The 72,089-nt window shown below is 35.0% G+C and overlaps 1 protein-coding gene and 1 non-coding gene across 2 annotated transcripts; one reads left to right on the top strand and one right to left on the bottom strand.

Annotated features, from left to right (window-relative positions):
- Positions 1–55,179: 55,179 nt before the first annotated feature.
- On the top strand, positions 55,180–55,252 carry Trnav-uac. The gene has a single exon. It is a non-coding gene; the product is annotated as a tRNA-Val (tRNA).
- Positions 55,253–56,863: 1,611 nt separating this feature from the next.
- Positions 56,864–59,377, bottom strand: LOC115885976. Its single transcript, XM_030905009.1, has 3 exons — positions 58,746–59,377; positions 58,507–58,690; positions 56,864–58,454 (listed from the first exon to the last, which is right to left on the bottom strand). The coding sequence occupies exons 1-3, from the start codon at positions 58,860–58,862 to the stop codon at positions 57,442–57,444; spliced, it is 1,314 nt and encodes a 437-aa protein (XP_030760869.1). The 5' UTR covers positions 58,863–59,377; the 3' UTR covers positions 56,864–57,441.
- Positions 59,378–72,089: the final 12,712 nt, after the last annotated feature.

Here is a 72,089-nt window from a genome sequence, read left to right as displayed (position 1 = left end):
TAGGAACTAGCGGAAACAAGAAAGAACCATCTTATCCAACCTGGAAGACTCCATTCGTAACCTAGGTTGGACATTTTCCAACGATATAAGACAGTCGAAGGAATTTCTCACGACTTACAACTTTACGAATTAGTATACAGGGTGTTACAAATTCGAGGTACGAGCATTGGTATCTCGGAAACCGTAATAGATACAAAGATGGTTAAATTGGGGCAAAGTTGCGTCTTGGGATATTCACCAAGATGCTATCAAAGAAGTTTCCAAAGTTTCAAGGGTTGCTGAGTTATTTGGAAAAAACGGATTTTTTTGATAATCAATTTTATTTTTTCCTGTCGTTACTTTTTAGAGAATCAAAAAATTAATTGCATGTTTTCATAGCCACTTTATTAGGCCTATCTAATAGTATTTTTAGAGACTAATTTAGATTTCAAAATTAGCTGATAATTTGTGAGATACAGAGATCTTAATCTCAATACAAGATCTTTAATACAAGATAACTTAATCTTTTTAAATACGGACCTGCATTTTTTATTCCAGATTTTGAAAGAACTCGGTCTCCTGAGTACAATGATATGCCACATTTTATACTTTTTTTGTTTTGGGTACATTAACAACAACAAAGCTATTTAATTATTATTTAAAATAATTTTAAGTTCTCTTCTGGGATTTTAAATTATTTCATCTGATTATATTCATCGCAACAATAATACTGATCAGCGCTAATTAACATTGAATATGGAAAATCGAGCCAATTGAAAGATTCAAATAAATAATATCCAGGTCAGCAATTTAAAGATATTATTTTTAACTTTTTTTTGTGAATTTGACAAGGCTTTGACAAGTTCCAACTGCTATCTACGCTGATTTTTTTGAAATCTTACTGAAATTTTCTTAGTCATGTACTTTTGTTACCTATTACTTTATGCACCGGCTTCCCCTATATTACTGTATCATAGCTAGCTCAAAATATAAGCCAGCGATGCGTGAATTTTGTTTGTTAAGTTCACATTTTCATAATCAGATCAGTTTCCTTTCTTCCGAGGGATTAAGGCTAATGCTAGAATAGATAAGTGATTTTTGACTAGGCAATGAAAATAAATTTTTACACGATAGCATATGTCTATCTATAGATATCAAACAGGAAGATTCCAAGTCACGTAATGGAGTTCTCCAACTACAAAAAGTTAGGAGATCTCATTCAAAATTAAGTCAATTATTTTAATTAGTCCATGGAAGCACATATTCAATAACTTTGTAAGAAATTGTTGTCTGATCCATCACCTATCAACATTTTTATAGGGACTATAAATATATTGATATATTTAATTGTTGGTTGTAGAAAGTAGGACGAGTTAAGAAAAGGGTTAATCGCCGCGACCTTGAAGATCTACGGGGTGCGATCTCAAAAGTGGCTCGCCTCTATAACTTTTTTATTTTTGCAATTGTTCTTGATCACTTCCTGTTTCACCGGAAATTACTACTAGTTTTGATTTTTAAATGAAACCCTTCGTATTTTTTTTACTTTATTCGATAGAAAATGACACTCTGAATAGAATGCCATATCATAAATCAACTTTTGAAATTTTCACATATGGTTTATTTGAAATTGTAATATGCGGTTCATAACGACAATTTGACTCGAAAGACCAAGGTTGTGGTACCAAATTATTAGTAAAAAAATGCCTTTCAAATGTGCTAATGATCCACACTTGTTCTATTTGAATAACTTGAGATATGACTAAAAATACAATTTGGGCATCTTTTAACAGGCCAGGACAAGACACGAAAAACATTAGACGATCAAATCTATTTTTCCAAGGCTTTTTGATTAAAAATTAGTGCTTTTATCACAGCTATGAAACTCTAGATTGAAATTTAAATACAATTTTATTTAAAAAAAGTCAAAAGTTGACCTATGATATGTCATACTATTCTTAGTGTCATTTTCTATTAAATAAAGTAAAAATATACCGGGGGTGCTATTTAAAAATCAAAAGTTGTAGTCATTTCCGGTAAAACAGGAAGTGAACAAAAACAATTGAATACGTCAAGCAATCCTAATTTATGTCATATACTAACATACCAAATCACGTTTTTTTATCTGAAAAAATAAAAAAGTTATAAAAGTTAAAAGAGGTGAGCTCCTTTTGAAACGCATCCGGTATTGTGTCTCACTTTTTCCTTTCATCATACATGGGGATTTTCCTGTTGTAGAAGGTACAGGGTATTTCCCATCCGAGGATTGAACATCTCCCACCTACTTGCTTGAGCTTGAGAGCTTGTCTGTACCCATGGATGTACTCCAGGTACCCATGGGGTGGAGGCTTAGACGTGATACCGGTGTTGTGATGTTGGTTACTAATGTTACTATAATTTTTTTTATAGATGGGAAACGCCTTTAGGGCCGGAGTGTGGGGATCTCCCTCTCTACTCTACCCATAGGGTCTACCCACTAAAAACCCATCTTTGTCAAACCTCAGTCTCCGTCTCGGAACCGCCCGGGTCTTATGTGTGCATCCTATGTATTAATCGTTGCGCCAACTCTTCCTGAAATTTGGTTTTCATAATAATCCTCAGCATTTCCGCAACCGCTATGCTCTTCTTTTGGTCTTCATCCATAAGTGCCCCGACGTTATCCAGCGTGACCTTGGTGCCGCACCTATTGCCTCTGCCACGTCCCTAAATTCTCTCCACCTTCCATACTCGAATAGAGTGTGCGCAGGAGTATCCTGCTCCTGGCAGTACACACAGCGATCGCTATCTCTTTTGCCTATCCATTTCAGGTATGTGCCAAGACAACCATAACCTGTGATAGCTTGAGTAAGAAAGTGGTCTACCTCCACCCATCCATTCTTATGCCACTCCGCCACATTTTCAATAAATTACTTTGCCCAGCCATCATATCTCTGCCAATCCTTCTGCCATTTCATCAAGATGTTTTCTCTTACTTGCAACCTATGTTCCTTGCCCAGCCTGTAGGTGTCGCATCTTTCCTCTACCTGGTGTACAATAGGTATGACACCAGCTAATGCCAGTACTGCCGTTGTTGGCACAGTGCGATAGGCGCTCGTAATACGTAAGGCCAATCTCCTAATCATAGATTGCAGCATATTTTGTGTTGATATATATACTGTTGATATTGTATAGCTCTTCTCCAAATTGGAGCGGCATACAATATCATAGAAGTCACGGCCGATGCCATCGTCCTCCTCTTCATAGCCCTAGATCCGCCAACATTGGGCATTACCCCCGACAGGGTGTTAGCCGCGACACCAACATACATATATTTATATAAATTTAAATTAACCAAACCAAAATTAAATCGACTCAAATGTTCTAATCATCTGCTGATGATGCTAACATGGTTAGCAAAACGCGCGTCCAGTGTGAAAATTAAGTGTTTTGGTGTATTGTGGTGAATTACTGTTTTATTTTGCTGTTGTAACACAAAAGGTTCCAACCCTCAACTCTAATTTCGAAGACAACTAAATTGAAAAACTGTAAAAACATAGAAATCAGTGGTACCTCCAATACGTCGGTATACCATACCCTCTATTCCGTACCGACTTTTTCGCTTGTGTCTTTTCTATAGCCGAGATTATACGGTACCATTACCCACGTTTCGCGCCATAATGGTCCTCCATTCTGACCTCTCGTCCAGCCGCGTCTAATCGGGCGACCTTTGAACAAGGCCCATGTCCACGTAGGGCATCACCTTCGGAGATGGCCGCGCTTGACCGTGTCATTTGCACGCGTCGTGCCCCGTCACGTGCGCATCTCTCTGAATTATCGGACTACATTGGCGGTGATGGCGATGCCGATGCGTCGAATGTATCGATTTGCTTGATTAGCGTCGGTGTTAAAAAAGATATTGAAAAAAATTGCAGGATAAAGACGTTAAACTTTCACTCAAGTGTTTTATCTACACCTATAAAACTGAAAAAAATTAAGATCTATATTTTCATTTTTTTACTCCTGATGTTATAAAATTACGACTTTTAAAATAACCACCTAATATGGACGATAATATTATCGTCCATATTATCCGTATATATTGTAGCTATCCGAAAAGAAGTTTATGAGGAAAACTTTACAAGCAAGTTGCAAACAAACAGGATGAGAGCTATATTGAAAAAACATCCGCGCGGACGCTCCGCGCGTACGGCCCCCTCCATCTGAAAGCGCTGTTATATTTTTGTTGTTTTTAGCCCTATTTTTATGATTTTTTTTAGCAAACTGTATATAATAATATAAACTTTAATTCGTAAACTTACGTAAGTTTTTTACAAACTTTAGTACCTAACGTAAGTTTTTTACAAACTTTAGTACCTATTTAGCATATTATATAGTGTTAAACGAGAGGTTGTTTTTTTACCCTAACTTTAAAACACCTTGTGCAACAATTTCGTGTGTAAATTTTTCTAAAATATAATTTCACGGTGTTGACTCCTGAACATTTTGGTTATTTTATTTATGTCAATACATGCTTTGGTTAATTTTTAAAACCGAAATGAAATGATCACGACCAATTTGCAATTTTTTCAAATATCATTACTTTAGGATAAAATTTTTTAATACGACGAGATGGTTTTGGTGACTATTGTCATATACCGTCATATTACGCTGCATTGGATAGTCTAAACTAAATTAAAAAAAAACTTATAAACTAACGATAAAGATACAGTCCTGGTTTTAATAAACATTAATAACGATAACAGAACTAACGGTATTAAAGAAAACATCTGTAATACAAACAGAATAAAAAATTGTAAAAAGTGCCCTAATACTTTGTATTGCCTCCCTTGGCTGCTATAACTTTCTGTATACGTCCGTTCATACTGTCATTGAGGCTGCATATTATATCATATTGCGTTATGGGGTCCTCCATTCTTCTTTAAGAACCAAGCGAAGCTCATTTAATGAAGCTGGTACCACTTCGCGACCTCTAAACCTAGTATATAGTTCGTAATAATCACCAAAGCCGCCTTGTCATATTGAAAAATAACTTCAAAAAGAAATGATAATTGAAAAAATTGCAAATTGATGATGGAAAGTTTATTTCGCTCTTAAAAATTAATCAAGGCATGTATTCACAGAGTAGAGTAAGTCTAAGTAAGAGTACAGTAAGAGACATAGTTCTGACCGTAAAATTATATTTTAGAAAAATTCACACACAAAATTATTGCAGATGCTGTATTAAAGTTAGGGTAAAAAAACAAACCTACGATTAACTCTAAATATTTAACCAAAAAATTTCTTCGTTGCCTTTTTTGCATCTGAGTATACAGGGTGCTACAAATTCGGGGTACGAGCATTAGTATCTCGGAAACCGTAATAGATACGAAGATGGTTAAATTGGTGCAAAGTTCCTCCTTGGGATGTTCACCAAGATGCCATCAAAAAAGTTTTAAAAATTACAAGGATTGCTGAGTTTTTTGGAAAAAACAGATTCTTTTGAAAACCAATTTTATTTTTTCCTGTCGTTACTTAATCTGTCGTTACGAAAATCAAAAGACGAATTGCACATTCTCATAACCACTTTATTAGGGCTATCTGATTATATTATTAGATTATATTTTTAGATTTTCAAATTAGCTGATAATTTGTGAGATACAGAGGCCAACTTAATTTTTTTAAATACGGACCTGCATTTTTTATTTCAGGTTTTGAAAGAACTCCCTCTCCTGAGTTGAATGATATGCCACACTTGATACTTTTTTTTTGTTTTGGGTACCTTAACAATAACAAAACTATTTAATTATTATTTAAAATAATTTCAAGTCCAACTCTGGCTTTTTAAATTATTTATTATGATTATATTAATCGCAACAATATTGATCAGCGCTAATTAACATTGAGTAAGGAAAATCGAACCAATTGAAAGATTCAAATAATTGATATCCAGGTCAGTAATTTAACGCTATTATGTTTAACTTTTTTATTGTGAATTTGAAATCTCAGCGTACGATCTAATAATATGCATAATATTAATCTTAGTACCCAAGAAAAATAAAATAAAAAATGAAAACTAATCGTAGTTATTATAAATAAATCAACTTCTAAAAACTAGTGTCTAATGCCCTACATGTTCGAAAGGGTTACTACCCTCCCTAATGCACAAATTTATTTTTTGTTCAATCTTATTTATAGCTCTTTGAACGTATCTTCTTCTTATACCTCCGAATGCATTTTGTACTCATTTGACTTACTTTTGTACTAATTCGAGTACTAAACGACGTCAAGTAATGCCCCCCCCCTCCCTTGGCGATAGGAACCTCGCTGGCCATTAACTGCTCTACCATTTGCAATCCATCTTCCGGGGAAATAATTTGCTTGTTTATATTATATTATATTTTTATTATTTATTTTATATTATTTTTTATTATTTTATTGCATTTGATTTTCCGTATTCAATGTTTAATCCCACGTCATTGTTAAGTTTGGAAGCTTATCAGTATTGTAACGATTAATAGATTAAATATTAAAAAATACAGAGCCGGACTTGGAATTAGTTTAAATAAATTGTGTTCAAATGTCCGAAACAAGTGCTCAATCTAACTCAGCACATCGAAGACGGTTTCCAAGGGGGATATATAACGGGTGCCATTTTCATCGACCTCACAGCAGCATATGACACCATCAATCTCCGACTCCTGATGCAGAAGATATATCATACAACCAAAGATATTAATCTTACAAACATCATCAGGAACCTGCTCCAAAACCGGGATTTCTGGTGGAGTTTCAGGGAAAACGAAGTAGGTGGCGAAACCAGAGAAATGGTCTGCCACAGGGAAGCGTGCTGGCACCGCTACTCTTCAATATCTATACCAACGACCAACCCCTCTCTGAAGGCACAAAAAGCTATATATACGCAGACGATAGGGCAATCACATCACAGGGGAAAACATTCGAAGAGGTATAACAACGTCTGAGTGCGGCCCTAGCACAATTGGATTTGTACTACCGACAAAACCAGTTAAAGCCAAATCCAACAAAAACGCAGGTATGTGCCTTCCATCTTAAGAATAAGCAGGCCGGCAGAAAACTACAGATCGAATGGAAGGGAGTACCATTGGAGCACTGCCCTAACTCGAAATACCTGGGCGTAACACTGGATAGGGCATTAACATTCAAGCGACACTGCCTCAATACAAAACTTAAAGTGAGCGGAAGAAATAATATAATCCGCAAGCTGACAAGTTCTAACTGGGGAGCCCAACCTAAGGTTCTAAAAACGTCAGCACTCGCTCTATGTCACTCTACCGGCGAGTATGCATGCCCGGTTTGGTATAGATCAGCGCACGCAAAACAAGTTGATGTCGCCCTCAATGAGACAAGCAGAATCATCACCGGATGCTCAAAGCCAACACCCCTGGACAAGATCCACCATCTAGCTGGCATCGCCCCTCCTGCCATCCGTAGAGAGGCAGCTGCACTCAAAGAACGATCCAAAGCAGCAGCAACTGAACGCCACCTACTCTACGGCATCCAACCCGGTCATCAGCGATTGAAATCAAGGCAAAGCTTCTTGCGATCGACAGAGGAACCTAGAACCAATGTGATCCTTTGGGAGAAGACCTCAAATCAACATTGGATGGAGCCGAAGGAACAATTGGCACCAGGAAGCGACGAAAACTGGGAAACTTGGAGAGCTCTTAACAGACTGCGTACGGGCACAGCGAGATCGAGAGACACTATTGCCAAGTGGGGCTACCATGTGGACTCCAACCTCTGCGAATGTGGAGCACTACAAACCACCCAACATATGTATACTTGCCCACTGTGCCCCGCCAAGTGCACTATAGAGGACCTTATGGCAGCAAAGTAGAACGCAATTGACGTCGCCCGCTTCTGGGCAAAACATGTTTAGTTTCCCGTCTCAAATGATGTTTATACATGCTATGTTTGTTTTATATCTATGTTTTAATGTACTGTGGTTTCATGTATAACTTTTATATTTGCAATTTTACTTATTATTATTATTATATGTAATTATTGTTGTTATTGTTGTTGTATGTCATATTATATGTATATGAAATGTAATCTTGATGATGCTTCTGACACGAATAAATAAATAATGTCCGAAACAAAAATAGTATCAAGTGTGGCATATCATTGTACTCAGGAGACCGAGTTCTTTCAAAACTTGAAATAAAAAATGCAGGTCGGTATTTAAAAAAATTAAGTTGGCCTCTGTATCTCACAAATTATCAGCTAATTTGAAAATCTAAAAATACTATCAGATATATAGCCCTACTAAAATGGCTATGAGAACGTGCAATTAGTTTTTTGATTTTCTAAAAAGTAACGGTAGGAGAAAATAAAATTGATTTTCAAAAAAATCCGTTTTTTCCAAAAAACTCAACAATCCTTGAAATTTTTAAAACTTTTTTATTGGCATCTTGGTGAACATCCTAAAGCGCAACTTTGCCTCAATTTAACCATCTTCGTATCTATTATGGTTACCGAGATACTAATGCTCGTACCTCGAATTTGTGGCACCCTGTATATTAGATTTTGAGTACCCCGATGAATGGAAAGTCGCGGAAGAAAAAACTTAATCTATATTGATAAAATGAAGTAACTTTTAGTGTGCTTAAAATAATATTTACCAAAAAAATATAAAAAGCATGGGTTGTTTCACTGCCTTGTCACTGTCTTGTCCCTGACTGTAGTGTTGTGGCTAGGGAATTACACAGATGAGGCAGACGTATCACGATGCCGGATGGAACTACCTTTGTTCTCATACTAGGCGCCATCTACTGCCTGTGTCTTTATCACGGGGGGAGGTCTTTGCTTAACCGCCCGGACCAAGAGGAGACAACCTCAACAAAAATCTAAATCTTACGATGGCGGGACCAGGTGTAACGAACCCCCCATATGTAATCCCTATCTGACAATGTAATCCCTATCTGACAAAAGCAGCAAAAAATTTAACATTTTTTAAAACAACAACAATTTGTAATGGTTAAAGATATTATTCTTTAAAGTAAAGAAACAAAAGCTGAGACACAATTACTTCTCATTTACACATAACGCAGCGTTATACATCTCAATCGTTTTAAAACAATAGCCTAGACAAAATTATAGTTCTCTTTGCTCGAACAATAAACGACCGAAAAATGCTTTTTATTATTTAATATATCTGACATTTTCACATGTTAACAATATACGTCAGAAGGGAACAATGGTTAAATGGAAGGAATTTTTTTCCAACGAAAATGAAAGACAATGCAATGTCATCCTGACCGTGTGTTCAACTCAACACACATAGATACACATATGGATAGTATTATGCATAGAGTAATTAGTAAAATGGGTGAAACAATATCGGTCGGTGAATATTGAGGTAAGGTCATTAGTTACGAAACTTTTGCAAACGTTATATTGTGGCGAATTTATGAAAATAAAGCGTTACAGTAATTCCTGGTAATTTGGTATAGCATTATTAATTTCCCCAAATAACTTAATAAATAATAGTTTTTCTAATATCCTACTCACTTGCAGAAAAAGTGGAAATAATCGAACTATATTTTAAAAATAATGAATGTGGCAGTCGGGTTGCGCAGATATTCAATGAACGCCATCCTGACAACCAACTTTATGGCAAAATTGTTCGCGAGTTAGTAGCAAAACTTCGCGAAACTGGTTCCGTTATGAATAAAAAGAGGCAGAAGGAAAATCCTATAGTAAATGAAGCTATGGAGGTATTCGTATTGGGTCAAGTTGCCATGGATAGTACGCTGAGTACAAGAAAATTAGCCAATGAAACCGGCGTAAATCGTACAAGTATCCAAAGGATATTAAAAAAACGCAAGTTCTACCTGTACAAAATTCAGTTGGTAGAAGAGCTCAACGGAGACTATTTTGATCGTCACTTGCAATTTTGAGAAACTATGAGTGAACGAGTGGCGAATGATAATAATTTGCTATTTAATGTGTGTTTTTTGAATGAGTGGACTTTATTTTTGAACGGTGTAGTTAATCGGCACAACTGTCGGTAATGGGCTGAAGACAACCCCAGGGTTTTTCACGAGGTGCACACACAAAACCCTCAGAAATTGAACGTGTGGGCTGGCATTTTTGGAAATTCTATTGTGGGTCAATATTTAACGATTTTGAGAAGAACTTCGACGCACAAGTCACAGAACAGCTCAAGTCACAGATCTAGCAACTATCGCACCTGATCGTTCAACCTTTTGGCAAGTGAAAAAATGCGTAAGCATCTAAAAATAATAAGAAAAAAACCTCAAATTGGTCGAAGGAATTTATCCTTATCATTTACTCTGATAAATGTTTAAATAAACTTTTCAAATTTCAATCCTTCATATTTTCTTAATGACTCGACCGATTTTCAAAAACGAGGCAGGGAAATATAAAGAATAGAAAGCTTTTTTCATTGCGGCGCCACTTGACCCCCTTTTGCCATTTGAAAAAAGTTGGGGATGACACCCCCGCTTAGAGGGTTGAAGATTTCGCAATCATTTTTGGGGCAAAAGTTGTCCCGCTCACAAACAAAATTGACGTGTTTTTGGATTTTTTGAAAAAAAGAATACCCTGGCCGTTATGCCTTGCGGAACGTTTTCGATGAGCCACCCTGTATAATAAAAATACATTATACATTGTTTGGCCTTACACGAACAAATAAACAATTATTACCCTCGAAATACTTATAACATTAAAATTAAAACTCCGGTAAGAAATTTTGGCAACCCCCAATTTATATTGTGGAGTTCTACTAACGACTGAGTGATACGAACTATAATTCATCTATTAAAGGCATTTTAGCTATTTTAACATAGATGGGGCATATTATTTTCAAAATATAGGAGATCATAATATATTAGCTGGTCGATTTCATATTATTCGAATAAGCCCAGAATAGGACTGTCAAGGACTGACAAGCCTAGGGTAGGACTGTCGCTTTCAACATTGTCACCACAATACTCCCCCCTAAAAAACGGAGTCGGTAGAACACAGTAATAAATTAACTATACAATCAAGTATATAAAAATAGATCGAAATTCGACTAAATAGTAAGTATAGGATATTACAAAACATAAAGCATGTTAAACACATTAATACAATAAAAGGTAGGTATTCATTATGACTAAACATATTATGTATGTAAACTACAGGTATTTAACTTAAACTAGTGTAATACTAATACAAAGATTATTCTATAAATAAAACCGAACTTGATTTTTTTCGAATGTTATACGTTTGCTAGTTTCTGTAACCGAAGACAGTTCTTTACAGTAGGAGTGATCATGAGAAATATTGTCAGGTACAAGTAAATATGCAGGCTTGAGACGATGTTTAGAAATGTTAACGTTTTTACCATTGATTGCAAAGTTGAAATATTTTCCATGTCGAGATATTACACGATAAGGTCCATCATAAGGAGATTGTAGAGGTTTTCTCACAGAATCTCTTCGTAAAAATACATGAGTACATTTCTCCAATTCGGGTGATATAAAAGGTTTCGAACTACTGTGTTTTGAAATCTATCAGGTATAGGTCTTAACATTTCCATTTTATTTTTTCATAGCGTAAGGAATGTCGAAGGATCGGTATGAGTGTTAGAAGTTTGAAAAAATTCGCCTGGGAAACGTATGGAAGAACCGTAAATTAGTTCAGCAGGGGAAACTTCCACGTCTGAGCGGAGAGTAGCACATAATCCTAACGGTACCGTGGGTAAACTTCAGTCCACTATGGAGGTGAATGCGCCATTATAGCGGCTTTTAAAGTTCGAGACCATTGTTCAATCTTTCCATTACATTGGGGATTATATGGTGGTCGAAGATCGAACTCGCTTACATCCCATTAATATGCTGAGACTTTGAAATAGAGACCTTTCGAATTGACGACCTTGGTCAGTAACAATTTGTAGTGGAGTTCCAAAACGGCATATCCATCCAGAATAAAAGGCGGATGCGAGAGTTTCAGCAGTTATATTGCTCAAAGGGATTGCTTCGGTCCAACAGGAAAATCGGTTAATACAAGTAAAGCAATAAGAATAACCATTAGAAGAGGGCAAAGAATCAATAATGTTGATATTTACAACCTGAAATCGTCCTTCGGGAATCTGAAATTGTTGATATGGTGTAAGTGTGTGTCTATGTATTTTGGACTGTTGGCATGTTATACACGCTCGTGTCCATACTTTGATGTCTTTATGTCTTTGTGAAAATATCAATTTATTAGTACCTGGATGAGAAAGGTTATGGAATTTTTTGGAAATATAATGTCTGAAGTTTAAAGGTACAAATGGCCTAATGTGTCTATAATCACAAAAGAGTATTGTAGAAGTGTCTGCAAAGGTACACTCTTTAAGTGATAGGGAAGTTGATTTGGGGTTCTGAAGAATCATCTTTTCGATGTCTCTGAAATTCATCGTAATCGATTACATCTGTGGAATTAATAGAATTAATCCGCGAAAGGGTATCTGTGACAGCATTATTTTTACCACTATATAGGAAAAACAGAAGTCTAGATTGCATAAGACTTCGTGAATGAAACGTTGAAAAGACTGAGCTGCGTTGCGAAGTCCAAATTGTATACGGGTAAATTCGAACAAAACAAAGGGTGTGATTATGGCTGTTTTCGGAATAGATTCGTGATCGACAGGTATTTTGATGATATGCCCTAACAAGGTCTAGGGTGCTAAAAATTGTTTTACCATGTAAAATGTGATTGAAATCTTGTAGGTTAGGCACAGGGTAATTATTAGGTCGAGTAATGGCAATTAAGCGACGGTAATCGCCAACAGGTCGCCAGGAACCTGATTTTTTTTAACAAGATACAGTGGGCTAGCCCAGCTGCTGTTTGAAGGACGGCAAATTCCCTGGTCTAAGAGAGTCTGGAATTCTTGTTTGGCAATGGTAAGCTTGTCAGCAGTTAGACGACGAGCTTTGGACACAACTGGTGGACATCAGTAGGGATGATGTGTGTGGTTTGGTGAGGAATATAGGTATCACAGTTATAAAAGAAAGCTGACTAAGTTTTTGTCGTACGAGTGAGAGTGTGTGTGTGACATCGTTGACAGACGTGTCTCGTTAGTCTATGGACGGTGTCTCGATATTCGATGATCACCAAGCCTAGAGTAGAACTGTCGCTTTCAACATTGTCACTACACTGGGAAGAATCAAGGGGAACCCCAAAAGAATAGTGTGGATACGACAAATGACCCAGGTAATTCAGTCGTACACAGAATGAAATCCCTCAAGTAGCAATGGACAGGACACCTAGCAAGAAGAACAAAAAACAGATGGACCACAAAAAATTATAGCATGGTACCCACGAGGAATTAGGAGACCTAGAAGAAGACCAAACCGGAGATAGGACCATGAGATTAGGAAATTAGCAGGGATAACTTGGGTCAACATAGCTAACAATAGGCAACAATAGGCCCAACTAAAAAGATATTATCTAAATATGTGAAGGAGGCTACACTATAATTGGAAATTGTCGAATGAGCTGAAAATGATGAACTTTGTGTTTACATATTTGATTTAATTTTTTTAAAACATTAATGCCATCTAATACGGCAATATTCTGTATATTTCGACAAAATACACACACCGGAAAAGTCTAGGGATATTACAATTTTATCCAGCCATCGTCAGTAATTTTATTATTTGCATTTCTGATATAATAAAATTAAAATAAACAAATAGTTTACAGGACGTATTGGAAATAAAAATGCGAACTTTACCGAATTTTTCAAATTTACCTTGATTTTTATTGAACTCAAAAAAATACACACATTTTTTTTTATTCTAAACTGTGAATTAAAAAAAAAAGATAAAACCATTTTTACTTAATAAAAGGTATAGCCTCCTCTACTGTTCATTACAGCCCTACATCGTCTCTCCATGCTCCTGATCAGGTTGTCGATCTCTTCTTGAGGCACAGCCTGCCACGCTGCATTCACGGCCCGAACCAGATCCCTACGAGTTTCACGAGGCATACCCATTCTCAAAATTCTTCTTTGGACCGCGTCCCATACGTGCTCGATGGGGTTGAGATCAGGAGATTGTGCCGGCCAGGGTAAGATGTTTAATTGATGAGCATTGATAAACTCACTTACCACTGTATGAGGCCGAGCATTGTCATGCATGAGAATGAAGTTTCTCCCAAAATCATTGGCATATGATAACACGACAGGCTCAAGAATTAAATCACGATATGTGATTCCTGTTAGAAATCTTTCAAGAAAAACGAGATCGGTTTTTCGGCCTAACTGGACTCCTCCCCAGACCATAACTGTTCCACCTTGATAAGGGTGCACTTCCTGAACATGATTTCCCGGTTTTCTCCATACCCTAAGCCTTCTCGAATCCGGATGAATTCCAAAGCGTGACTCATCTGTGAAGAGAACATTGGCCCATTATTCATTCGACCACTGAACATGATCTTGAGCCCACAAATATCGTACCTCTCGATTTCCTCTCGTTAAGGGTTGAACTCTCCAGGAGCGTCTGCTTCTTAAGTTGACCTCTCTTAATCTTTTGCGAACAGTGTCAGGACTAACGGTTACATTATGTGTTTCCCGGAGAATTAAACTAAGCTCTGGTTCTGTAAGAGTCGGTCTGCGTCGATCATTTAATTGTATAAAATGATCTTGCTGAGGGGTAGTAATGCGATGTCGCCCTGTGTGCCTTTCAGCAACATCACCACTTTCACGATAGCGTGCACTTAATCGCGATATTACACTTTGCGTTGTATTTAATGCTCCAGCTACGTCGATTTGGCGCATTCCAGCTTCGAGCATACCCATGGCCATTAGTCGTTTAATACTAAATAGAGTTATTTGTATGAATTCTGGCCAGTTATCATAAAAACATAGCCAGTACAGGTTAAATTCGAACAATTGATGCTAGGTGCTTTTTATACATTTGACAAAAAATGCACAAACACTTCTGCAAATATCCCAAATTTAGAAATAACTAGTGTGACTACTTCGTTTCAATCGAAGTAGAAAGAATTGGCCTACAAATATGTGGTTGTTTATTAAAAACATTTATTTTTAACTTTAATAAAATGATATCCCTATATTTTTCCGGTGTGTGTAGTTTTCATACGAATATGACTTATTGTTACTACCATATATCACATATTCGCTAGCAAGTTTCGGAAAAACCTTTTTTATCCTTTCGGAGAAGATATTTTTTTATATTACATTAATTTTTATTTAATAAGTAATATGAGGGAGGGAATATTTCGTTATTTTCTTCTATTATATAAATACACGAAAAAAAATTCAAGAATGCAAAAGTCTTGCATACTCTTGTAGTCTTGGTCTTGCGTAAGTGTTGCTGCTCGGTGGTGGTCTTGGTCTTGCAGATCTCAGGCTTGTCTTGTACTTTGTGTGTTTGCTTTGCTTCTTTGTGCAAGACACAAACCACAAGACCAAGGCCAATCTCGTTCATCACTAACGCAGTGATGTTTAAAAAGTAACTTTTCATTTTGAAGATTTCTCTTCCAGTGACGAAAAATCCAAACTTTTTTATCCAGGAAATGTAAATAATATAAATGAAACCGAATGGAAAAAATAACTTAAACCACCTCTGTATTATACGTATTATTACAATTTATATTATATATTACGAATACCAAAATAGCAGTCATTAGCCGTTATTGACTAACAGAACACCCATTCAAAAGCGTTTATTAGTAAAGAAAAAACTGTAATGAACGGTATTAATGATGTAATTTCAGTACACAAACGGCTCAAATTAATTCGTATTGATTAGGACTTATATTTAATACCGATTTCTCTAATGACGAAAGTCCTTTCATCGTATTGTCTCCGGGGATGAGTTTCATTAGTTGTACATAAAGAATGCGTATCAAATTTGTGTTTAAAATGTGGAACACGGTATTGTTATTTGAGTTGAAAAACGAAAGGTATTATGGGCTGAAATAAGTTGATGTTTCCTTTTTGTCTGATAGTTACTTTTGTACAGGGATTTTAGAAATATTTGTAGTGTATATATAAATACCTGTAGGCTTATATAAATACCTGTAGGCTTACCTTTTAGAAGTAGTAGAAAATTTTAAATGTAGGAGTTGTAAGGTTTTACCTGAACCACCAGAAATGAAACTAAAAATAAACAGAAGAGTTTCAGTAAGTTATAGTTCAGTAATATTATGGCTCAAATTGCGATATATCCGACAAAATTCATAAAGTTTTCAAAATTGATGGAAATAATCAGGACATCATAATGTATTAATAAAGTGAAAAGTTCCCACTCCTAAATAGTGTGCGTCATCCCCCAGGACATCGTTTCAACCCCCATTTTGAGTTTTTTTATATAATCTCGGCAACGGTGCAATTCTCGACAAAAATACCTATATAGAAAATGGTTCTTCATAAAATTCTCTATCAAAAAGGTAATTACACTTTGTTTCTAAAGTTATTAATAAAGTGGCAAATAGGGTGCAAATATAAGGGTTGGTTATGACTAGCAATATCTGCAGTTCAATCTAATTTAAAGTTTAATGTTTAACGCTAACAAAACGCAGTAACCACTAAATTATACTTAGAATTTTAATATATGTTCTTCTCTCACACTCCTCTACCCCTATAAAAAAGCGATTTGTACTTATTTCCACATCACCCTAGAGGTAAAGTATTTGATGCGTTTTTTTAAGTGGTATCCTAATCCTGTAGGCCTAAGCCTAAGAGCAGGCCTGCGTTGCTCTACAATGTCTTGTGTGTCATTGCCATGGACAGTCATGCTTGAATGTTGAACCTGTGGAAGATGACGAAGATTACTAGTTAACATTTGATAATTAGTGGATTAGGCCTACAGGGATACCACTTAAAAAAAACGCATCAAATACTTTTGCGATATGTTATAAGTACAAATCACCCTTTTTATAGGGGTAGAGGAGTGTGAGAGAAGAACGTATATTAAAATTCAAAGTATAATTTAGTGGTTACTGTTTTTGTTAGCGTTAAACATTAAACTTTAAATTAGATTGAACTGCAGATAGTGCTAGTCATAACCAACCCTTATATTTGCGCCCTATTTGCCACTTTATTATTAACTTTAGAAAAAAAGTGTAATTATCTTTTTGATAGAGAATTTTATGAAGAACAATTTTCTATATAGGTATTTTTGTCGAGAATTGTACCCTTGCCGAGATTATCTAAAAAACTCAAAATGGGGGTAGAAACGATGTCCTGGGGGATGACGCACACTATTTAAGGGTGGGAACTTTTCGGTTTAGTAATCCTCATGCTATCCCCAACATACCTACCAATTTTCAAAACTTTTTGAATTTTGTCGGGTTTAAATCGTAATAATACTGGATTATTAAGAAAAATATATAACATACTTTTTTTAATGGAAAACACTGTATATTTTAAAATGTTTGGAAAGATCTTTTACTTCCTAATTTGAACATATACAGAGTGAGTCAGAAATAAGTGCAAATATTTTTAAGATTGGTAGACTTTACCGTTTTTCAAATAAGTCCAAAATAACCGAGCAATTTTACTTTAAAAATTTAAAAAAATCGATTTTTTGGGTAAAATTTTGAGAACCACATATTAAAACTGTTTAATCATCTGCTGATGATGCCAACATGGTTAGCAAAACGCGCGTCCAGTGTAAAAGTAAAAGTGTTTTGGTGTATTGTGGTGATTTAGTGTTTTATTTTGCAGTAATTCACAGGTGAAATTCTATCCTACCGAGGGAAAGTTTTTTAATATATTATTAATTTCTAGTGAGTTTTGTTTTTCGTCTAAGTACTTTGACATTTAATTTGTAAAGAAAATATTCTTGGGATTAAGTGGGTCTCATCTATTAATAAATTATGTATCAGATTGGATAAGTATACGGGGTGAGTCTTACATAAGTGACAATATCTTTATGGGTGATATATACCAACCCCAGAAACATGTCGATGATTTTTTTTGCGAAAAAAAAAAAACATTTTGAAAATATGGTATTTTTCAAAAAAAAATGTGGCAGCATAGGTATAGTAAATTAAATTTACAAAAGGAAAATCCAGTAGTTCTCAAAATTTGAGCAAATATCGTTTGTTTCTTAATTTTCAAAGTAAAATAACTCGGCTATTTTGGACTTATTTGAAAAACGACAAAGAGAAAATATGTTTCTGTATCAAGATCTACCAACCGTGAAAATATTGGCACTTATTATATTTGACCCAGCCTGTATAATTACAAATTTTAATTACCCTTAATAATGAAGTAGTCTAAATTATGTTTTATATAAATTATTTTATTCCAAAAGTTTATGGTAATGTCATATAACGTTGCATTAGCCCACGGCCACACAGAAAGCGTTTTTTGCGTTTTTAGCGTGAAGCGTCTTTAGCGACTAAAACAAAATAACAGGATTATATAGGAGTGGCCACACAAAAAGCGTGTAGCTTTGGGCGTGTCTCGCAAAAAACGCAAATGAAAACAAATCGGTTTGTTTTCTGTAGCGTCTTTAGCGTTTTCTAAGATGAAACCCCGTCATAAGCGGACGTTATATTTAATAATACAATAAAAATAAATTAAATAGTATGATTTTTTTTTCATTTTAGGTTATTATCTAAAAATATTTTTATAAAGAACATCTACTGTTTAGGAAAATGTTATTAAATTCAAAAATCTGAAAGAAATGTTTGAAAAAGTGTAGTTTGAAATGTTGAAAAAGTAATAAATTAAAGGAATATTTTCTGACGCGTAAAAAGGGTTTTTTTTTCTGCGTAAAAAAGGTTTTTTTTAACAGAAACAAATTGTTTTTGACGCGTAAAAAATTTTTTTTTTGGGTAAATGAGTTTTTTACTAGAAGCAATAAGTTTTTGATGCGTAAAAATTAGTTTTTTACGTGTAACAAATAGTTTTTTACATGTAAAAAATATTCCTTTTTTGTGTAAAAAAGTTTTTTTACCAAAACAATAAGTTTTTGATGCGTAAAAATTAGTGTTTTACGTGTAATAAATGGTTTTTTACACGTATTTTTTTCCGTAAAAGAGTTTTTTACTAGAAACAATAAGTTTTTGACGCGTAAAAAAAGAGTTTTTTATGTGTAACAAATAGATTTTTACACGTAACAAATAGTTTTATACGCGTAAAAAATAGTTTTCTACCAGTAACAAACAGTTTTATAGGCGTAAAAAATAGTTTTCTACCAGTAACAAATAGTTTTATACGCGTAAAAAATAATTTTCTACCAGTAACAAATAGTTTACGCATAAAAAATAGTTTTTTACGTGTAATAGTTTTATTCGCGTAAAATAATAAAAATAGTTTTTTAAGTGTAACAAATGTTTCTTTACGCGTAATAATTTGATTCACTTTTACAAAATATGTATTAAAATATCAATATTTTTGATAAACACGTGGACTGCTCACAAATACAGGTCGCGTCACTACGTATTTTTAAGCCGTTAACACGTTTCGTTACAACGAGCTCGTGTGTCAGGGCCATATCACTAGCTCGTATGTCACGGTCTTGAATTTTTACTACCAGCGCGCGTAAACAAGTTTCACTCCAAAATGTTTCATAAATCATGTCCTAAAATTGCATTAGCAACTAGAAATATTTACTATTCTATTATACAATTGTAATTATATATTTATTGTATTATACATATTATAATTATAACAAGTACTAACCACAACACTACAACATAAAAAACTATACACAAATAAACTAAAATTCGTAAAATAAATGGCAAATAATAATTATTATTTTTACACACATCACTGGCACTAGCAGTAGATTGTGTTTGTCTCCGAATATATGCCCCGGCCTGTCCACAATTTAATCCCAGCATCTTTTATCTTCGTCTCTTCAACGCTAACGGCGCCGATCTCGCCTATCTCTTTCTCACAGGATTAATTGTTGGACGGACCGGGAATCCACGAGCTTGCGACGTTATTAATTGACATCTTCATAGAAACTGCAGACCTGCCACGTCTTTTGCGTGTTTTTAATGGACACAAATCGAAAAAAGCGCTTAAAACGGTAAACTCACAAAAAGCGATTGAGACGCATAAAACGCAAAACGCTAAAAACGCTTTCTGTGTGGCCGTGGGCTTAAGCATGTGTTTTATATTCAATGAACCTTTTTCCATATCGGGCTGAGGTGAAATTGAAATTGATAACTTTTCCGCGACACCTTCAACTGCTGAGATGTAAATAACATTGCTTATTCATCAGTGAATAATTATTCATCACATTTTAGAAGTTCAATGGGCTATAATAACAATCTGATAGTCGGGATGAGCGGATTCATTTAAAACAACAGCGCTTTTAGTGAGTTTTTGAAAAATTACTGCTATATAAATAAAACTAGCCAAGTATTCAATTTAGCCGTTACAAATACATTAAATAAAAATTGGAAATATGCTGGGCCCTTGCTTAACTCGGGATTGGTCGCTACCCATTCCATAATGCGACAGGTCTAACGATTTTATATAACATTAAAAAGTAAGTCAAAATCAAGTTGTAAACTTTTTATTTCCAAAATTTTAGGGTTTTTAAATTAAATTAATACATAGAAAATACTAACATTCAAACTTAATTAAGACAAAATATTAAGTTACCGAGATTCGTCACTGATATTATCGCATTCAATACAAAGATATTATGTAGTTTGACCATGTGTCTTTGCAAATTGGGGAAACACAAGCTGAACACTGATGCTGATGCTGTGCAAGTGGGTTCTTCCTTACCGGGTTGTATTTACACGCTACTTTTTGTGAAATCTGCTGGTTTACTTGAGATGTGGGCGATAGTGATGTAAACTTTAGTTACTTATATGGACTCGTAACTACTAGTTAATTTTGGTAATAGGACTTATTACTTTGGACCCGTTAAATGAGTTACTTAGTATCGTTACTTTATAATCGTTGTTTTGTGTACAGGTTGGAAGACTTGGGCTTGACTTGGAACTTCGTTACTTATTGTGCGCAGTTGCGCAATTGTGAATCCATTTTTAATTAATATCTAAATAAACATATTAATCTAAATTAACAATTCTATTCTTCGCCCCCGAGCAAGTATAAATCACAAATAAAACACACTCTACCCCTAAATAATATCTTACCCAAAATAGTAGATAAAATAGTACTTTAACCGCAAGGGTAGATTAAATGATACTTTAACAGCGAGGATAGGTTAAAAACTTTATTTCTTCTCGCACGTTTTTTAATTGCTTCCATTTTTGAAAATTTTTGTATTCCTTTTCATAAGTTATTCGGGATTTAAATGGAATTGAGCCATTTCTGGCTCCAATTCAATCAGTAATCGCCACGAAAGAGAATTAAAAAATATTGACTCAAAAGACAACTAAAGAAACAGATTTATTTATTTGTCAAATTACATAGAAACCAACGCCAACTCAGCACAATATTTTTTCTACTCGTAATAAATTCCTTAAAATAATAATTTCTGAATATTTTTTAAAACGTAACTCGCTATGGAAAAAAATACTGTTTTATACACGACGCGATGATAAAATGGCATTTGTCTAAAAAAAAATAACTATATTTCCACTAAAATTGAAAAAAACGTGCGGAACTGTCTAAATAAAAAGCTACAAGAAACGGCAAAGGGACAGACCGCCGCTGGGTCGGTATGCGAGCCAATCATAATAATTGTAATCGGATAAATCTTGTAATCGAAAAAACATATACCTAACCGTTTTATAAAACTTCTTTATGGATCCAATTAAGCCACTTTTAACTATATATAAATTCGGATCAGAACGTCCTACGACGTTGTCCGATGCCTAACTTCCACCCTATGCGATTTCCCCATTGATCTTTCTCGCTCATCGACCTTCTTATTCCTTCCATCCATGTTTTCTTGGAACGTCCTCTCTTTCCGAACGTCCGAGTTTACCTGTTGGTATCCAATGAATTACTTGTTTTGTGGAATTCTTTCATTGTGCATTCTCTGAACGTGGCCGTACCATATTAATTGTTTTTGTTCTATATCATTTACTATTGTTCCCTCTATTCCCATCTGTCGTCTAATGTCTTCATTTCTGATTTTATCCCTCCGTGAAATTCTCATTGCTCTTCTAATCGCGTCCAGTTCTGTTGTCTCTAATTTCCTTTTATTCCTTTCAGTGAGTCGCCGTGTTTCACATCCATATAGAGTAATGTGCTTTTAACTAGTTTTACTACTTCGTACACAGTCAAGATGGATTTCTGGACAAGCTTATGGCAGTCCAGAAATCCATCTTGACTGTGTACGAAGCGATTCCGGAAAGAGAACTACAGGTCCGATTTCTGAGGGGCACGTATAAGCCGGGATTCCTGGAATTAATCTGTGCGGATGACACTGCTGCGAAGTGGGTAAAGGAGGTCGTTCCGTCTCTAGCGCCGTGGGAGGGTGCCTCTCTTGCGGTGCTGGAGGGGGATGAAATACCCAGGAGGGACTCCAAATGTCCTTCCATCCATCCCTTCTACGGGATGGGAAGGATGACCTTCCGGCCCAAAGAAGAGAAGACAACAGTATCGCGGGAGAAGCCAGACGCAACTACCTGTAATGTAGAAGGGGAGCAATCCCTACCGATTGAAATTCAGGTGGAGGAAGAACCTCTTCTAGATGGAACCAGCCCGCTCAAAAGGACATTGGTCCAAGAGCTCGCGGAATCCATCGGGGAGAAAGAGTCCTGTAAACCTGACCCTTCCAACTCTTCGCAGTGAAGAGAGAAATAAGGATCCTGCAGGCCAACCTTCAGCACGCAAAAGCTGCTTCAGCAACGCTGGTCAGAAGGATGGAACAAGAAGGCATTGATGTGGCCCTCCTGCAGGAACCCTGGAGGATAGGCGAGAAAATTGCTGGTCTATCATCTAAACAAGGTAAGGTTTTATGCAGGCCTATAAGACCAAGAGCGTGCATAATTCATAGTAATAGAGTAGATTGTACACTAATACCGGTGCTCTGCACCGATGATGTAGTTACAGCTATTCTAACACTAACCACGGAAGAAGGAGAAAAGAGAATGGTGATATGCTCAGCCTACTTCCCTGGCGATGAAGCTCAATGTCCACCTAGCATTATAAGCGACGTACTTGCATTCTGCCTAGAAAAAGGAATACAGCTCATTAGGATGTGACGCTAACGCACACCATACCGTGTGGGACAGCACTAACATCAATACTAGAGTTGAGTCTGTTTTAAATTTTATCTTATCTGAGGGTTTACTAATATTCAATGTAAGAAATAAACCTACGTTTGTCACTAGGGCTGGTAAGGATGTTTTAAATTTAACTCTTTGCACAGGCAAGGTAAGTGATAACATAAAAAACTGGCATGTGTCGGACGAACCTTCGTGTTCGGACCACAGACATATTCGGTTTAAGCTTAATATCTTTCCGTCAGAAATCAAATACCGTAACCCAAGAGATACAAACTGGATAGGATTTAGAATGTCTCTCAGTAGGTATCTAGACGGTAATACGGAACAGATAAAGGGCGTAGAAGCACTAAAGTCGGCAGTGGAAAGGGTAAGCAAAGCAATTGTGGCGGCCTATCATGAAAACTGTCCAGAAAAAACTAAGAAAAACACGGGTAGCAATACAGTCTGGTAGAGCAACGGCTTGAAGAGGTTAAGATCGGAAGTTCGAAGCCTCTTTAACAAGGCCAAAAGCAACCAAGATTGGGCTACCTACCGGTATAAGCTCACGCAATACAATAAAGAAATTAGAAAAGCCAAAAGGAATTCATGGAGAAAGTTTTGCGAGGAAATTACAGATGTCCCAGCATGCTCTCGTATCCATAAAGTCCTGGCAAAAGATGGGGCAACCATCAACGAAATAGGTTTCATTAAGAAAGCTGATGGCACTTATACAGAAACTAAAGAGGAAATTCTTAAAGAATTAATAAAAGTTCACTTTCCGGCCTCGCTGATTCTGAGGGACTCTACTAGGCAAACCAAGCTAAACCCAATGCTGGCCAGGCCAAGGCCTGTGGATTGGAAAATTGCCACAGAAGTTACTAGACCAAGTAGAATTAGATGGGCAATAAATAAATTCCTGCCGTATAAATCTCCGGGTACAGACGGTATATATCCCATACTATTACAGATGGGAATAGAGAATTTAATACCTCACATATGTAAGATTCTCAAAGCTAGCCTGGCATGGGGAGTCATACCAGAAAGATGACAAAAGGTTAAGGTCATATATCTTCCTAAGGTAGGCAAGGTATCGGACTTTACACCAAAGTCATACAGACCGATAAGCCTATCCTCTTTCCTACTGAAAACGCTAGAGAGGCTCTTGGATAGGTTTTTAAGGGATGAAGTGCTAAGGGATAGTCCCCTATGCAATCGTCAATATGCATACCAACCAGGTAAATCCACGGATGCTGTATTAGTTGATTTAAATAGGCTTATTTCAAAGTCGATAGAGGACAAAGAAATAGCAATGGCCGCTTTTTTAGATATTGAGGGAGCATTCAATAATACTACTACCGACTCATTAGTAAATGCAATGAGTAGAAGAGGTACACCTGCAGTGGTATGTAAATGGATAATGGCCGCAGGATAGTGACTTCCACTCTGGGGCAAGCTACTATCAAAGCAGTAGCAGGTGGAGGTTGTCCACAGGGAGGAGTGTTATCTCCTCTACTTTGGGCAACCTTGGTAGATTATGACCTGCTCAACGAACTGTCCACACAAGGTTTTTATTGCCTAGGATATGCAGACGACATCGTAATTGTGGTCAGGGGCAAGTTTGCTGGTATGATATCAGAAAGAATGCAGACAGCCCTAAAAAAATTTGACAAGTGGTGCAAACAAGAGAGACTGACAGTCAATGCTCAGAAAACACAAATTGTCAATTTTACAAAAAAGATAGCACCAAAAGGCCTAAAACCACCAGTGATAGGAGAAACGGAGATTTCATTTGTCAAAGAAACAAAGTATCTTGGGATATTTTTTTATCAAAGGCTTACATGGAATACTCACATAGCGAAAGCAACACAGAGGGCTGCCATCTCTTTAGGTAGGTGCAGAAGGATGTGTGGAAAAAACTGGGGACTTAACCCTAAAATGACTCTATGGCTATACACAAGGGTAATAAGACCCATGATAACCTACGGGTCGGTGGCGTGGTGGACAAAGACATCGCAAGTGGGTGCGGTAAGGCTGTTAAGTTCCACACAAAGGCTTGCGTGCCTGTGTGTAACTGGGGCCATAAAAACCACTCCTACAAATGCGATGGAAGTCTTGTTGAACTTACCACCACTACATATTTTCATACAAGGCGAAGCCAGATCTGTCATGCACAGGTTAATTCACGGTCAGCAGCACATAAGCAGCCAAACCAAACGCATAGTGAAGACTATGCGAATTGAAGAGCTAAAAGCAGATAAATCGAAGAGCTAATGAATGAGCTAGTGAAGACTAGCTAATCGAAGAGCTAAAAGCAGACAAAGTATATTGGGATTACCAACTGATGCAACAGCTACTAGGTATAGCTTCAACAACAAATTTAATATAACCATACCAAGAAGGGAAGACTGGAGTAAAAGTATACCCATTCAAGCTGAGGCAACCTGGTATACAGACGGCTCAAAAACGTCAGAAGGCGTAGGAGCTGGGATAGTAGGGCCGAAACAAGGGAGATCCTTCCACGTAAGCCTATCCAAGGATGTCACAATTTTCCAGGCAGAAATAACGGCAATCCACTATTGTGTAGAAGAAATAATAAGGCAACAAAGAACAAATCGTTCTGTGGCCATCTTCACAGACAGCCAAGCGGCGCTAAAGGCACTCAGCTCCGCGGAGGTCAATTCTAGACTAGTGTGGGACTGTGTGCGTGCTCTGAATATTTTGGGCGAACGTAGCACTCTTACGTTGGCCTGGGTGCCAGGGCACGAGGGTCACAAGGGTAACGAAAAGGCAAATGAAAGGGCCAAGCAAGGCTCATCGATGCCATTCATAGGCCCAGAACCCTTCTGCGGCGTTGCAAAGGCGGTCACGAGAATGGCCACGTTCGGTGGCCAACAAATCTCTAGAATGGTGGAGAAACTCACCAGGGCAGAGACAGGCGAAAAGGTTCATTGTAGAACAGTCGCCAAAATTCACGGTAGACTTGATAAGCAAGGACAGAAAGACAGTCAAAGCTGTAGTAGGTCTACTAACAGGGCATTGTAAGCTAAATAGGCATCTAAAGCTGATGGGATTGACAGACGAAGCTATGTGTAGGTTCTGCCAATCTGAAGAAGAAACGTCAGAACACATTTTATGTCGGTGTGACAGCCTGGCAAATGTGCGGTTCCCGGTAATAGGCAATGATAGGCGATTGCTAAGGAGCTACATGGAGGGTTCAGTCTCCAAGTTGCTAAACTTGGTGAAAAGGATAGGACTGGAGAATGTAATCTAAGGATCAGAAGAGGACCACAATAGATCTGAGAGGGTCGCAGTGGATCAGGCCGAAAGCCACCTCTAAGAATCTAATCTAATCTAATGCTTTTAACTAGTGTCTCGTATATATTATATTTCCTGTTCTTTGTAATTTCAGTGCTCCATAAAATGCCATTTATGCATCTGATAACTCTTCGTGCCTGTATTACTCTGTTTATTTTTCTATCGTCCGTTCCATCTCCTGTAAATATCGAACCCAGGTACCTATAATCTTCACATACCCTAATTTCCATATTATTGTCCAAAATAAGATTCTCTGTATTGGCTCCAATTGGAAGGTATTTCGTTTTTTTCTGTATTTACTGTGAGACCTCCATTTAGCATATTCTTCGATTATTTTCCGCACCATATATTCCATGTCATCTTTGTCGTTTGCAAATATGGCCTGGTTGTCTGCAAATTGCAAGGTGTATTGCATCTTTAACTAAACCTATTTAATTTAAATCACCTTGTACAGTCTATAAATTAGCCAGAACAAAGCGAATTTCTTTATCCCTAACGACTTTCCCGCGAAAAAATTCAATCTCCTTATCTAACAAATAAACAAAACGTAATTTACGTCCGGCCCAACAATGGATCGATTATTATCTGGCGCGGTCGATATTGCCGCGGCTCTATTATCGACACGTATCGATCGATATCGTCGCTTAATCGGTACCGCGGTCCTTAATAACGCGCGCCCGATCGGATCGGGCCTGATAAAAATGATCACAGGTGCCGCGCGGGACCGCGTGTGAATTCTATGATTTATTATTAAGCCGCGTCACGATTTTCCTTGTCAATTTTTTCCCGTGCAATTTGCCCGAATATTAGCGCTTTTTTTCTCTAAAATATTTAAAGTATTATATCTGTTATCAGCTATTTTATACAGGGTTGTTCACCACTTACGACACGGAGTATTGTAGCTAAACGATTAGATTTTTACAAATTGTAAGTTTTGGGTTCGTTGGAGGATTAGCTATTAGAGCTACAATTTAAAAATATTTTGTACATATTCCAGATTGCATTGATACATGTTTTACTCATATTTGTCTCAAGCAAGATTTCAAATAATTTCTTCAAAGGCACCGTGTCACAGGCTTTCTCTAAATCTATAAATATCAGATTCGTGTCCAAATTTCGAGCTCTTTTTTTTCAATTATTTGTTGTAACACCAATATGTTGTCTGTACAAGAACGCCCAGCGCGGAAACCACCTTGTTCTTCTATTTCTTCAAAGCTTTCTTCTATTCTACATTTAATATCCTGCCATGTTACCTTCGCATTTGAGCTAGCCATACTAATGCCTCTGTAGCTGCTACTAGTTATTAAACTATTGTAATTAACAAACTGTTTACATAATTCCCCATTCACAGCCAAACAATACCCCAAATGATTATAAAATTCACGTCTCACAATACAAAACTCATAAGGGTATAATTTTTAGCATTCCACATAGGTGTCATTCTCAATCCATCTGAATTTCTGTATCTAATATGCTCATAAAGACGGTTTTTGAGTGTGCTCCACAGGAAGAAGTCGTTCGGCGAAAGATCCTAATGTCTTTTCCTACTGTATCCGGGCCTTTCTCTGCTAACCATGCAAAAAGAGGGGTGTTATTTATAAGTTTGTTTTTCGACTTATCTGTCGTTTTATTCTATTATAATGGATATTGGAATATAAAATAATACGTACCTAGTAACTACCCGTTTTTAAACCTTTACGGATTTTTTTTTATATTGAAAGTATGTTTTATTGTTTTAGTATCGCCGCAATGCCACCAAAGAAGAAACCTAATACCAAAGAAGAAATAAAAGAGCAGAAGCGAATTGCAGAAAGATTAAGATATCAACGGCTAAAAAATGACTCTGTAAAAAGAGAGCGATTGAAGGAAAAAGAACGACGAAACTACCAAAGAAAGAAGGAAAAAGGTACAAGAAAGTCAGTTAAAGATATGAGTCGACGTGAACACAAAGCTGCGACTAAAGAATGGAGAAAGCACTGTGCTACCTATCGCGCAAAAAAAAAAGCTTTGAATGAAATTACAAACAATTTTGTACGACAAAATACGCCCGAATCCGAGGGTTCACCTTCTCCTCAAAGTTCTGCCTCGCCATCAATACTACCTATGAACACTCCACGAAGTGATGCAAGTAATGCGAGAAAACGTAATGCTAGAAGGAAACGTGACAAAATTATAAAGGATAAAGACAAAAAGATCGAGTATTACATTAAAAAATCCGAGAAGTATAGGAAGAGATTAGAACGTTTGGAAAAAGCTAAGAAAAAGGAAAATGTAGACACACCTAACACTAAACTTACCAAAATGTGTGATTCGCCAGTAACTCGCGGAGAAGTAGTCAAAAAGGCGCTCTTCGGAGAAGTATTGAATACCCAGCTGAAAGTAAACTACGCCAATTTAAAAACATGCAAAGAAAAACATTCGGAAATGTCGTGTCCGGTAAACTAATATACAAGTACAAGTTATGGCGAAGCAAAGATAGTTGTATATCTTATAAAACAATTCAGAAGTCAGCGCGTCAATCAGTTTTAGTACCCAAGCTTCGGACTCGTAAAGACAAAATTTCATCTGATTGCATAAACAGTGTACGAACCTTCTATGAAAATGATGACAACAGCAGACTTGGCGCAGGAAAATGAGAATGCCTGACCAGAAAAGGGTTTAAAAAACAGAAAAGATATCTGTCGGATAGTATCGCAAACCTATACAAGAAGTTTCAAGCTGAACATTTTCAATTAAGCTGCACAACGTTTTGTCGTCTACGTCCATTCTGGGTCATAACACCAAATGTAAACGAACGTGACACGTGCCTGTGTATAAAGCACGCGAACATCGACCTGAAACTGTCAGCATTGCACAGGCGAAGAATTTTGACTTACAACAGTCACACTGCACTGCTTCAAAAGACATGTTGTAATCGATATGAAGAGCTATGTTTGTCACGAACCTGCCAACGCTGTATTGACAAGAATCCTGACTACAGGGAGTTTGATGACAGCAAACCTATTGAATTTAAAAAATGGATATCCGAGAAACAAACTTACAACGACCCCAAGACAAAGAATGCTCGAGCAGTTACCAAATACCTAAAGAAAACGTTCACGGTTCGCCCTCGAGAACTAATAGAAGAGCTGCACGAGGATTTGGAAGCCTATTATCAACACGAGAGAAACATTACCCATCAATACAATGCTATCAAGAAATATAAACAAAACCTTACCGACGAAGACGCTATCATACATATGGATTTTTCAGAAAATTACTGTTCCAAATACGGTCAAGAAATTCAAGCATTTCACTTTGGAGGGTCGAGACTTCAGCTAAGTCTTCATACTGTGGTAGTGTATACCAGAAACTCTATCAAGTCTTATTGTACCGTTTCCAAAAATCTCACACATTTACCAGCTGCTATATGAGCACATTTACGGCCAATCTTTAAAACTCTCCCACCTAACATAAAGAGCATCCACTTCGTCAGCGATGGACCCGTAACTCAATACAGAAACAAAACGATGTTTTACATCCTGGCATCAAGGCTTCAACAAGAGATTTTAAATGTGAAAAAGTTCACCTGGAACTATTCGGAGAGTGGCCATGGCAAAGGGTCCCCTGATGGCATTGGAGCGACCTGCAAGAGAACCGCTGATGCCGTCGTCGCTACAGGAGGTGATATTGACAGCTTATATTGACATCATTTGTAGAGGCCATTCAACTAAGATGTTCCTCAATTACCTTGTTCACAATCGACGATAAAGCTATCCAAGAAATGACAGACGACCTTCAAAATGAAACAGTTATTTTAAAAAGCTTTAATGGCACTCTAAAAATACATCAAGTAAAGTCTGAAATATTAAGAAGTCCTCTGGAATCAGCTCCAAGTCCCGTTAAACTCATAATGAAAAGTTTAAGTTGCACTTGTGAACACGAGTGCCAGCATTTCAATTTAGGAGTGTTAGAGTACAAAAATGAGACAAGACTTAACGTAGATGATATTTACACAGACTCTGAATGTGAAAACATGGACAACTCACAGGATTAGCTTTCCACAATGGAGATCGACGACGACGCTGCACTGGCTGGACCTAGTTCAATCAACCAACAGAATTACACCATCGGTGATTACGTCTTGGTTAAATTTCTAGTAAGAAACACTGAATATTTTTATGCTGCAGTAATCAATAAGATAGATATGGAAGAAGACGAACTAACAGTAACCTTCTTAAAAATTTGTGATGACAAAGGACACACATTCAGAGTCGATGAAAATGATGTTTCAGATGTGTCCTTTGACCAAGTATTAAAGAAGTTGCCAAACCCAGATATTGCCCTAAAGGGGAAACGAATATTTTATTATTTTAACATACCTGTACCTGTTTTTGAGAAATAAGTCTGTATTGATAAGTAAAAAAGACTGGCTAATTGTTAGTACCTAAGCTTAATTTTGATTATAATTATTTTAATTCGTTACTTAGAGACCTAAGCTCGCAATTTGTTCCTGATAAATATAAGTATTTAAATTCCGTATGTGATACAGTATTCAATAAAAAAGATAATTTATTTGATTACATTTAATAATTAATGTTGTGTTTTTCTTCATATAAAAGCTATTCTCTGGGTGGAAAAAACAGTCCTCTGGGTGGCAAAACAGTCCTCTGCCTCATTTTTTTACAAAATTGCCTATAATTCAAAAAATAAGGGAAAATTACAATTGTTTCTTCTTTATATGTATTTATATTGTAACTATCTATCGACTTAACATTTATATTTATAATATTCTAGAAAAATAGGGTTGGGACAACTGTCAATAGACAAGTTTCCAGTTAGTAGAGAAAGACCCATCCACAATAAACGGGAGCCAATATTTTTATTTTCATCAAGTCATTGTTGTTTTCTTCCTGTTCAGTTATTTTTGTCTTCACACTTCCATGTTCTTAATACCTTAATGCCTTTAGTTTCAAACCTCCGGTTTATTCCTTAAACTGTTGACTTATTCGGTATAAGCTTTTCGGAGACTGAGCTGCGAACAAATCTAACACAGCGCGAACACTCTTTTTAGCAAAACGCCGTCTAACCTTTGTAACTTTATCAGAAGTTGGGAAATTCATAATTATTTTATACAAAGTTACTCTATTTGGCACCTTCAGATTTTTGAATTTGACAGTGAAACAATCACATTGTTGCTGGTATTTTAATTGTAGCTTTCTCTGAGCCGTATTCCGAATTTTACTAATTTGAAGGTAGATTTTGGCAAATAACTTATAAATGAGTATTCAAAATGAAACGAAATTCTGCACAACAATACAACTTCAACGCCTCTTCAAAAAAGTCTAACATAACTTTTGCATAAAATCATCTGGGGAGATAATATTTGACCTTTTCTTCAAAATTAACATGGGATTTACAAGATTAACACCACGCGGTATAACATCTTATTCCCTGTCAACAAATCAAATCGTCATCCTCAATCAACCTTGTTTTATCACGCCACACAATAGCGCCTTATTATAAAAGCATTTTTGTCTTGTATTTCGTTCCGTTCACACATACTCAACTATTCGACCGGCCGTCGAAAATTCTCATTTCGACATTCACACATAGGCGCGCGCGTCTGTTCGCACAATGCCATTTCGGCCTAAATGATCGCGTCATCTTCGAGCTTTTTAAAATAGATCGGCGGCGCGTCAAAAACTGATCGCCTCACAATGGTCTTGATTAAAGGTTTTGAGGCGATCAAAGCGTCGTGATTATTTTCTTTCTTCTCGCTTTTCTTTATGTATTGCACAGGTTTTTTTCTTTTCCTTTGTGGTACTGTTAATGGGCGTCAGGTTTTGTTCTAGGCGATTATTTTTTCTGGTGTTGTTTTTGGGCTAATTGACTTAATTAGAGTCTTGGGTAACAATTCGTTTATTCATGATTATGTGTAGATTTGTTATTAATTTAGAATTATATAATTATGTAGGCCAATTCATGAACATACAGAGCTCTTTAATCGTGTAGCGTTTTTTATAAACATTACCACTGCGAACGGCAGCTTTTCGTTGGTAGAGCAGTCGTGGATAAGGTATTTCACTGGAAAGAACTAATTAACAATAATAACTCGAAATTATAAATATTGGGTGCCAGGCATGAACAGAGAAAGAAAACACAATTGTTTTTTACTTAAAACTAGTGACTATATTCATTCATGATGTATCCTGATGGTAAATAGCATTGTACAATTTTAATAATTATTATAGTAGTTATATGTCGAGTAAAGCTATGTATGTAAATAATATTAAATATGTTCTATGAAAAGACTATGAAAAAATACAATTCGTGTAACGTTATAGGAAATATATGAAAGGTAGCATTACTTTATTTAAATTGTTAAATTTTATTCGGTGTTAAATCTGATATGTTGCAAGATCTAATAAACAAAATAAACCTACCTCGAAACACTTCCGAGGACTAAATAATAACCAAAGAAACTGTCCTTTCTTCCATGTAACATTCTGGAGGACAAAAGAAAAGGGACGCCAACGTGCCAGCAGAACACAAATACAAGTTAAGTTGGGACATCCAAAACTCTACCCTAAAAATATGCAGTAATAATATCGAATCTAAAAGGATAATATTTCATCTTTACCTGTTGCTTTGAAATAGCAGCTGATTCAGATTATACAGCAAGATTTAAATAATCACCATTTCTAAAAGCCGGGATGGTTAGGTTAGGCTACAGAGCGCTAGAAGCAAAAGTGAGTCCACAGCACAGACAGTTGACAGAAGCGATGTTGACAGCGCCTCCACAGAGCGATAACAGGGTTGTGTCAAACGATAACATGGTTGTGGACTAGAGAACGTAAAAATTACGCCAAGCGCGTCAAATAAATTATCCGGTCTGAACGATACGGAATCCGATGACGATACGCCAGACATCATATAAATCATATATAAAAAATACATGTAACGAACTAAAAACGTTACAATCGGAACCGCTAATTGTAACGATGAAATACATTCTCAAGGACTAGATACGATAGGGAATGTATACTATAGAATGCAAATTGTATTATATGGTGCAAAAAACCTTTACGGGGCTTTAATAATACATATCGTCGGCTTTATGACGAAAAGCCGTATCTCAATTTCTGGCAATTTCGAGATATCAACGTCATAACATACCCAGTGGGTCATTTGTTAGCATGGCAAGTTGGCTTATCTCAATATTAAATCTTTTTTTATTTTATATGCATTTAAAAATTTCCAAAAAGGCATCCAGATTGTATATAGCCACGCCAACAATATAGGCTAATGCCGACTAGGCATGCCACGGGAGGGCTTAAATCCCCACGGGGAAAAATGGGAAGTACTACCTCCCAACGAGGACCATGAAAACATGAAGCTCTTATTTAACCTACCATTGTTTAAAAAACACTATAAACTCACCCAAAAAAGGTGTCACTAAGCGTACCGGATATGAATATCTCTAGATATGAATATCTCTAGATTAAGTTAAATTGCAAAACTTTATCCTAAAAACATACAGTAAAAATACTGATATACTAATGACAATTTCACATTTTTACCTCTTTCGTTGAAACTCCAACGGATTAAGCAGATTTTCAAAGAAGAATTCTAACTACAACGCAGAACTTATGATGGCCGGCGACAGACATCCACAATGAATCGAAGCAAAATGACCTCAAAAAGGCGAATGGTAGCGCTCAAGTGTGACCAACTTAGCGCACCTGTGTGACCAACCGTTTTTCTTTTAAATGGTACATCAGTATATTATATTAGTTACCTTAATGTTTAATTGTTTCATATTTATATTATGAATTTCTTTTTTCATTTCGAATTAATTGGCAATAAATAAATTATTTATAGTATTTATTGAAGAAAAGGTTTCTTATCTATCCATTTTGGGCTTCATCGGCGTATCCTCTTGCATAAAATAAAAAAAAAACTAGCGCGACACCAAACTAGCGCTGCTTCCAAAGATTTTTGAGGTGGCACTTCTCAATTAACCATTTTTGTTATATTTCTAAGTAAAACAACGAAAAAACTCTCTAGTTCATAAAATGACAGCAGGTCAACAAAACATGCATGAGAATATGTACGGAATAATCCATTATGGACCACTCTGTTAAACCTATAATTATTATTCCTTAGTATATAACTATTATCATAAAACTACTTAAACTTCGCAAGATAACTATTAATTTAAAAAATAAAGTGTGTTTAATAATAATATGTTACTTAAAACTTACATGTTTTTAAGTTAGAACAACATTAACATATTATTCTACTTGATTCTAAATAGCAGCACGTCAAAGGTTTTGTAGTTAAAAGGCGGCATGTGGACAGTTTTTTGTCGCTTGCCGCCTTTTAACTTCAACTTCTTACTGTATTCAATACAGAAAACGAAACAAGAAAGAGTTAACGAACATTTTTTTAATAATTAATTTTACGTGTTTCGCTCATAGATCATGAAACAGAAATACAATTAAAATCACATCACACATGTTCACATTTTACATATTCAAACAACAAAACTTTTAAAACTCGTAAATTGTAATATTTTTGGTGCGGAAGCTGTAAAAAGTTGGTGCAGATGTTTCTAGACGCTGACAATATATTGAGATAATAAATATTTATGATTTTTCAGCTGCTCCAAATGTTTATTAATGATGTATTGTTTTCTGTCGGCTGTAGTTGGCCATAGTGTTAAATAGACGCTCTGGAATAAAGTGCTTGGGCTTGTCTCACTTCCTAGAAAGCTTAATTTAAAACTGATCTTTATGCTAAATACGTTACTCAGTCGGTTTATATGTGGTAGTTATTAGCCTTAAAATGATCTATAATAGTGTAATGTTACATTCTAGTGTGTTTTACATTATTAATTATTATTTATTTTTTTAGATTATTAACCCTTAAGTACTAACACACCGTCTCACAGACGCAACGGACAAGCTGGACATATGACATCTCCCCTCATCTCCGTTTCTAATTATCATCCAACTATGCAATTTCAATACGCATCAACACACACTTATTACACAAATTATAGGTCGGCAGGGCAATTTGCGAAAGTGTGTAGTTTTCAAAATATTTTAGTTTCAACTGTCGATGCCGTCTGACAGATGGAGTGTTAGCGTTAACGTAAGTTTTTTTTTCTAATTTGTGGAATGAATTAAGCCCGTAGTAGCTCAAAACATGTGAAGTATGGCGAGCAAAATTACAAGGATCTAAAGTGGTTTGAAAGATTGGCAGCGATAATAGCAAAATAGTGACATAGAATCCGAATGTGGTGAAAATTTTGCTATAGACAGCGATCATAATTCTGAATTCGAATTAGAAGGTAAAAACGGGTTTTAACTAATATCTAAAGGTATGTAGCTGTGTATGTTTTGTTATAGATGATGAAAATATGGATGTGAACGAAGAAAATGAAGAGAACAATTTGTTTGGAATGCGCAAAAAAGTGTATAGGGAACAAGCCCATCTTTAGGCATTGTCATTTTGTTTATTCTTTATATTTTCTTTCGCTTTTTTGTGCTTAAAGATAGGTTTTTTATATGCTAACCCCCGGTGTTTTCAGGTATAGATAGCGCGTTATAATCCGCCAGATATATTTTATTTGATGGATAGCAGAAAAACGTGTATCTTCACCTATAGATACCAATATCTATTAGATAAAATAACCTTATCCGTCAGATATCCTATTTGGGACCTGAACTGTCTAATATCGCTTTATTTGTCGGATAAAAATTTGACACATGAGGAGATTTTGATTTAATTTAATAAAATTGCTTAACATAACCTAAGTTAATTGTTACTATTGTAGATTTCGTTTATTTCAATAAATTCGATATTAGATTATTTCGAAAAGACTTATCTATTCTGAGTATGTAGACTATAATCATTTTAGAACGTATGAGGTATAAACACTAATAAACACATTGAAATTGTGCAAAAAACTATTGTTGTTAGTGCCGGACTTTATATGGAGTGTTACAAAATAAAAGAAGCCTCTGTTAGAGCATCAGAACGAAGAGAATGCATTAAGTCAGGATAATAGTGATGAAATATGTACAATTACCGAGTAAAAATATACAACGGCAATTTATAAATTATTTTACTTAAATCCCTTCAATTAAAAACCATTACGTACTTAATAAAGCTCTAAAGTAGGTAAAAAATAAATAAAACTTTTTAAATCAAACTATTTATTTCATTTTTAATTCTCATATCTTAATCCATTAATATTACAACAGGAACCTTAGAAAACCTGTTATTCAATTCTCATTTGCTTTTATTTCTTTTGTGCTACAATTTTAATTTAATTTCTTGCACTATGTACCTTATACTTTATACATCTCTTCTTCATGCTGTTTTTTAAGTAACTCTCTAGCTAAACCTTTTTAAAACACCTCCTTTGAATACCAGTTAGTTCAACTTTTTTACTGTTAAAAGGTTTTAAATATAATAATAAATAATTTTTTTCATTTTCCTTTCGTTTTTTTTCTATCTTGATGTTGTTAACAAAGATATGTCATAAATCCAAAACTAGTACTTTTATTTCAAAAATATAAAAAATGTTTGCATAATATAAGCATTAGATATTTTTTTCCTGTATTTCTAATGCTAATGATTCACTCCACTTACAAAAAATCTGTTAGACACAAACAAAATATGTATTTTTTTAATGCGTCTCTTAGACGGTCTGTTAGTATAGGCGCGACTATTTCAATATATTAGTAGGTACTTAAGGGTTAATAATGTGTAGTTTATGTGCAGTTAGTTGGGAAATATAATATTTTGTGTGACAAGTGGAGTCTTAATCATTCGCAATAGATATGAGTTATACAAAATAGATGTTTCCCAACGTGCTGCAAACAATATTTTTTCTAATTTTGACCAAGAAAAAAATCAGTCAGTTTTTTTATTTATTAAATAAATATTTATTAAAATTCAATCCTTAAACTCAAATACTTCGATTACGATGAACGAATAGATACAATCTCTGAAGTATTCTATCAAAATTATTGTTTTATTTTCTTATACTATTCGATGTTGACTATGTTATAATAACTGACAAAAGTTTATTTCATCTAGTTCTATTTTAAGATAAATTAAAACGTTACACACTTGACGACTTATGATTAAGAGCACCTAAAAAACTATTACAATTTTCTCGGGGTTCATTTGCATATTTATACGCCGTTCAAAACAATGGTTCAGTTTACGCCCCCCTGAAAATTCCAACCGCTTTGTTCTCCGCAGGCTGTTTCAAACAACAGTAGCATTTATCGAGATTACATGACACCTTTGTGGACACACACACTTTATAGATCATTTGCATCGAATTTTGTTATGTCCAAGTTTATAACGCTACTGTACAGGGTGTTCCAGTCTCAGGGTCACTTCGAGTCTCATCAATGGGATCTCGGAAACTAGAAAAGATAAACTAGAAAAGGTCGGTAAAATTGAAGAAATTTTGCGTCATTTAAGTAAGTTAGTAGAGATTAGTTCATAGTAAAGATATTCTTTTATGTTCTGTTTCATTAAAGCGGGCCGGAAGATATTGTCAATTGGATGCTGTCATATAACTGTGATTTTTATCATTTTTCACGTTTTTGTCATCAGCCTAAAACTTCCCTGTTTCATTGGACAGACTCTACCAGATATAATATTAGCTCAGGGCCGATACATCGTTTTACATGGGTGACATTCAACAAATTAGAGACAAGCTGCAATTTTGCATGGAGCTTCATTTTGTAGATCTTTAAACATCCTGAAACCCCAGCGATGAACCGTTGAGCCCGTCACCCCAAAACAACCCTAATAAGGGGTAAAAATGGCCCTTTTTTTTACTTTCTCTTCAATAACTCTAAAACTACGAATTTTAGGAAAAAACGTCACGAGTAAAAAATTGAAGAGAAGAAAATTTTCAGAATTTCAGTGGCGCAGGTGCGAATTTTTTCATTTAGGAGGATTGTTTTAATATTCCACCATTCTGTGTTTAACTTCAAATGACAGCATTTTTGAGATAAATCTCGAGACCAAAAAATTTATTAGGATACAAGTTCCTATAAAAACGATCTTTCTAATAAAGGTAAGTTACCAGTGGCGGAGATAATTTTTTTTTAAATGTGCGTTTTTTACATTTTAAAAAAATTAAATAAGAAAAATTGCAGTTTTACAAATAATTTCCCATGAATAGGTATATTGAAAAATTTGCACGTTTAATAACAAAATAAGAAAAACCTTAGCTCAAAAATAGGATAACTTATCTTAAGGATAGTCCTCATTCACTTCCACATTTGTTGGGTTCATACATGTAATGCCATTGCATTGATCACATGCCATAGTGCAGGTGAGTCCCATTCGTTTGCATGTACATGCTTTTTTACTGCCTACCGAAGAGCAATTGCAAATTTTTTCTCTAAAACTCATGTAGGAGCAATGGGCTGGTTTGTATTGGATTCATCTCTCGATTTTTCAGATTCCAACCTTAATTTTGAGGTGGTAAATTATGCGGTGGTTATTTAACCAAGCCTGTACCCTGCGATATTTTCAGATCTGTTTTCTCAATGCTATAATTATATAACATATCACGATGGTAAAAATGGCACTGTTGTTTTTGATGGCTATGAAGAGATAGAGACCAAAATTGTGGAGCAGAATCGCAGATCTGCAGGTAAAAAAAAATGGTACCAATTATTGTATCTTTCTCGAATTTATCTGCAGTGAAGTTACCAAAGGCAGATTTTTTGTCAAACAAAAAACTTCATTCGTGCGCTCGGAAAAGTATTGTTAGAAAATGGAATCAATGTTAATTCGCTGATGGTGATGCCGATACTCTTATGTAACTACAGCGGTCGCAATAAGTGACAATTTACCAGAAGGGACCGTAGCAGTAGTTAGCGAAGATACGGACATTATGATGTTACTGATTCATTATTGCCACAAGAGACTGTTTATGATTCGTCCGGGAAAAGTGTCAAAACCAAATAAAATAATCGACATATCGGCCTTACAACAAAAATTGGGGGATCTGAAGAATATAGTTCTTAGTGTCCACGCTATATCTGGTTGTGACACAACGTCTGCTATGTTCAATAAAGGGAAGATTAATTTAGTGAACACCATCCAGAAGAAAAAGTTATGTGAGCTATTAAAAGAATTGTATAATCCCGAGGCTACGCAGGAGAAGTTAAAAGAAGTTACATCTCAGTTTTTTATAGCATCATATGTTAAAAACTCGACAAAAAAGTAGATTTGGATAGTGCCAGATACATGCATTATCAACAGTACGTAGCTAAACGAAGTCTTAATACCAATTTCAACTTTGCATCATTACCACCTACCTCCAATAGTGCGAAATATCATGAACTTAGAGTTTTTCATCAGGTAAGTTAAATTTATGTTGCATTCAAATGTTAAACTAAATTCTCATTTTAAACTTACAGGTACAGGCTTGTTTAATTAACAATTTACCGCCGCAAGATTGGGGTTGGAATCTTAAAAATCGAGAGATGAATCCAATACATTCAGACCAGCCCATTGCTGCTACATGGGTTTTAGAGAAAACATTTTGCAATTGCTCTTCGGGAAGCTGTAAAAAAGCATGTACATGCAAGCGAATGGGACTCACCTGCACTATGGCATGTGGTCAATGCAATGGCATTACATGTATGAACCCAACAAATGTGGAAGTAAATGAGGACTAACCTTAAGATAAGTTATCCTATTTATGAACTAAAGTTTTTCTTATTTTGTTATTAAACGTGTAAATTTTTCAATATATTCCATGGAAAATTATTTGTAAAACTGCAATTTTTCTTATTCAATGTTTTTAAAATGTAAAACAACGCACATTTAAAAATTAATTATCTCCGCCACTGGTAACTTACCTTTATTAAAGATATCGTTTTTATAGGAACTCTCAAAAATGCTTTCATTTGAAGTAACACAGAATAGTGAGTTATTAAAACAATCCTCCTAAATTAAAGAATTCGCACCTGCGCCACTGACATTCTAAAAATTTGGTTCTTTACCTATGTAGTAGGAAATTTTCTTCTCTCCAATTTTTTACTCGTGACTTTTTTTCCTAAAATTCGTAGTTTTAGAGTTATTGAAGAAAAAGTAAAAAAAGGGCCATTTTCACACCTTTTAGGGGTGGTTTTGGGGTGACGGGCTCAACGGTTCATCGCTGGGGTTTCAGGATGTTTAAAGATCTACAAAATGAAGCTCCATGCCAAATTTCAGCTTGTCTCTAATTTGTTGAACCTCGACCTGTATAGCCTCTGAGCTACATGGTAATATAAATAATGTATTAACTATTCAGTAATATAATCTGGCAATTTTTTATATTTGCTTTACAAATAAAATTATTTGACTGCTTTAATATAATGTGTTGATTCTTTAATCATTGCTTCCATTGTTCATTTTAAAAATCAACTTGGTGGGAAGGTATTAGTGAAAAAGAAAAAATAATTTGTTAATTTGCTCTAAATATTAATAGTGTTGATTGTCAACTGTGTATAAATTATTTCACAGGTCACAACTTACTTTTTTTATTTGATACCGTTAATAACCACGTGTACGCTTACATCGTTTATCACTAAAATAACGCCCAGCCTAAAAGAAGTATCTAATGGGACTTAGTCAGTTCTTGAGTATGGAAAGTGCAAAATAATGTACACTTAGATTTGAATTGTTATAAATTAGACGACATAAAGAGTTACGATATTTTACAGGGTATACCAAATTAAGTAACCAAAATTTAGAAGAAATGCAATTTCTAAATATATATTTATATGCTGTTTAATTTGAGTTCAGTTTATTCAATGATATACAGGGTGTTCCAGAAATAAGTGCAAGTATTTTAAGGGGTGGTAGATCTCGATAGAAGAAACATATTTTTTCTTTATCGTTTTTCAAATAAGTCCAAAATAGTTCTTTTACAAAAATGTGGACAAAAATGCATAGAATCATTTTTGTAAAGAATTTTTAAGCTCTATTTTGCATACAGAGAATTTTTCTCTATATGTCATAATTTCCGGGATATAAGCATAATAATGAAACAATATTATTTAAATAAGGAAAGGGCTACTCAATGTTGCCAACTTTACGAATTAGAATTTCCCACAAAGAGGGTCAAAATTTCCCGTTTTTTTCTAAAAAACCCACGAATTGCTGAAAATCAATTACAGTGTCGTCGAGAGACAATATTTGGGAGGGGGATTTTGACATTTACGTTTTCATCCGACGATTTAGACATTGTACCGAGATATGTACCGGGTGTCCCATTTTAGTTGAAATCATACGGTATCTCCGTTATCTTCACTAAGATAGTCCTGCCTTCTATCTTCACTAAGATAGAAAGGTGCGGTTTGCACAAACCTGTACCACTTTTTTGTCAAACGGAAGATGCTGTGTTGAAACAAAATTTTCATAGCCCTCTTTCTTTCTGAGCTACAGGATTTTTTGAAAATTATGCAATTTGGGAGACTATCTCCCAAATTATATCTAAATATATTATCAAATATTATTTTGAGGAGTATCTATGTTATAATGAAAGGTATCAAGTCCAAAATAGTTATTTTACAAAAATGTGGACAAAAATGCATAGAATCATTTTTGTAGATAATTTTTAAGCTGTATTTTGCATACAGAGAATTTTTCTCTATAATAGGTATATCATAATTTCCGGGATATAAGCTGCAACAGTCAAATTTCCTCGCAACGACCTCTATGTGCTAGCTCATAAATTATCGCAAATAACTATTATTTTTGCATAATGTTTACTATAATTTTATTGTTAAATATTATTTTATTTAAATTTTGCAATTATGCAACCCGATATACACCGCGATATACAGCTATAGCTACACAATATTGTCACTGGACCAGGCACACCAGCAGTAGTAGGCTTTTTGTCCATCTCTCTATATCTTTGACCATCACCTGTTCGTCACTTGTCACTGTCAGATCAAATCAGATGTTTTTGGATTTATTTATCCTTTGTTTTGGTTATTGAAATTTTATAATTATCAGATAAAATTTCGTAGTTAAATTGGTTATTTTTGATGTGGATCGCAGTGTGCAATTCGTTCATTTAATTGTGGGAATTTGTGAGTTAAGTTCGTTCATTGACCGGATATGAAATATGGCTGAGGAGAAAATATTCTAAAACGTCGTTTTTTATTTATGCTTTTTTGTGAGTTGGACTAGTCAAGATATATAGTTCTCTATCTATATCCTGGAGGGAGATTTCCGATTGAAATATGATTTTGTGAAGGAAATCGAATCCTTGCATCACTTCTTGTGTTCTCCCCGACCGAGAATATCGTCGTGAAGAACCGGCTGCCGTTTCATGAAGCATTCCCTGTTGGTGAATAGCAGGTCTTCGTAAAGAAGGATTAAGGCTTCCGAAACACATTTGGTCAGAGACGTGGTTGGATTTTGATGATTTTTATGGACCGCCGACCAATTTCCGCAATGGGATTAAAATAGCCTAATTTTCCAACCGATATTCCGATTCCACGTGCCCAAGAAGTCCCCGAATAGTTCCAAGGTATGCTATAATTCTTCTGCCTATTCAAGTCAACTGATTTTTATTCGTATTGTTGACTGGTTTTCGACTTTTCCACGCCCACGTGGTGTAGAAAGATTAGTTGAGTGTTATCTTTCTTAAATCTTATCTGGTTGTTCGTAATTGTAGAGCAAGAAGACCGATCCAGACCGTAGCACAGAACAGTCCAGAATTCCATCCGTTCCTGTTGTCCGTGTAGAGGTACCCGTTGGATATCATAAACCCTCGTTGAGGTAAAGTTCAGATTTGATTAGTCTTTCTTTATTACCTTTATTAACTCCTACACGTTGTGCTAGTCCTTGTTCTATAATTGAGGCTCTTTTCTAAGACAACCAATATTATTTAGGGTTTTTATGTCACCTTTTGAAGTCCTACACCTGCCTTGCATCTGTACCTCTGCTGACATCCGTGGGCTCCAGTGACAGTACACCGAGCTGCTGTACACCGCCGTAGCAACCCTGTAGCCATACGCCGTAGCTCAGCCGGAGGAAGTTTTCAAGTATATCACATCGAGTAGAGTAAGACTGTTTAGTTTTAGTTTGCTATTTGTATTCTGCCCTTAGAGCAAACTTAGTTTTAGTTAAGGGGGATGACGTCTTAGTTTTAGTATAGCTTAAAACATGTTTCATTTTGCATTCGTAATTAGTACCTAATTCTTATTGATTTAAAATTTCTTAACATATTTCAATCTACCTTTCATTCCTTTTTTTATATATATATTAACTTTTTGATATTTAATAAATTGCTTAATCATTTTTAGTGGTATTATTTACAGTCTAGTCTCGTAGTTAAGTTAGGGTCACTCAAGTACAAGTAATTATAGTAATATTTGGAGTTCATGGTAGTTACACTCAACAGTTCGAGGTTAGTGTTGAAGTTTACTTAATAGTAACATCTTTTATGCCGAGTTCATAATATATAATCTATAGAGAGTATAATCTCGTGGCGTCCTTTTATTAATATCTTTGAACCCCGACCACCCGGTTGTTAAAAATTAAAAAGCTAGTGGCCTCTATGCAACTCATCCTAATTAAGTAAACTTGTGTTTTATTAAACTTCAAATTAGAAAGGGCATGGCAAAGCATAATAGTGAAATAATATATTTAAGTAAGGAAAGGGCTCCTCATCGTTGCCAACTTTACGAAATAGAATTTCCCGCAGAGGGTCAAAATTTCCCTTTTTGATTCTAAAAATTTTTTATCCGGGAAAATGTCAAAAATTTATCAAAAATGTATAACCATGTTTTTCCTAAACTGATCAACTTATTTACATACTCTTTTTTTTAATCGATTGAGAACACATAAGCAATGATACCTGAAGTAATTAAAGTTTCATAAAATACATCCCTGCTTAACTCACTCAAACCCACTCTCCAGGTGACCCGACGACACGAATGAACTGAACGTGCCAGGGAAGATTTCGACAGACGACATTCAAAAAATGACAGAAAAGTCACTGTTATGGACCTTCTCGTCGAACTATAGCCGCGGTAGGCGATGCACGAATGTCTCTTTATACCGGGTTATAGTAACAAAAAGTTAAATTTACTTAGTTTGCTGAATGCTTATACGGTAACTATGTTTTTTACGAATAATACATGAACTTTAAAATTTTCACGAATATGGTGTTTTGGGTTAAATTTACCCTTTTTCCTCTGGATCTCGAATTTTCCGACGAATTGAGAAATTTCCCACGAGTTGGCATCACTGGGGCCCCTTCTCGAGCTTACGCCCACCCTCAGCGACTTTTGACATACATCAACCTAAATGTAAAGGAACAGTTTAAAATAATTTCCAGCTCTAGGATTTAGTCCACCACTATTCTAATTTGACTGGGGTAGTTGTATTTCGTCAAATCGTTCCTCAGGTAATAAATCCTTTATCAAGGTATAGATACAGATATTTTTTATACATTTAGTGTGTTTTATTCTTTAAATTAGTACCTAAAGAAATCCAATACAAAATTCCGTATAATAATGCGATGTTACTTCACGCAGACTCGCTGTATGCAATTTGCAATTAAAACCTGCGAAGGCAAATAAAGAACCGATAAAAATGCTCGTCGATATTAAAACAGAGCTATGATTCATATGGCACATAATGAGTTAATTGAAAATCATCTCGGACTTTAATTAAACCCGATTAGTAAGGCATAGTAGGTGATCAAGTAGGCTTAAGATTTTTCATTGTTTCCAGTGGCGCCGCCATCTTTTGCTTGCGTCACGTCGTCATCGTGCTAATTTTGCGATTGCGATTCGCTTTTCTTTTGATTTCATTTGCGTCCTTTTTTTTTTCTTTTTTCTTCTTCGTAATATCTTTGATGTTGTGGTGTTGTGGAAAAAGTAGGTACAGGGTGATACAGGTAGGTATTGCAACGAACCGACGGCTTTACTATTTTTTTGTTTACTTAAAAGCTGTCTTGTCCCTGGCTGTAGTGTCGTGACCAGGAAATTCCACCAAGACGTATAACGATGCCAGATGGGACTACCCTGATTGTCATATCAGGCACCCTCTACTGTCTATGGTTATGACTCACGGGCAGAGGGCACCTGCGGATCTTGGCTTAACCGCCCGGACCAAGAGAGGCAACATTAGCAAAAACCTAAATCCTATGATGACAAAACCAGGTCAAAGAGATGCCTGGCTAGATAGAATATTTGCCTTTAATTGTCTCCATCGTAGAGCACCAGGGGACACCCGATTGTGTTTACCCCTTACCGTTCCTGCTTAATTAAACATGCTGGGCTCTGTAGAGGTGGACTGGCTAAAGCTGGAGAGAAACCTCTAGCGGTAAAAAGCTGGAGAGAAAGCCCCTAGCAACACTGGGAACATTAACAGTGCGAGTTCCAAGGCCTATTTCTATACCCAACAGGCTACACAAATTAGCATTTCTTCTACACGGCCTTAGAGAAGATCTCACCGGAGCATACCACCGACGATACCACCGACTGCTCCACGAAGGATTTGCTGAAGAGGAAGCAAAAGCGAAACGCTCCTTAAAAATGGGGAGGTCGAAGGAACCAAGAAACAGTCTGGCGCATCTCTACCAAAGGGCAAGAGAGGGAGCGAGTACCCCTTACCTCTGCCGCGGCAGGGAGAAAAAAAATCCATGATGGAAAGCGGTCCAATGGAAGGACATCAACTCGAGAGTGGAGGGCCTATAAAAGGTCAGGTCTTCACAATAGGTATTGACTATAAATAAGAAGCAATAAAGAAAGAGGGATATATTCTCTACTCAAGATTCAGACTATCGGTATCAAGTCTAAGGAGGGACATAGAAGTGAAGAAACTGGAGACAGATCCTCCAGCGTCCACCTCATAGGTATCTCTGCCGGATAGAAGCTCATCGACTGTGAAGGGCACGGAGGACTAAATCTCAACCGTGGCAGGGTGTATACCCTCGGAGGAGCTAGATTTCCACTCTTCGGAGGAAGAACATCAGTCAGAGGATGTCAGGATGGGAAATACTCTGATCCTCTCTACAACTGGGAAATCCCCATGTATCATGACTTATAGACCGTGTGATGAGTTATATCTCAAGAAAGGGGGACATAATAGATCTTTAAGGTTGCGGTGTGATTAACCTCCCTCCCACTCATTCTACTAAAGGCTGTTGTACATGTGGAAACTGATAAGGATCCAATTTATAAAAAAGTTTCGTACTGCCCTACTTTTTACTTTTTTTATAGAGCAGCCCGATACAGTTGTTTATTTTATCGTCTGTTGCTGATTGTTTAGTGCAATATAAAAAAAATATGTAGCTAAAAAATTACCATTTCACATAAATGAGCTCATCAATCAAACTTATCTATACTCATATATAAAATCCTTAAGTTACTGACATACTGATTAATCACGATCCTGCTCAAACCACTCAACGTAAGAAGCTCAATTTTGGCATACAGGTTGATTCTAGGGTGTAGAGGTTCGATAAGAAGGAATTTTTCGAAATTCCAGTTCCAAGAGGGTGAAACCACCCCTCAAATATTACAATATTTTTTATTTAAAAAACGGTCAAGTTTCCGAAAAAACGCTTAAACACGTATATTTTATTTTGTTTTTTACATATTTTAAGATTTTTTAAAATTGTATACAGGGTGTTTCGAAAAATCTGGTCATTGATTAATTACGATCCTGCTTAAAGCGCTTGACGTAAAAAGCTGATTTTTGGAAAACAGATTGACTTTACGGTGTAGAGGTTGGATAAGAAGGGATTTTTCGAAACTCGAATTCTAAGGGGGTGAAACTATCCCTCAAATATTAAAATATTTTTTATTTAAAAACCGGTGAGTTTTTCGGAAAAAACTCTTAAACACGTATATTCTATTTTGTTGTTTTACATATTTTAAGATTTTTTATAAATTTATACAGGATGTTTCATAAAATATGACCATTGAGTAATCACGATTCTGCTTAAACTGCTTGACGTTTAAAGCTAATTTTTGGCAAACGGATTGACTGTGGGGTGTAGAGGTTCGATAAGGAGGGGTTTCTCGAATATCAAATTCCAAGAGGGTGAAAACGTCCCTCAAATATTACAATATCTGATATTTAAAAAAAGGTTAGTCTTTCGGGAAAACGCTTGGACAAGCATAATTTATTTGTTTTTTTTACATATTTTGAAATGTTTAAAAAAATCATACAGGGTGTTCCAAAAAGTTGGGTAATTTCTTAGCCACGATTCTGCTTAAACTGCTTGACGTAAAAAGCTTATTTTTGGCAAACGGATTTTTCGAAAGTCAAATTCCAACGAGATGAAACTACCACTCAAATATTACCAAGTTATATAATAATATCGCCATATTGTTTTTTCTCATGCTGACATAAATGTGAGAACATTCTATCCAGTTTGTATGTTAATGGAAATTCTTGCTTTGCTTTATCATCACCATCACAAATGATTAATTCGACGCGAACGAAGTCGCTGGTACACGCTAGTTTGTAATAAAGGAAAGATTTAAAAATAACGTCTTGTTTAATTGTTGAGATATTCGACAAACTTGAAAAATTAAGGTCGAAAGTTATCGTTCCTTGAGAAATAAAATAGTTCGAAGAAAGCAGAAACTCTGTCTGGGTAATATCTGCCATATGTGGTCCTCAAAATTTAAGCGAATTTTTTTTTAATTTTCAAAATAAAATATCTTCTGGGCCGCCTTCAGAGGTTACTTTGGTTTACAGAGGTTACAGAGGTTACCTTACCCGCCTTCAGAGGTTTTACTTTGAAAATATCTTCGTTATTTTGAACTTATTTGAAAACCGGTAAAGAGAAAATATGTTTCTTTTATCGAGATCTATCGGCCTTGAAAATATTTTCACTTATTTTAAGACTCAACATGTACTACTATAATTAAAAAAAAAAAATTTTGCAACCAGGCTGTAAGTATGCTTATTTAAATGACTATTGTTTCTTCCTTTTTTACATTATCTAAACATTTCGTATACAATTTTAACTATTGTTACTTATTACATCACTTTAATCAGTCCATTTACTAACATTATGACAGAAACCAATTTTTAAATAATAGACTGAAACTTCCGCATTTCAGTAGACATATGATAAGTGCTTTGCTGATATCATAAGTGCTTGGTTACATGTCAAGCACTCATTAAAAAACTGTTTTGATTGATTAACTAGGGATTATATCAAAAAATATAATTTAATTTTTTTTTTGCGTAATTCAAATCAAGGTAAATTTGCAGTAGTTCCTGGTTTTAATATAATTTTTTCTTAATATTTTTGTTGTATTGACAGACGGAAAAGGTCATCAATGCACAAATAATCAATAAAAATCTTCATATAATCAATTACCTATAATTATTTAAAAAAAATTATAACAAATATATACCGGGTGCGTCTCAAAAGTGGCTCACTTCTGTAACTTTTTTATTTTTTCAGATAGAAAAACGAGATTTGGTGTGTTAGTATATAACATAAATTAGGATTGATTGGACGTATTCAATTGTTTTTGGTCACTTCCTGTTTCACCGGAAATTACTACAACTTTTGATTTTTAAATGACACCCTCGGTATATTTCTACTTTATTCGATAGAAAATGACACTTTGAATAGAATGACATATCATATGTCAACTTTTGACATTTTCGCATATGGTTTATTTGAAATTATAACATGCGGTTCATAACGAAAATTTGACTCGAAATACCAAGTGTGTGTCTTTTCAAAATATTATAATAATAAACCACCCTCGTTCCATTTGAAAAAATTGAGATATGATTAAAAATACAATTTGGGCATATTTTAACCGGCCAAGAGAAGACACTAAAAACATTAGACGATCAAATCTATTTTTCCAAGGCCCCTTGATTAACAATTAGTATTTTTTAATATAGTCATGGCACTCTAGATTTAAATTCAAAATACTATTTTTCATTAAGGGAGAATTATTTATTGAGTATTTTTAGTAGTTGCTAGATACTATTAAGGAACTACTATTATATACCTACTATTCGATAACATTTCAGTGATTTTCCATGCACTGCTAGCCGAAACACTGTACTAATTTTATTGATACTAAAATAATTTTGGACTTCCATTGTCTTTATTTATTTTATCTTAACTGTGTGAGTTAAAATAAATACATACATTTTAGTCAAATACTATCCTACACAGCATGTTTATTTTTTGTCAGTAATGACATGTATTGCTTATTTTCATTCTAAATACCGTATGATCGAAAAAAAACGGCATCCAGTTGGCTGGGAAATGACGATCGATGACATTTGTCCTAAAAATTTACATGTAAAATCACAGCGATCTTCATTTCATAGCCATCGTTGACGCCGTTTTTATTCGATCATACGGTATCTTGAGAAGGGTTGCTCGTAACGATTTTTACCAAGAGACCCCTTTTACGTAAAAAATGGTGGAAATATATATTTTTTCACTCAGTAGTTTTATACGGGTCCAAGCGAAAAGTTATTAGGTACCCATAAAACCAGTTAAAAAATATGTAGATAAAAACTCGTACAAGTAACAATTATATTGACATTGAAATCAAATTTCTCATGTCAAAAAACATCCAGACACTAATTTTCATGAAAAGATTGACATAGGTTCAGAAATTATTTGAAAAAAATCGAAATAAAAATGAAAATTCTACACCCTGTATCTACGAAACGAAACATTTTAGGACATAAGTTTATATGAACTTTTTTACTTATTTTTATGTGCAGAATATGATGCCGAAGTTTCCGGAATACAGTTCGGACCATCCTGTATATATTCAATAAAGGTTGCAAAACTTAAGCAACAATATCAATTTTTACCTTGCTAAGTAGCAGTAACCTGTTCAAAATAATTGAGTAGAGACGAGACAAGTTGCTGATTCCGACTATTTAGTGGTTTTGGCATTTCATTGTAACAGAAACCGTAGTTTAAATAAACAAAATACAGATTTACTGTCAACTTCCTCAAAGACAATTCAGAATAAACTTGAAAATGGCAAATATCAGTGTAGAAAAAGATAACGAAATCAACAAAAAAAACAACAAATATCAGATTTGCCAAGAAAAATCTCATGACAACGGCAACATTTGCCATGTCCACCAACATAAATCCTTCTTTATCAGCCAATTCATTTACTTGAAGCGACAGCGTGGTGTCTTTATTTTTAACCAGCACAGAAAATCAAAAGAAAGAGGAAAAAGTGCTCCAGTGGCGGACTAAGGGGAGGGAGGGGGGATCCGCCCCGGGCCCCGTCTTTTAGGGGGCCTTCGAATCTTAATAAGTAATTTTTTATTCAACTGACAAACAAAGCCAATATATGTTCAGTAATTATGAAGGAGTTTGTAGGTGGAGTATGCAAACAATACGTATACGCCAACTATAAACAGTATAAATGGAAGCAGATATTTACTTAATTATCAATTATCAGGCCCCAGTAATTCTCAATGGTATTTTCTACCGTATGATCGAAAAAAAATGGCGTCCAGTTGGCTGGGAAATGAAGATCGCTGTCATTTTAAATGTAAATTTATATGGGAAATGCCATCGATCGTCATTTCCCAGCCAACTGGACGCCGTTTTTTCTCGATCATACGGTATTTAGGAAATTAAATCAAGGGGTAATTTTCTTTGTTTAAAATATCGAATTATTATTATTTTTTATATATTTTGAGACTGAATTTATTCATTTTAGCTTTTAAGTTATTCTTCAATGGTTTCATTATTTATTTTTACTGAATAAACATTTTAAATTACAACCAATGCATAGCATAACTTGTATTCTAGCTTCTTTACCGATGATGAGTAGTGAAGTCTTTAGTATAACAGGGGCCACGGGCCTGAGACAGCAACGGGGCCCCTGGGATCTTGGAGGACTTACAAAATCGCAATATTTTGTCGCGGTATTTCCCTGGAACGGTAGCGAAAGTAACGCGGCTCATATGTGGAACCGGTGTATTTTCAACACTTTGTCATCATAAGTTGCCATTAAATACATGCGAACATTCCGTCCGGGGATTTCCCGATCTAATACTGCTAAAATTTTTGGAGGAATAAAACTGCCTCTCAAAATAAATTGTATAGCCAAAAGTCAAATTTAGTGATTACCACAGCCACTGTGACGTAAAGAGGAGACATGTGGTTATCTATTTCAAAAATTAAATTGTTCAAATGTCATATAATAATGGCGGTAGCTGTCATGGAATTGAGCGACAAAAGTCAAATTTAGTGATTACCACAGCCACTGTGACGTAAAGAGGAGACATGTGGTTATCTATTTCAAAAATTAAATTGTTCAAATGTCATATAATAATGGCGGTAGCTGTCATGGAATTGAGCGATTAAAAAAATATCATAAATATTTTTTTTCAAATGGAAACCCACTTTTTACTAGTGAAAAGGTTTTTCAATTCGTTACGATTTAACTAGACATATTCCTATACCTAAAATACATCGTTTTTAAGTTTTTTAAGATTTATATTGAAAACGTATATTTTTCTTGATTTTATCTAGCTTCCTTTGACATTAAGTGTCAAACAGTCAGACAATTTATTTTCATCTGTCAGAAAATTAATTATTTGAATTTCCTATATTATAAATAATGCTGCCTTAAAAGTTTAAAAAGTGTATTTATATAAATATATCTCGTATTTTCGTTCTTTACTGATATCTAATAGTTGATATTTTAATAATATACCGTATGATCGAAAAAAAAACAGCGCAAAGTTAGCTTGGAAATGATGATCGATAATATACTGTCATAGGCTACTGGTTAAAATCAAGAAAAATATACGCTTTAAAGCTAAATCTTAAATAACTTAAAAACGATTTATTTTAGGTACAGGAACATGTACAGTCAAAAAGTAACAAATTTTAAAAACGAAAGTAACGAAGGCCTTTTCACGAGTGAAATAAAAAAAAGTGGATTTCCATTTGAAGAAAAAAATGATTTATGATAATTTTTGAATCGCTCAATTTCATGACAGCTGCGGCCATTATTATATGACTTTCGGACAATTTAATTCTTGACATAGATAGCCACATGTCTTCTCTTTATGGTACAGTCCACAGCCACAATCACTAAATTTGACGTTTAGGTTATATACATATCTTTGACAGGCTGTTTTTTTCCTCGAAAAATTATAAATATTTGTTTTATTCAAAAACGGTTAACGTTAGGTATAGACTGTTTAATACCAAAATTCGTAGAATCTTACAGAGAATTTAAGTATGTAATAAAAAATGAGGTCACCCATTTAAAATAAGAAAGTTGCTGTCAACTTCTGGTACTTCCGAAAGTGCCGCTATATTGAAAATATTTTTAATCGATAGATCTCGTTGTGAAACAATGATATGCACAAAATCTCGGATCTAGATATTGTAATTCTCTAGAAACCTCTAATGCAGGCTCAGCCTGGGACACCCTGTATAAATACTTGAATTTTGTCAACCATTATACAGGGTGAGTCAACGATAGAGTAAAATCCATTATCTCATTTGTTTCGAGGTTTACAAGAAAATGTTAAATATAAAAGTTATAGGGAAGGTTAGGATACACATATTAAAATTATTATAGAGTATACAGGGTGCTTCAAAAAAGTGTGGTGGATATAACATATGTTTTTTTAAATGCAACACCCTATTTTTTATTCTATTTTTAGATTCTGTCTAAAATTTCATAACTTTTTTATATATAATGTTATATACTTAAAATTAATAGTTTTTGTAATGTTTAAATGTGTTTAAACAAATGTCAAATTGCAGTGTGATAAAAAATTGTCAGTGGTACCATTGTTTCTGAAATTGGAATACCAAAATTTGGTATGAGAGTTTTATAAAGATGAAAAAAAAGATATATGTAAAGATATTTTAGTTAAATGCTACAGGGTGTTCAAAATATACTTATATACTCAGATTTTTTAAATGGTACACCCTATATATTTTCATTTTTTCTGATAGATTTTGCAAAGCTCTTCAACTTTTATTAAATATGACATATACCTATTTTTAATAGTTTGCGATTTATTCCAATTTTTTCTATTTTTACCATATCTTTAATACAATTAGGTACGCTATAACATCATAGTTGCCATGACAAAAAATAATAATGATCAAAATTTCATATGTCTGTTAAGCAAGTTAAGAACAAAACGTGAATTCTAGTTTACTTTGTTGTAATAAGTATAAATGGTAGAGGTAAAGATAATAGTTTTACAGATTTTCCTGAAAATGAATTAGTCAATGTGACTGATATACACGAACAAGCCAAGATAAACATATTTTTTGGCTCAGTACTATATATTACATAGTACTTTGCTAAGTACTATAAGATGTAGATTATCTAGAAAACATTTTCATATTATATTATATTATTTTCAGTGTGTAATGGGACGGTTTCGCAGCTGTAATATTGGCTTTATGAAATGAATTATAAACCAGAATTACTACGAGAAAAAAAAACTGTATGACTGTATGTCGAAAAAAAATCCTATATCGGTAGTCGTCAACAATTAGATAATCTAGTTAGTATTACCCTAATCTGTGGCTATTAGCCTCGACGGAAAATCCAAGTGTTATCTTTCATAATATAGAAATACACCAAGAAATTCACGATTACGATTTTAGTTGATTTGAGTAAATTTAATTAATTTTAACTAATAATAACAATTATTGCAATTAATTATTAAACTACTTGTTAAAGATAAGTAGTAAATACTTTCGTTTTGTCACGGCAACTATGATGTTATGGCGTAATTGTATTAAAAATTTGTGTAAAAATAGAAAAAATTGGAATAAATCGCAAACTATTAAAAATAGGTATATGACATACTCAATAAAAGTTGAAGAGCTTTGCAAAATCTATCAGAAAAAATAAAAATATATAGGGTGTACCATTTGAAAAATTTGAGATTTTTTAATTTTAAGTAGTTGAAATTCATAAATATATCTTGAACACCCTGTAGCATTTAACTAAAATATCTTTACATATATCCTTTTTTTCGTCTTTAAAAAACTCTCATACCAAATTTTGGTATTGCAACTTCAGAAACAATGGTACCACTGACAATTTTTTATCACGCTGCAATTTACCATTTGTTTAAACAAATTTAAATATTACAAAAACTATTAATTTTAGGTATATAACATTATATATAAAAAAAAGTTATGGAATTTTACGCAGAATCTAAAAAAAATAAAAAATAGGGTGCTGCATTTAAAAAAATATATGTTATATCCGCCACACTTTTTTGAAGCACCCTGTATACTCTACAATAATTTTAAAATGTGTATCTTAACCTTCGCTACAACTTTTATATTAAACATTTTTTTGTAAACCACGAAACAAATGAGATAATGGACTTTACTCTATCGTTGACTCACCCTGTACATACGCCATTCAATTTTTACAAAATGTGAATTAGAAGTGTATCATTATCTGACCAGACCGGGGGCCACATTTAGCTTCGCCGCCCCGGGCCCCCGACAGACTTATTCCGCCACTGAAGTGCTCTCTAAGTTAGAAATGAATTTATTTATTATTAATTCAATTTGTTAATAGTCATGACGTATTTAATGGCCTGCACGCCAACTTTTATTGAGTTGTCCATACCTTGTTCTTGAACGAGGTCAAGAGCTTGAGGGTAGGTTAGGTAATAATGATCTAGATAATATGTAAATTTGAATCGGTAGATATTAAAGAAAAAAATGGTATAGGTTCCGTAGTGTAGCGGTTATCACGTCTGCTTTACACGCAGAAGGTCCCCGGTTCGATCCCGGGCGGAACCAACTATTTTTTTGGCTTTTTCTCCTGTACATAATTAAATTGTTGCATAAGAAGTTGTAACCAAATCTCAAAAAGTTCTATTTAAAGAACCTTTAAAAAATAAACTAGTCAAAACGAATTAGGGATCACTTTGATAAATTTCGTTTAAACAAAGAAAATATATTTATTTAAAGATATAAACTTAGCAATATATTCCTTAGGAATTAAGTTTAAATGTAGTGAATGCACCTTCGTGTTCATGACGAAAAAAGTTGTCAAACTGCTGAAAAATTTATTTTTAATACGTTATGAATGACTGCAATATGTATCTAAAACAATGCTAAACAATTTTTGTCTTAATTGGCAAAGGAAATAATCTTATTTCTAATAATGTGTGTCCTCCGCCGTTTCTACACTTCAGCACACTGATTTGCTATAGAGAGAATGCGGCTCAGAATAATCTCTTGGGGAAAGACGTTCCACGCCTCTTGAAGATTTTCTCCCAAAGTTTGAATATCTGGTGCTTGTGGAGGATTTCGTAGTCTTCTCTTTAGTAGGTTCCAATAGGATTGAGATCAAGGCTATTAGCAGGCCAATCCATTATTGTGATATTGGATTCTTCAAGGTATCCACCAACTACTTTTGCAGTATTAGGCCTGACATTATCCTGTTGTAAGATGAATTCTGGACCATGCTGGGCAGCAAATGGAATAACATATGGTTAAGAATCTCATCTCTGTATCGTTCAACATTAATTATGCCGTCTAGAAATACATGCAAGTCCGTACTCCCATTAAAGTTATACCTCCCCATACCATGAATGAACCTCCACCAAATAGAATTGCTTCTCTGACTGTTGTGTCCAGATACCGTTCATTCAGTCTTCGGTCTCCAGTGATCCTCGCCCCAGTGAAGCCTTTTTTGAGCAAATGTCCTTTGTGCCCTACGATGATTAGCAGTTAAATGCGTCACAACAGCTGCTCGCTTTGATCAAATGTTAACTTCGTGCAGCCTATTTCTTACAGTAAGCGTTGAAATTCAAGTTCCTGTAGCGATCGAAAGAAGATTTTGTAGATTTCTTGGGGTTCCTTTCACGAAGAGCAGTTTGAACAAGATACCAAGCTTCCTGCCTCGTTCTTCGCCTTACCCGTTGAGGATATGGTCTGCGGACAACAAAACTATATTCTCTGTGTCGATTCTGTAGTCTAGAAATAATGATTTGTCTTAGGAATAAATGTAAAGTACGTGTCTATGAAAGGAATGCGGACAAAAAACATTTAAATAAAAACAAACAAAAAATGTAATATACCAAATACCCTGTGAATGCGATAAATTTTACATTGGTGAAACATCTAGACCCTTAAATGTTAGAATTAAAGAACATAAAGATTATTTAAGAAAGGGAGATTTTCACAAATCTAAGATTCGTCAGCATTCATGGGACACAGGACACAGAATAAATTTTAATAACGCCAAAATTATAATGAAAGAAGCGATAGCCTCTAAAAGAAAAATAAAAGAGGCTTTTTTAATACAATCTAATAAAAATAAATGTATTGCTCATGCATCTGTAGATGTTAGTAATGTATGGCAATCGCTTCTTTGATTTTAAAGAACATAACATAAATAAACATAACATACAGTTGGATCAATGGATCTTTGCGTGCACGTCATAATCTGATGTCACCTAACGTCATACGAATCAATCAGTCGTCAAACTACCACCAGTGCCAGCGGCATTTTATTTCATACTTAAAAGAAATAATATAATTTCTTTTCCAAAATATTTGTAAAGTTTTTGGACGTTTTTAAATTAGAATAAATAATTGTTTATGGAAAAAGGTCATAAAAAGGGGAAAATACAGAACAATAGTATGCCTATACAGTATAATTCAATAGGATAGTTGTTACAAGAGGACAATAATTGGTGATCGAAATATTGAGTTGTTAACTAATATATTGAAATCAAGTTCTATACAGTATTAGATATCTAACTTTACAAGATTTTACCCAAATTACTATTATAGAAAGTAGGTTAAAACAAAAAGTCTAAATATTTTGTTAAATAATACCTCCAACAGATAATAAATTTAATGAAAATGAAAAATAATTTATTAATTTTACAAGTAACTTGGATCAGTACAATTATTTGTTTAAAAATAGCATGGATAGTATTTAAATTAAAAAATTTGAAAAATGTACGTAGTCCACTTTAGTTCTCCCCACTCTCACTATCTTCTGAACTTTCCTCATCACTGACATTGATAAACATTTGGGGTACTTCTTCAATAATGACTTCCCTATCATACCAGTCTTCGATTAATTTTTCAGTGTGAACCACCTTAGCATGCCATATTTCTGGTGTACATTTCTCTAATGCTTTTCTCCACATATCTAGCACATTTTCATCTTTATGTCCATTTTCACCAATGTGGGCATTGTAAAAATATTTTGAATCTGCCCATATCATTTCAATTGCATTAAACTGGCAATGGTAAGGTGGTAATCTTAATACTTCATGACCATTTTCTTGTAATAATTTATCTATTTTATATTGTTTTGTTTTTTTGTGAATTTTTGCTATGCTTAATAGTTCAGGTTTAAACATTTTTTTATCATAAGGTATATTACTTTTCTCCAACCACTCAACAATTTCATATTTCTTCCATGAGGATGATGGCTGTCTCTCTAACTCAACAGAATGGTATGGAGCATTATCCATTACAATAAGGGAAGGTTCTTCTAAATTTGGGATGAGCTGGTTTTCTACCCACTTTGTAAACATTTCTGCATTCATTTCCCCATGATAATCCATTTTCTTAGATTTTGAAGCAAAAATTAAACCAGCATTTTTAACAAACCCTCCACAGTGTCCGGCATGCAATACAATGAAACGTTTGCCATCAAAACCACCTGGCTTACGAACACTCTTAACACTATCATCCTGCCATGATCTCATTTTACTGCCTTTGGAAAAGATCCACGTTTCATCTAAAAATACGAGTTGACGAGGAAATTGCGAATTTTTGTTTTCCATGTATTTTCTGAAAAAGGCTGCTCTCATAGAAGCTATATTGGATGTCTCCATTAATGCTCGTCTGTTATCATCCTTTTTGTATTTAAATCCCAAACTAAAAAGGAGTGTTCGAAGACTTCCATAACTTATGTCAACAATTTCTCTGCGACGCAACTCCTCGTTTAGTTTATTAATTGTAACTTGTTTCTCTGAAAATATAAATTTAGTAAAATAGTTCAGTAAAATAATATTGGTACTTACTTTGTGCATACAAGTCATACAGAATATTGCGAACCTCCATCTTCAAACCTTCATTCAAGTCTTGAGTTTTACATTTTTTTCGAGGTCTGTTCTTTCCCGGTGTTGAGGGTAGCTCATTTCGATCTTTAGACATTTTAATGCTTGAAACCGTTCTTAGACTGATCTTCAAGGCATCAGCAACTCTCTGTAAATTTATTAGTTAGGCACTTGTATTTTTATAAATCAAAATATATATTTACCTCTTGAACAGCATTCAGGGAAATTAGTGGCCCCTTATTCTCTTTTTCAGACGTAAAATAAGAGATAAGATTTCCAACAAGGATACGTGCTTGAGAATTTAAACGTTTTCCTGGCATTTCAATGTTAATGTTAAATTATATTAACGAATCACGAAAAATAAATTTTGGAAAGAACTGTTGTTAAATCACAAAAAGTTTTCACAAAAGCTAGTCGCAATAAACGATGTCCAAAGAAAATAAAGATACAAAACAACTTTCCCTAACTTTTTGACAAAATGACAAAATCATAAACATAAACACCGAATGACAAAAATGTCATGCATGGATGCTGCCAGGGTTTTACAGATGTACGCACGTCTCCACAAAATGTACTAAATTGTAGTACAAGTTACTTTTTTTAGGAAATTATAAAGGAAAAGCTGTCTTTTTTTTTAATAGGATGTAGTTCTTGGATCCCTTATAAAATAAAAACAAGAAATTATAATGCAAATGAAGTTAGTATGAAGTGAACACCAGTGTACCTTTATTAAAAAAATATACTAAATTTAGTACATTTCTTTTAAAACGAGAACCCGAAAATAAATAATCGATTTATTTTTGCGTTCGCCGGCATTGACTTTAAATGTTTAGAAAAGAAAACTTGAGTGATCCTTGGCTAGGGGTTTTCCTTGTCTTACACATAACTTTAGCTCCGACCGTATGTCGGATAACTATGAAGACATACGTTCAGTATTTCTTCGAATTGTCTTGCTTAAGTTAGAAAGAGAGCGTATAAAAGGGAATTGATTTGATGTTAATCATAGTTTTGTGACGTGCACGCAAAGATCCGTTGACCCAACTGTACGTAAAATTTAAAAATAATCATACAGAAAGTTTGGGCTTTTTGGTTTTACATTATTAAGTAATTGTCATGAGGTAGTAATTGTTAATTTTGAAGTTTAACTTAATATAATGTCATTTTAACAGAACGTCAACGATTTCTTGTACACGTATCTGTTTTAAAAAGTAAAGTGTTCTCGAATAGTTCAATTTAAATATTTTAAATAGTTTTTTTCTTGATTCTTTATATTTCTTTGCGGACGACGGAAAGAGAAAAATTTCCGAAACGTTAAGCATTTTTTTCTTTGTTAGGCAAACTTTTATTACTGTAAACACAACTTCGGACAAGTAGCGTCCGTCAGCAAATAGTTGAAAAATGGTTTGTAAATTTTGAAACGGACAACTCAAATAAATATATAAAACCTTGTAAAAATTAGCAAAATACACTCTTATGAAGTAGAAATATTAGTTTTAATTAACCATAGATAAACGGCTTAATAAATGGCGTGAAAAAGAAACCAATTACTCACACATAGAAATATTTCAACCTTCAACAGCTAATGAAAAATGATTACGTCTAAATCTGCTGGTCCATTTTTAATACGTTCCTCCTTCATCTCTTTATCTTTACTTAGACAAATTTCGGTAATCACCGTTCTCTTGTGTTGGCAACACTACCCGAACGTCACCGCTGATTACCATGTATGTAGTTTGATGTATTCTTTTTCCTTTTGCTCCATCTATCTGCTTTTTCGGACAAAAGATGATCTGACATAGAAATATGACGTTATTGAGAGCTAATGTCGATTTAAAGATTTGGACTGGTTTTTCTCACGCGCGTGGATGAGAATGTTTTTGTCTAGCTACGTTAGAGGTCGTCCCAGTTCTTTTTTATTATTGTTACGGTTGTTAATAGTTGCTGGTCGTGCGTTTTGGAATGGAGCGATTATGCAAAGTGCGTAATGAAAGAAAAGAGTAACAAGTTAATTTCTTACATGTTCTGTTTTGTAAAATACTTTCATTTTAAAGTAAACGAATTTATGTAGGAACGTAGGTATATATTATCTTATTAGAACATAGCCTTATAACATTTTATTTAAAATGTAAAGAAATTAGTTTATTTAAATTCAAGTTTGAGTTCTCGCAACGAGAGATGGCGTTCTAAGTATTGTTATTATTTTATATTATTATATTTATTTGTGGCGAGATTTTTATGTCCGTTCGTCACTTAATTTCTGACGGTATAGGTATAGATATCCCGAGTGGTAGATATACCGAGTGGTATATCTATACTACGGTACGAGTGGCATATCTATACTGACGGTATAGTTATAGATATACCGATATACTACCTTCATCGCCACATTGGTGGCTAAAGGCTGAACCCGATAGAGCTATCGGCGTTTGTTGGCATTTTTCCAATTTGTTTGGGAAAACCCTCTGAGCAAAGGTAAGACTCTTATTTTAAACGTAACTTTAAGTAATGTTTCTTAATACCTTTTTTTGTATAGGGTTTTATTTTATGGTAGCATTTTAACGGTGACATTTGATAGTGGCTTTATTTTATCGTACCATTTTGTCTTTTTGCACTTGCCATTGAGTCCAAGTTTGTTCCTACATTCTACCCCAGAAATACGAATCTCCTGAATCCATCAAAAATTTCGATTCTGCCTGTTCAGAATCGGCAGGTCATCACAACCAGCTTGTGACCAGAACGGATAAAAAAAAGGCCAGCTCGTTTAATTTTATATCTATATAATAATTTAAATTTATTTTAATTATTAAGCCCTTCAGGCATTTTATATATTTAATTACTTTAGAATCACTTTTATAAATTTTACACATGCTATGCATATTTCTGATATTATTCACATAGTAACCCACTAGACCCCCAGTCATTAATGTTAACTCCGAGGAAATTCCTGAAATAGACATAGAAGAAATAAGGAAAGCCCTGTGCAAAATGAAAAATAACAGAACACCGGGAGAAGACAGACTAACAACCGAAATGTTCAGATCTGGTTGACAACTTCTACTGCAGAAGATGATGGAAATTTTTAATAGATGCAGAACAAAGGATAGCAGAGCTATGGCAAAACGCAAAAATCACTCTCATTCACAAAAAGGGTGATAACACCCGACTCGACAATTATCGTCCCATCAGCCTGCTCCCGCACTTCTACAAAATATTCACAAAGGTGCTGACAAATCGCCTGTCAAACAAATTCGACTTCTATCAACCCCCGGAGCAGGCAGGGTTTAGAAGTGGATATAGTACTGTGGATCACCTTCAGGCAGTCCGCACTCTCATAGAGAAAAGCACCGAATACAACTTCCCTATATATGTCGCCTTTGTGGATTATGAGTAGGCTTTCGACTCTATAGAGCTACACGCCATCCTCGAAGCCCTACAAAATGCCAGAATAGACTACAGATACTCGAGCATAATATCATCTATTTACAAATCAGCTACAATGACTATCAAACTGGATGACATAAATATCACAAATAAAATTAAAATGGAAAGAGGAGTCCGACAGGGAGATACTATTTCCCCCAAACTTTTTACACTGGTCCTGGAGGACGTATTTAAGAAGCTGAACTGGGACAAGAAGGGTATTAGGGTAGATGGTGGGATGCGCAAATGGTTAACACTTGCGCTTCGCTGATGATGTCGTTGTCCTGGCCTCATCGTTGGAAGAACTTCAAACAATGCTCGAACAACTTCACCACACATCTGCGCAAGTAGGTTTAAAAATGAATTTATCTTAAAACTAAAACCCTAAGTGAAAATGAAGAGCAAGTTATTGTTAATGGACAAAGGATTGAGAACGTTAAAGAGTATATAATATATTCAGGTCATGCCATAAAACTCGGCAAGGAAAATCAAACAACCAAAATTTCTAGAAGGATCAAACTCGGATGGGCAGCTTTTGGTAAACTTAACTTTATATTCAAAAGCAAAATCCCTAATAGCCTAAAAAGAGCCGTTTACAACAAATGCGTCTTGCCTGTCATGACCTATGGTTTGGAGACTATGACGATGACGGCACGAAGTGTGAACAGGTTGCGAGTGAGCCAAAGAGCTATGGAAAGAGCCATGATGGGTATCAGTCTTCGCGACCACATTAGAAATGAAGACATTCGCCGACAGACGAGGATAACGGACATCGTAGAGAGGATAGCTAACTCTAAATGGTCTTGGGCAGGACACTTGGCAAGACAGTCCGAGGAAAGATGGGCAAAAGACTTCTTTGCTGGAGGCCACGCCTAGCAAAACGCCCAGTCGGCCGACCTCCTAAAAGATGGACTGATGATATCCAAACCGTAGCCGGTAAGAACTGGATGAGGAGGGCACAGAATCGAAACGAGTGGAAGAAACTGAGATAGGCCTACATTCTGCAGTGGATGAGTAATGGCCGAGAAGAGAAGAGGAGAGGAAATTCACATAGTACGTTTTTTTGGATATAAAGAGTTCCTACATTTTGGTACCAAGATCGCCAGACTTTATGCGGAATAATTAATATAAAATAATATTCAGAAGCGTGCAGATTTAACTTACCACTAAGAGTGATGTACTTTGATACATACAATTTACCAACAAATATTTTCAAACGTCAAATTTTTCATAGCCTGATTCTATTTAACATCTAATTATTATTAATTATACTTAGATATTAGTTTATCCGAGAGTTTATCTCAGCCTTTCATTTATCTAGTTTCTAAAATAAGTAATATCTATATTCTGAGTCGATTTCGCAGTTTTCAACTTAGAAGATTTCGGAATTAAATAGAACACTGAATGGCGCCCAGTATCTTATAAAGACGTAAGTATCACAGTTTAATTTTCACTAGTTTACGACTCATTGCTCACCGGCGAACTGCTCCATCGCATAGTGTTAGTTGTTTTAATATTTTTCCAAAAAGACAGTGACTCACTTACAGATCATCAAAATTCTAAGATACTTATAGAAAATAATGTCTATATCTCTGTGGCGGATTCATCTCTTCAAAAATGTCCTCTGGGTATTTCGCCAATTACACTGTAAAAATAATATAAGTTTCACAAACACAAAATTTTGAATTTTAGGTAGATTTTAGCTTATAACAGAAGGAAAAAATGGAAAACCTCAAAATATCGTTAAGCATTAAAAATTAGGCGACTATCCAGTCGACAAAACGTTAGAAAACTAGAATTGATCGACTTTATCAAGTCGAATAATTCTAGTTTTCTAATCAGACAATATCGTCTCATTCAAATTTTATCGCCGCAACAACAATTGAAGACATGAATTAAATAATGTTCTGTGTACCAAAAAATCGGTTCGTAATGTTTTATTTGTAAAAAATGTCCTAACCCCATAAGCAACCACATATACGGGTATAAAGCGCTAAGTGCCACAACTATTAAATTATATTGAAGAAAATCTCGACAGACACGGCCTGTTCTTATACAATAGTAAAGGAACAAAATATATTGTTTATCGCGATATAATGATTTTGGCACTCAGCACACTACTTTTCTTCAAGTCTTCAATTACTCAAAGTTTATGAATTATTGCTAGTTCTAACTTCTTTAATTTGGCCACTGACCCACTCACCGTTATCAAAATTCAATGGTACTTCTAGAAGTTTCAAGAACTTCAAATTTTCTATTTCAATTAACGTTAAGCTTATAAAAGACGGAAAAATGCTGTATGCATCTATATAATGATATATAGATGTATGCATCTATATAATGATATATAGATGCATATAGCATCTTTTACCGGTAAGTGACTATCCAGTCGACACGACGTTACACAAACGAGGTAGATTGCTCTGGTTTCAACTATTTTAGTGATTCTCTATTTTTTTTTTTAATTTTAACTGCTTTCAATGTCTTGATTTTAAAATTGAATGTCACCTTAAATTTTCAGTCAGCTGCTGTATCGATCGGCTCTGATTGTAGGTAATATACAGGGTAAGATTCCTACGATGTTCTCTATGGGTATCTCGGAAACTACTGGGGATAGAGAGTCAGTTAAATAGGGAAATTGCAGTTTTGTGGGGTCATAAATATGCGCCTTTCAGATTTTTGAAAAAGTCCATCGCTTACTAGATATTTAAAAGAAAACAAATTTTCGCTATTTTAAAAATTTTCCCTAATTCCATTATAATCTATTTTAGACAAAAAGTTTTCAGATAAAAGTTGTAGATAATCACATCCTTAATGAGTTTGTGTTCTCCGATTTTTTTTCTAAAGCCTGTCATCCAGTTGACCATGACTTCATAAAAAGCGCAATTTTTTGAAAAGCTTCAGCGATATAAGATATAATTTTTTTTTTCGCAAAATTACTGAGTTATAGCCAATTCTTATCTTTCTTGACTAATTTCACTTAGTTATCCATGGAAACAAGTTCAATTCTTGTTGCTCTCAGAAATGTGAAACTGTCACATCCAAACTTTGTAAATTAAAATTAACAAAAATTGTAAATATAAATTTTTCAAATGAAGAAAAGCGTGTAGGATTACTGGTTCAAATTTTCTTGGCCATACAGTTTCGAAGATACGTTGACCGATAAACGTTTACGTTTTTTTAGAGAACGGTTTTTGAAGACATGTTAGAAAAGTTAAATTTAGGTACTCGCGCATTAATAGAGTGATTCCAATATGACTTTCATTATGACACACCAATAGTACTTTTTGTTGCTGTAGAGCTTATTATTATCATGAAAAAAAGAGAAGGAAAAATTAGTTGGCGAAGCCCTCAACAAACTCGTAACCATATACACCGGTGTACACTTTTTTTTTTCTAAGGATGGTAAAAAATCTTCTTCTAGCGTCGGAGGTGTGCCGGATTCCTACCGACTAAAAAAATTCCACCCTATCTGGTTGACAAACTGCGCTGGATCTGCTCACGCATTACTTCGGCGCAGATGCCCTCTCTAGGTTAGACTTTGGTCATTCTGCAATCCTCCATTAATCCAGCTCTTTTTGTCGTAGAATTTTTGATATAAACGCCACGAAAGCCTCCCATATATATTCGTCCTCCACAATAGATGGTATTAGGTTTTCTTTTTTAAAGGGTACCTTAAAAATCCCTTTGATCTTTAATCTACCTGGTTCCCAGGCCGGGCATTCAAAAATGGTGTGACTGACATCGTCGATGGCACTGCTGCAATATTTATAGACCGCACTAACTCTTTTCTTGAAACGATATTAATAATGTTCGAAAGCGCCGTGACCGCTAAGTATCTGGGAAAGATAATAGTCTACCTGTCCATGCTTTCGTTCAGTCCATCTTCTTATATTCGGGATTAATACATGTGTCCATTTTCCACCGTACGCCTCATCCCATCTTTTTTGCCACTGTTGATATAATATCTCCTTCGCTTCATTTTTGATATCAGCCTTATCTGTTCTTCCTCTAGTTTTCTGATCATATAAAAAAGTCCTTTCCTTTACTACCAAGTCTATTGGTGGTATACCTGCGATTACGAATACCGCTTGCTCAGCTACAGTTCTGTAGGCAGAAACAACTCTCAAGGCGCTCCGTCGCTGAACTGATAGAAGTTTCTGTTTTTCTCTTTTAACCTCCAGTGCCTTTGCCCATATTGGAGCGGCGTACAAAATACTGGCGTGGACCACTTCATTTAAAAGTATCCTTTTCTGCTGCCTTGGACCTCCGATGTTTGGCATTACTCTTGCTAATTTAGCCACTGTTGTCTGAGCCTTTACCACTACTGCATGTATGTGTTCTTTGAAATTCAGCTTTTTGTCAATTTGCACTCCCAGATACCTGAGGCTTTTGGACCATTTGATTTCCGTCCCATCCAGCACAATCTTTGGATACGTAAAAGATTGCTTATCCGTTATCAGTACAGCCTCTGTTTTATGGACAGCCAGTTGCAAATTTGTTGTCTTCAGCCAACGGTGTATTCTATCTAAACTATCGTTTACTTCAATCTCCAATTGTTCTGTTTTACCTGCCGTTGCCACAACAGCAATACCATCTGCAAATTCCACTATATCTGTGTTTTCAGCCATTTCCAGTTCCATAAGCTCGTCATAGAATATGTTCCATACGAGGAGTCCTAGGACCGATCCTTGGGGAACTCCCATTGTCATGTCATACGTTTTTTTCCTTCACACGTTAGATAGAATATTTTTCTCTCTGCAAGATAGCTATTCACCATATTTTTCAGATATTCTGGGAAATATTTTCTATGCAAGGCTTGTATAATTTCTCCCCATCTTGCAGTATTGAAAACATTTTTGACATCTAAAGTTACTACGGTGTACACTATTGTAGACATTACTACACACACATAACAAACCCACCTACATCAGTATACACTAGTGTAACTGCCTTCCAGCATCATCAGTACGGTAAGGAGTCAGCAAGTGATGACAACGATCCCAAAAAATAAAATCTAGGCAGCATACGATGCACGAGGCACCGTTTGTAATGTAATAGATGGAAAAAAACATGAAAAAGAAAAGGAGCAAACGGGAGCTTAAGACCCTATTTGCTTTTTTTATAATTCCCCTCACTATTTCAACTTTTATTATTATTATGTATAGAATTTGAGAAGAGGTAAAAGAAAATATACCAATTTAAATTTAAAAAAATATTATTAATGTAATAACAACTTTATATTGAAATATTATTATCCCCAGAAGGAATTTACCAATAAAATTTCATAAAAAAGGGAAAAAATGACGGGACATTAAGAACGATTTTAAAATCCCGTCCGGTGTGCCCATATAGGCACCATATATTTAAATGTCCACCGACCGACCGGTATGGCACTGTACCAGATCTGGTTCTGGAATTAAAGATCGGCTTACGTTACTGTATCAGCACCCATTAATTAGAAAGGTTATGGGCGCTCGTAACATTAGATCGTACGAGACATAGATGCGTTTATCTCTTGCCAACCGGTAACCAACAACATAAATGTAGAAGAATCAGCTCAGATTCATACTAAGGGATGGCAAAGGTTAGTCTTGGGTCGAGATTTCCGTATGTAAGAAGAGTACAACGCGTTTATAATGTACTGAACAAAGAGAGAACAGTAAACACGTTGCCAAACGTATGAAATGAATCGAGAACTGTGCACATTGCTAAGAGACGTGGAAGGGGATATAGCAGATTTATCGCAGTTGACCGGTCGACCCAAATCAGTACCTCTGTCCGTACTTCACGATTTAATTACGTCTCGTGATACCTTATTAGTTTATTTATTAACGGGTCGTTGTAATTTTCCCTATAGCTTGAAAATTTTTAAGTGCAAGCTAAAAACACTTGCATTTTTGGTAAAAATAAGTGGAATTGAGTTGGTTTTTGACAGTGGTCGGGCTATTAGAACTCTGAATTCAAAAATCGATATCTCGAAATCTATTAGAAATAATTGATTGTAGTTTTTTCAAAAACTTTCTTACTATTTCTGCTGTATTTTCTTCGTAGACAGTAAGTGAAAATCTTTATCAATAAACAAATTACACGACTGCTGAAAATTGCTATGCTCTAAAAGTAAATATACGGGTTGTTTACAATTTTTGAATGGTAAAAAACAACCAATCGAATTTTTCTTATGTAAACATATTGTAAAAGACCCTATTTTCACAATAAAAAAGTTTCAATATCTAAAGTGTTTCTTGAGTTATGGCGGGTTATGTGGTAAAAAGTTGAGTTTTTACATTATCGCGATTACTGACGTTTTCTCGTTATAAAAAAATGACACCTTAAGGATATCCTTATAATTCCATTTCAGATGCTTAGAAACATTTCTAATGATTTTATCTAGTTATCTCTTCGAAAAAAAAAGTCTTTTAAAAATAAGCGGTTTGCGATCGTGATTTTACTTTACTTGATAGGGAAAGGCGTCGCATTTTTTTCACTCCGACTTAATGAGATCCCCATGCGATTTACTTCCACACATATAAATACCGACCCAAGAGTAACAGTTGCCAGCACGGTATAGTTCAAACTGAAAACAACTGGGTATTTCGTCACAATATTTTTTTTGTGTAACTTATTATTTTAGTATTCTCAAAATATGAAATGTGTTTAGAACTCAAGCTATATGTAGAGATATGTTTATTAAGCCTTACACGGCGTTAATATTTTTATAATAAACAGTTGGTATAAAACACATGCAAAAACTTACTGTTTCTCTATGCGACATCTTTAAGTAATCTATATAGAGTTTTACCACAAAACATTGTGGTCTGATATGCACGAGCGTGCACACGATTAAATCTAACGAGTAGATAAATGTAACATATTATATACCTAAAACTAATTTATTTGTATTTACAATTCTTTTAGTTTTCTATACTTGTTTTGGTAGATTTAAGTCATAAGCCGGATCCAGACCAAGCAAACAAAACAGCGACAAGACAGAAACATTGATGTTTTACGACAAAGTTGCGACAAATCCAATATATTTCTGCGACATTTGTTTCTCATTTTGTTTTGTTTCCAAATTCGGAGACTTTTGAATGTCCCGTCTCGAGTCGGTAAAGTTCAAAGAGTCTCTGTTTTGTCGGGTATTTTACGATAAGTTGTCTGCGCAGTGTGGATGTCGTACATTACCCTAAGTATGAAACTTATAATATCACACAAATTTAATACTGTGGAGTGCTGGTATTGGTAATATATGACATTAGTATATGGCGGATTGCTCCATCTCCATTATAAAAAAAATGTCAGAAGAAAGAAAGTGGAACACGGAAAACGTCTGCAAGCTAATAGAGCTTTACAGGGCGCATTTATTATTATGGGAGGGTAAAAACAAGGACTACAAAAATTGTTACAAGAGAGCCAGGCATTAGGGGATATTTGTTTAGCATTAAATATAAACTTGGTTGATGATATGAAGAAGAAAATAAGAAATATTAATAGCTATATAGAATACGAGAGAAATAAAAACAAAAACATTTGGGGTTTTTCTTTTTGCAACATGGGACGGCGAGTCAGAGAAAACACTACCCAAGTAGCATCTATTTGACTTCGAACTAAATCTGACCTGAAGCGACGTCAGATTTTGTGCAAATTTAGGTCGGGTGCTGGTGACGTCGCTTTCCTATTAAAAGTGACGTCGTTGGATCCGAGTCGGTAAATCCAACGATCTGTCGAAGTACAAAATAACAACGTACCATTTTTATTAATTTCCTAACGTCGTTCCAACGTTGGCTTGCACGACGTACCTATACTTGAACTAGCCCGACGTCTACCCGTTGTCCGAATAGGATACGTCTCACTGATAATCCCTAAAGTAACGGCCAATTATATTTTGTTGTATTTTATGTTCATATTTTTAACCTAATTTACGTATCTCTACTTACGTTCGTAAATACAACCCATTAAGTAGCATTTGCGGCCTAATAAACATCATGAATATAACCTAATAAAAAGATTTTGTAAACAAACTTAATTTTTTATTATGCCTAAAAAAACACTAAAAAGGCATTTAGACATTCATCTACATTTTACAGAAAGAGGTCGAGGCTTTTGCAAAATAATAATAGTAGTAGTGATGTCTTCCCTCCGCCCACGAATGCTTTTTATCCGGAAGAGATGCTGCATTACACTGGTGCATCTTAATTTCATTTTTTAGCTTAGGAAACCAGTAGACCCCATCCTCCTCCCACATGTGAGGTACTGGTTCCAATTCTTTTAAATTTTGTATATACTATCTTAAAAAAATGGCTGCCCATTGTTTTAAAGAGAAAACAAAAACTAAAATATAATTGCACAAATCCACAAATCACTGATACGCAAAGTGAGGTTACGTGGCGTACGTTGGAATTATATACGTCATAACACGATTGCCGGTCGTCCGGTTTGATGACTTCGGTCGTGTGAGACGACTAATGTTGGAGACCCGGTCGGAATTGGTATATTGGTTGTTCATATTAAGTCGGACACAGAAATCCGCCATTCTTAACAGGTATCCGATTGTCAGCCATTTTAAAATCGTTTTTTGTTTTTGGGGGGAACCACAGTACTGAGCTGTAAGTAGATAGGTACTTATAGTTCTATTCGAGGAGTGACTATGAATCCATTTGTAATTAGGTAGTTTGGTTAGGTTTTTATGTATTCTTGGTAGCGAATATGAAACCAAACGTAACGTAAGTGCTTAGCGACGAATTTTAAGTAACTAAAATCCAACGTAATATGATGTTGGTAATTGGTAGAATTACATTCCCTATTAGGTCAGATACCGACGTCGAGGCGACCCGAATCTGTATACCCCATTTAGGTGCAAATAAGGGTCGTCAGGCGGTCGAACCGACGTTGGTACCCGACGTCGGGTTTATTGAACGCGACGTATACCCGACGTTAGATAACGTCCAAATGCTACTTGGGTATTGACTACTAGTTATATATTTATGTTCTTCCTGGTGGAAAGGCCACATGATTAATAAATCTGATTCGTATATACTGAACTTTGTCTCACTTTTGTCCTAGCCGTATACATACGGCTATTTTTTGTCTCAAAGTCGTGTTCACACTTGTCGCCTTGGTCTGGACCCGGCATTACAATGTAACTTTTAGCAATAATGCGTAACAAATTCTGTCAAAGCAACAAAAAATATTAAATAAAAAAATAAAATAGTAATATTTGGTCAGAGGTTAACCATTAAAATTTAGTTAAATAAACCAAGTGTTTTTTTAAATTTTGTGATCTTTTATTTTAACAATATTTTACCGAGAACCAACTTCAGCAAATCATTCAATATATATCTTATATAAAATTTTAAAAACAACGAAAAAAAAAGTAGATTTTTACTAGAAAATCTAATTTTTGAAGTAGTGTCACTGTTTTTAAGGTAATGTTGGCTTAAAATTGCAAAGGACGTGTCTGTCAGCATACGCACGCTCTAAGGTGGTAACAAAAACGATATTTACGATGTCTCTTCTTCGTTTTTTTCGTTTTCGTTTTCTTTATTTTCCTCGGTCGCTGAGATGACCGCTCGCTTTAATAAAACTATTAAAATGTCGGGTTTATGCTGATAGGAACTGTTTCTTATTTTAGGGTTTTTTATTGCGTTGCTTTTGTGCATCACCGTATGGGCGTTATGGGTATGAATGGGGCGAATTCCGAAAATTACCAGAGAATAATGAAGTTTCAGTAGCAGTAACCCATACAGCACATCAAATCACATTTACGATGTGTTTACATTATTAGATGTAGACACAGGGTGACACAATTCCCCCGATGTAAATATGCTACGTTTACACATTGTAGTTCAACACGTATGTACAAAGGTTAAACGTCCGCCTCACAATGTAGCCACAGTATAGCATTTACGTAAACACAAAGTAAGGGATATACAGTGTGCCGTAGGATACACAGTGCTTGTGTATTACCTTTAAACTACGTTTACACATTGCAGTTGTGACTACCGCGTGTATACGTATGTATGTTGCATGTATATATACATCTTGTGCTAGATAAAACTACTTCTTATGAACGAATTTAGAAAATAATACAAGTTTTGATGCCTAATTTTTCGTTCTTTTTAAGTAAT

The sequence above is a fragment of the Sitophilus oryzae genome, unplaced genomic scaffold, assembly GCF_002938485.1.
Source record: "Sitophilus oryzae breed Bouriz unplaced genomic scaffold, Soryzae_2.0 scaffold_465_pilon_pilon, whole genome shotgun sequence".
Lineage (NCBI taxonomy): Eukaryota > Metazoa > Arthropoda > Insecta > Coleoptera > Curculionidae > Sitophilus > Sitophilus oryzae.
The sequence above is the reverse complement of the archived record's forward strand: the minus strand, read 5'-3'. Positions and strand labels throughout refer to the sequence as shown.

Excerpts from the sequence above, each read along its gene's own strand:
- LOC115885976 (XM_030905009.1), bottom strand. The coding sequence starts at position 58,862 with ATGCCAGGAAAACGTTTAAATTCTCAAGCACGTATCCTTGTTGGAAAT. Across the intron at positions 58,691-58,745 it reads CCCTGAATGCTGTTCAAGAG|AGAGTTGCTGATGCCTTGAA; the intron begins GTAAATATATAT and ends ATAAATTTACAG. Across the intron at positions 58,455-58,506 it reads GTATGACTTGTATGCACAAA|AGAAACAAGTTACAATTAAT; the intron begins GTAAGTACCAAT and ends TTATATTTTCAG.